The sequence below is a fragment of the Mastigoproctus giganteus genome, chromosome 14, assembly GCF_048544385.1.
Source record: "Mastigoproctus giganteus isolate SK-2022 chromosome 14, ASM4854438v1, whole genome shotgun sequence".
Taxonomy (NCBI): Eukaryota; Metazoa; Arthropoda; class Arachnida; order Uropygi; family Thelyphonidae; genus Mastigoproctus; species Mastigoproctus giganteus.
In genome coordinates this window covers 108,345,870-108,417,958 of record NC_143588.1, presented here as the reverse complement: position 1 = coordinate 108,417,958, position 72,089 = coordinate 108,345,870, and the positions used below count along the sequence as shown (strand labels likewise).

At 37.3% G+C, this 72,089-nt stretch overlaps 2 protein-coding genes and 1 long non-coding RNA gene across 3 annotated transcripts; all 3 read left to right on the top strand.

Moving 5' to 3' along the window:
• Positions 1-19,100: 19,100 nt before the first annotated feature.
• On the top strand, positions 19,101-50,053 carry LOC150075525 (uncharacterized). The gene is made up of 4 exons (XR_016547898.1): positions 19,101-19,290; positions 27,711-27,948; positions 42,020-42,091; positions 49,921-50,053. It is a non-coding gene; the product is annotated as an uncharacterized LOC150075525 (long non-coding RNA).
• Positions 30,851-32,137, top strand: LOC150075526 (uncharacterized). Its single transcript, XM_090388993.1, has one exon. It carries the CDS (start codon positions 30,851-30,853, stop codon positions 32,135-32,137), a length of 1,287 nt encoding a protein of 428 aa, XP_090245119.1.
• Positions 50,054-50,391: 338 nt separating the features above from the next.
• On the top strand, positions 50,392-52,107 carry LOC150075524 (uncharacterized). Its single transcript, XM_090388731.1, has one exon. The coding sequence runs from the start codon at positions 50,693-50,695 to the stop codon at positions 51,557-51,559; it is 867 nt and encodes a 288-aa protein (XP_090244857.1). The 5' UTR covers positions 50,392-50,692; the 3' UTR covers positions 51,560-52,107.
• Positions 52,108-72,089: the final 19,982 nt, after the last annotated feature.

Genomic DNA, 72,089 nt, shown 5'->3' with positions numbered 1-72,089 from the left:
TGAGGCTTATGCTGCACAAGCCAAAAAAAAATTCGAGAGAGAGAGAGAGAGAGAGAGAGAGTGTGTGTGTGTGTGTGTGTGTGTGTGTGTGTGTGTCAAAGTAGAAGGGAATCACCAAGAAAGAGAAGAATGATGATATCCAGCTCAGGACCCTGGGTGTGCCAAGCCCATTCTCACCAGATGTGAACCCCTGGGGATTTTTTGGCAAAGGATGCAAAGAAAAAGAGCACAGAGTTCTTTACCTATGTAAACTATAGAAGGAAAGGAATGAATCAGATTCGCCCACTGTATATCAGTGGTTCAACTGTTGATGATCCTGCTTAGGCAGCTAACAAACTAAATGAGTATTTTACATCACACATGAGTCATTTAGGGAGGGGAATGCCAGAGCTGAATTAAACTCTGGCAGTAAGATGATTTTTAAATAACTGAGAAGTAAGTGTAGGAGAAATTTTTGAAGATAAACATAAGAAAGCACCTGGGGTGGATGGAATCTATCCAATTATACTAAAGGAAGCAGCAAAGGAAGTAAGCAAACCCTTAGCCATAATTATGAGAGCTTCTTTGGACTCAGGAGAGGTACCCATGGACTGGAGATGTGCAAATGTGACCCCAATTCACAAAGGAGGATCAAAGGGCAACACAAGTAATTACAGACCTGTTAGTTTAACTTCTGTTCCCAGGAAATTAATGGAGGCACTGGTTAAAGAAGCACTGCAGGATTATCTAGACAAGACTTCAGTTATAGCTTGGACACAGTGTGGTTTTGTTCAGGGAAGTCTTGTGTGACCAATTTGATTGGATACTATGATGTGGTGACAAAGGAACTGGATGTAGGGAATAACTTTGATATCATATATTTAGATCTTAGAAAGGCTTTTGGTACTGTTGCATGTGGATGACTGCTGCACAAATTGGAGCAGTGTGGCATTGGAGGCAAATTGCTGCTATGGATAAAGGAATGGTTGAGTGGGAGAAGACAGAGTGGTAATCAATGGACACTGCTCTTCGTGAAATAATGTTATTTGTGGAGTCCCTCAGGGTTCAGTGTTGGATCCATTGTTGTTTTCTGTATTTATTAATGATAATGATGATGGTATAACAGGATTAATGTCCAAGTTTGCAAACAATATGAAGGTTGGCAGGGTTGTTAAGGACACTAATGATAGTACGCTGCTGCAACAGGATCTAGAAAAGTTGAGCAGGTGGGCTGATTTGAGAGGTGGCAACTGAAGTTTAACATTGACAAATGTAAAGTACTGCATATGGGAAGCAGTAACCCCAGAGTCCATGGAAGCTTTCATAATTATGGCTAAGGGTTTGCTTATTTCCTTTGCTGCCTCCTTTAATATGACTGGATAGATCTCATCCATCCCAGGTGCCTTTCTTGTGTTTAACTTCAACAATTTATCCTCCACTTTGCTCTCAGTTATTACAAAATTGCTTAGCTCCCTGTTAGAGTTTGATAATCTGCCATTCCCATCCTTGAATAACTCCTCATGTGTGAATGTAGATGCAAAATACTCATTCAGTTTATCAGTTACCTGAGCATGATCATCAATAGTCAAACCATCCATGTTAAGTAGACCAATCTGATTCATCGCTTTCCTTCTAGAATTTACATAAGTAAAAAAATCTTCCTGTTTTTCTTTGCATCCTTTGCCAAAGATTTCTTGTAATCTGCCTTTGCCTTCCTAACCTTTGTGACTTGATTACAGACTAGCCTATATCTGCCATAGACCTCTGTGTCGCCTGATAATTTATATGCATCCCATGCATTTTTCTTCTCTACCACGAGCCTCATTAATTCATATGACATCCATTTCGGCAACCTTTAACAGTATTTCTTAGTTTGTATAAAAAGCCCAGTACCCTCCAAGATTAAGTCTCTGAAGGCTTTCCATTTAGGATTCACCATTGGTAACACAATCAGTTGATCCCAGTGTATTGAATTTAAAAACTCTCGGAGACCACTGTAGTCACCTTTACGAAAGAAAAACCCTTCACCTTACCCCCAATGTTACATCTTTAAGTAAATCCCATATCAATACGCTGTTATTACTGCTGATAATCAGATCTAGAGTATTACTCCCACTGGTTGCCTCTCGAACATGTTGCTATAGAAAACAGTCATCCAATAAATCCACAAAAGTCTTGATAGTGTACGAGTGACCAACTCACAATTTGCAGTCGATATCTGGAAATTTTAAAATCCCCCATTATTAGACATTCTGATTTACTGGCCCACTCCATTTCTTTCCATAATCTGCATCCCTTCCTGTATTCATGTCTTTATGATTTGTGCATTCTAAAGACTTCATGAATAGTGAATATTTTGTTGTATTAGTATTTACCTGAATTATACAAGTATTTATAAACTGTAATATGTATTTAACAGAATTAAATCATGAAGTTCATAGTAAAAGTACAGTGTACAAGTTTAGGAGACTACATAATTGTTGGTGAAAGTTTTCTTTATTCTGGTTGAACTTTCACTGAATCATTTCTGTATTACAGTTGATAATTAGTAGTAGTAGTAGTAATAATGGCAAATGATCCAAGAAAGCAAGGTTATATAGCATAAGCCACAAAAAAAAAAAAAAAACCTACACCCATCCGTACTCTGCAAGAATTTATTCAACCCATCCACTTCAACAACAACAGACGAACACCTGTTCTAACAATTAACCATATGCTGGCTGACAGCAAATGTCCACATATCTATCTTGCAATTATCCTTCCTCAACTTAAATTTATGTCCCCTTGTGTGTAGCCTCAGCAAGTGGAAGAATACCATTAACATTTAGCTTACTTAATCCATTAAACTTTATACACCTCAGTCAGATCTCCCCACCTATGCATGGCCTTGAGATATTGCAGTTTGCACAATTGAAGCCTTTCTAGTTAAGAGCACCCTTTTGTTCCTTCACCAGTCTAGTTGTCTTTCTCCACATCTTTTCCAGCAGATCTACATCCTTTTTAAAATGAGGCCTCCGGACCCATATACAAGGTGTTTCAAAAATGATGGTCAATAATTTAAAGGTGAAAAGTACAAACTAAAATAAGCAAAAAAGTCCCAGTGAACATCGGGCCACAAGTGAACTGTTTTCAAGATAATGCACATTTTCTGTTAAGATCTGCCACTGACTATGGGAGCACTCTGGGAGGGCAGTCTGTTTTGCTGAGATCTTGTACATGCTGGATATGGTAGGGGCACAGTAATTGGCAATATAAAACACACTGCTATGACTCAGTACACGCTCTTGCAAGGCAGCCCTCCTTGTCGAAATTTCTGGATTTTGTTCTATTCTTTCTAACACCCTTTCCTGAACATCAGGTTTTATGCTTCTGGGCCTACCTGCTCGTACTCCATGTGCGAAGCACTCCTGTTCTCTAAGGCGTTGATGTACTCTGATGAATATACACCTGTTGGGCTGCCTTTCGCGGGGAAATTCTTCTTGGTACAAATGTGCAGTCTTGAGTGCACTGCCTTTGACTTTACCATACATAAAGTGCATGTCTGCATACTCTTTGTTGCTGTAACCTCTTTCCATGTTGACTATCCTTTGACAAGTACTGGTATGCCTGCTACATCTCAGAGCATTGAGAAAGGGAGAGAATGAGCATAACCTAACTTAAACAAAAATGTCAGTGGTGGATCCCAACTAGAAATGTGCAATATCTCAAAAACAATTCATTAAGGACCCATGTTTACTAGGCTTTTTTTTTTGCATATTGTAGTCCGTACAGTTCACCTTTAAATTATTGACCATCACTTTTGAAACACCCTGTATTGTATTCAAGATGCAGCCTAACCATGGCCTTATATAAAGGGATAATCACCTCCTTATCCTTGCTAGCAAAGTTTCTGTAAATTATTGACAAAACACCATGAGCTGTCCTGGCAGCATGTCTGCACTGCTCAGAGAATTTTATGTCTGATTGCATGATTACCCATCAGGTCTTTTTCATTATCCACTACCCCGAGTGTGGTACCACACAGTTGATAAGTTACTCTGAGAAATCTGCCACCCATGTGCAGTACATTTGAATTTGTCAATGTTAAACTTCTGCCATTTCTTAGCCCATCGACCCAGTTTACCTGTCCTAAACCACCCTGCAAACCTCTGTATCATCTGCAAACTTAGACTTAAGCCTGTTATACCTTCTTCAATATAATTGATAAATATTAAAAACAACCATGGATGCAGTGCTGAACCCTGTGAACTACATTAATAACATTAGTCCATGAAGAGCAGTGCCCACTGATAACTGCTCTCTGTCTTCTTCCTCAACCATCCCTTTAACCTTAGCAGTAACTTGCTCATAATGTCATATTGTGCCATTTGGTACAGCAGTCTATGCACAACAGTATCAAAAGCTTTCCTGAAATCTAAGTATACGATGCCAAAGTTATTTTTTTCAACCAGTTCCTTAGTCACTGCATCCTAGTAACCTATCAGAATGGTTAGGCAAGACTGCCCCTTGATAAATCTATGCTGTAATTTAAGTAAAATTGCATATTTGTCCAGATGGTCCTGCATTACTTCTTTAACCTGTGATTCATTATTTCCTCTAGTACAGACATTAAGGCAACAGGTCTGTAAATATTCATGTCACCCTTTTATTCCCCTTTATGAATTGGGGATACATTCACACATCTCCAGTCCATAGCGACCTACCCTGAATCCAAGGATGCTCTCATAATTATGGCTAAAAGTTTGCTTACCTCCTTTGCTGCCTCCCTTAATATAATTGGATAGATTCCATTCACCTCAAGTGCCTTTTTTATGTCCATCTTCAACAATTTCTCTTGATCTTTCCTTTCGGTTATCACAAAGTCATTTAACTGCTCGTTAAAGTTTGATAAACATCTGGTATCCCCTTCCTTAAAGAATTCCTCATGTGACTGTAGATGCAAAATACATATTCAATTTGTCCGCAACCTGAGCAGGATCATCAACAGTTAACCCATAGACGTCCAGTCGCCCTATGTGATTCAACCCTTCTACTGTTGCATAGAAGTCTTTGCTGTTTTTATTTGCATTCTTTGCATACTGTGGTAAATGGATTTCCAGTGATCTTATTTTATCTGTGTTTACACGTAGTTTACATACAGGGTATCTCAAAAATATTGGTACAAACGTTTAGGGGAGGTAGGTAACATCTAAAGGAATGTGAATCGCATAGCAACCCATAACTGGAAACGTCACAGGAAAGTAGTAGCCGAGGCACAAGAAGCAGAAATGACACAGGACAGTAATTAGTGGCAAACATTTATTTGAAATAATATTAACAATGGAGTACGAGATGGATGTATTTCGTGATGTTACAACAGATGCTCGAAGGTTCCACCATGAGACGTGATGCATGTGTAACACCGACGCAGCATGGATTGGCGGACACGGTCGAACACACCTGGAGTTTCTTTGACAGTAGCAGCAGCGCAGACAAGTCTTGCCACGAGATCCATTTCCATCTCTACAGGCGATTCATACATGATAGATCTGAGGGCCCCCACAGAAAGAAATCAAGGCTTGATAAATCAGGTGAGCGTGGGGGCCAGGCAACGGGTCCACCACGGCCAATCCATCGATGCCCAAAACGCCTGTTCAAATGGTCACGAACACACCTTCCATAATGGGCAGTCGCCCCATCATCTTGAAACCAAATATTGTGTCTCACATTTGCTGGAACATTGTCAAGTAACCCTGGTAGAACTTGTTCAAGAAAGATACGATATTTAGAGGAGTTCATGCGGGATGGTAACAGGTATGGGCCGACTAAGCAGTCACCGACCATACCTGCCCACACATTTATTGCGAAGTGATGTTGTGCCGCATGGGAGCGCACACCGTGTGGGTTGTCGTGAGCCCACACATGAGCATTGTGCTGATTGAATAAGCCTTCCCGAGTGAAATAAGCCTTATCCATGAACAAAACATAGGCTGGAAAATTCAAGTCTTGAACACTTTCTTGGAGAAACTACTGCGCAAAAGCCACACGTGCAGGATGATCTTGGGGGAGCAGTAACTGAACCCTTTCGAGATGAAAGGGGTGTAAGGAATCATCGTGCCAGACACGCTGTACACTGTAACGAGACACTCCTAAGGCAGAGGCAAAAGCGCGTGTGCTGGTAGTAGGAGTATTCTGGATGGCATTCAACACACTTTCTTCCATGTCGGGAGTTCGCATCAAACGTGGTATGCCCGCACTACTCCTGTTACCTCTAAATGACCCATAATCACACAAATTTTGATGCACATGTGCAAAAAAACGGTGGTCCGGTACATGTCTGTCTGGGAAGTGTTCTCCATAAATTCGTTGAGCGGCTCGTCCATTGCCCTCTGCTAATCCATACGCTAGGTTCATGTTTGCCAGCTCACAGTTTGTATATCAATGCATGCTCTTCGTGTGGCGACTACTGCTTGAATGAGTAAACCAGAAATTTTCCCTCTCGCGAACTGATGAAGAGCGCCGTGTACCGATTTACGGTGACCTTTCCGGTTATGGGTTCCTATGCGATTCACATTCCTTTAGATTTTACCTACCTTCCCTAAACGTTTGTACCAATATTTTTGAGACACCCTGTATATGCTGAATATGATATACCACAATGCTTATACAAAATGGAAACACTGAATTTCAAAGATTTTGAAAGCATACAAAAGAATTTCCAAATAAGGTATTATATTAGAAAAAGTAGTGATTATAAAATACATCCCTACAGTGATCATTTATTAAACTCAGTATTTTCATAACTATCATTATTATTTCTTCCAATCTGTATATGCAAATTTCTTATATATATATATATATATATATATATATATATTTATATTTATTTTATTATTTTTTTTTTCAGATTCAACAATCGGAATATGTGTTTAAGCAAATCAGCAGTTAAGGAAAAGTGAAGAATAGATACTGAACCCAATTACTCAAGAATGTCAACTTTTGCAAGCGAATACATTAAATGGAGTAACTACCTCAAACAAAAATCAAGTCTGAATATGTCAGCTTGTGGCATTGCAAGAAAGACATTTTTTTTAAGTAGAAATTCTTCCAGATAAAACAGTAAAATCACAAGAAAATTTAATGTCACAGATTACCATTTTTCATAAATAAATTGATGAAAGAAGGAATTGTAGAAAGTTATTCTCAAAGAATTCATCCCAAAAATTATTTGTAAACAGAAGCATTTAAAATGTAAAATATGCAAGAAAACATATTCAATTCAGCTCAGACACTTATTAGTTCATAATCAGGAGAAAGCTTTCTTTTGTGAAATATGTGGTAAGGAATTTTTAGTGTCACATGATCTAAAAAGACGTTTATTAATCCACACTCAAGAGAGACCCTTCACTTGTGAAATATGTGGCAAGAAATTTTTAGAATCGGGTAATTTGAAAAAACTTTCATTGATACCCACTCAGCAGACACCCCTCAGTTGTAAAATATGTGGAAAGGCATTTTCAATGTCAGGAAATCTGAAAAAAACATCTATTGGTTCATACCCAGGAGAAACAGTTCACTTGTGAAATATGTGGGAAGACATGGTCCTATTTGTGTCATCTGAAACATTTTTTGGTTCACACTGAGGAGAATCGCTTGCCATGTAAAATGTGTGGCAAGGCATTTTCGCAGCCAAGTAATCTTAAAATGCATTTATTAACTCACGCTCAGGAGAAGCCCTTTAGTTGTGATATATGTGGTAAGGTATTTTCTCTGTCAGGTAAACTTAAAGGGCATTTATTGGTTCACTCTGAGGAGAAGCCCTTTGGTTGTGATATATGTGGTAAGACATTTTCTCGGATAGGTAATCTGAACAGACATTTATTGGTTCATACTGAGGAGAAACCCTTCCCTTGTAAAATGTGTGGCAAGGTATTTTCACCAAGTTATATGAAAAGACACCTATTGGTTCACACTAAGGGGAAAAAGGAAAAACACTTCACTTGTGAAATGTGTGGCAAAGCATTTTCAATATTAAGTCAATTGAAAAGGCATTTTTTGGTTCACACTAAGGAGAAGCCTTACACTTGTGCAGTATGTTGCAAGGCATTTTCACAGCCAGGTAATCTTAAAATACATTTATTGACTCACACTCAGGAGAAACCTTTTAGTTGTGATATATGTGGCAAGGTATTTTCTCTGTCAAGTCAACTTAAAAGACATTTATTCTTTCACACTCAGGAGAAGCCCTTTTGTTGTGATATATGTGGTAAGGTATTTTCTCTGTCAGGTAATCTGAAAAAACATTTATTTGTTCACACTCAGGATAAACCCTTCCCGTGTGAAATGTGTGGTAAGGCATTTTCACAACCAGGTTCTCTGAAAATTCACATGTTGGTTCACACTAAGGAGAAACCTTTCACTTGTGAAGTGTGTAGAAAAGCATTTTCACTGTCGTGTTCTCTGAAAAGACATCTGACTGTTCACACTAAGGAGAAACCTTTCATTTGTGAAGTGTGTGGCAAAGCGTGTTCACAATCATATAATCTGAAGGAACATTTATTAATTCACACTCGTGAGAAATCCATGTGAATATATGACAAGGTGTTACATTATTAACTTATTCTTTGAGAATAAATATACAGCAAAAACTATGTTCTAGACTAAAAAAAAAAAAAAAAATAGTACTGAAACTCCGTGTACTATGCATTATTGAATGATGACAATAATTTAGTGCTGCGCATTGAAGTTAGTCTCATTTTGCACCATACAAAAAAATAAAATAATTAAAAAAAAAAAAACTACCTATACCTACCTACCATTTTCATCTAGTTTAAATTTGAATTCTCCAAGTTGTCAACCTCAACTACCCACAGAGTTCATTTATTCCAGTAATTAACAAATTACCAGCTAAAAGAAAAACTCCTACAATCCATTTTAAATCTCTTTCCCTTAATTTGAATTTATGGTTCTAGATCTGCAACCATATATAACAAGGAAAATTTCACCTTCATTCATTTTAATCTACCCTGATCCCCAGAGCTCAGTCAGGCTCCCTTTAAGTTGCCTGATAGCCAAGTAGCCCACATAATAGTCTTTCCTCATGTGTACACCCTTTTGCAGATCTTATTAAGGGAGTTGCCTGCCTTTTGACTCTTTAAATAAGCTCATTGTCTGTTTTTTTTTTCGTTGTGGTCTCCATGTACAGTGGAATTATGACCGCCCTATCTCTACGAGCAAATGTTTGATAAATCATCGCTTGGACAACATGGGCCTGTCACTCAGAGAACTGAATGTCCACCCATATTGTAGCTCCCAAATCCCTTTCTTCATCTACTGTTTTTAATTCAACTCCACTATGTTAATAACTATGTTTTACTGCAGTAAAACATAGTTGTGACTTTTTTGATCATCCTTAGTCTATTCCAGTCCCCTCCACCTCCTCTCAACTGCATGAGGGAGAATGATTGACTAATTATTGTTTGACATTATTATGCATGTTATTTGAAGGTTACAGTCAAATGGCTATGTAAATGATGGTGAACCAGTGGCACTTAAGAGAAATTATATTTGCACATGTGACAGCCATAAATACTTTATATTATTTAAAAAAATTGATTTTTTATTTTGTTTTGGATCGTTATCTTGAGTTGGTAGAAAAAATAATGCAAACAGACTTAGGTTAGAGGAACATTGCAAAGTGGCCTCATTGATGGAAGTGTACCTATATTCCAAAAAAAAAACAAGTAGTTTATTGTGTTTGTTATTTATATTTTTTGCTATTACTGTGGTATTTTGCTATTACTTGTGAATCATCCCGTATTTATTGTTTTATGGTCTGTTAGTTGTATCTAGCAGTGAAAACAATAAATATAACTATAAAATTATTTAACACCAAAAGTTCTCATAAATTTTAAAGTATTGTTGCTTTTTATAATATCAATAAAGATTATATTATGTAAGATTCTGGCCTCTCCTTTTTCCATTTAACTCTGTCTTAAAGCAGTTCCTCTAGCATAATTTTTTTTCACTAATGGCAAGCAAATTGTCATTTTTGAGACCCAGATTAGAAAGGGTTAGCCCTTGTTGGTCTCTGTACTGTCAGTTTTAATAAACACTTTTCTTTAATGAAAAGGCTATAATGACAGGATGATTTTATTTCTACTGGAAATAAATTGACTAGTATAGGAAATGGCCCAGTATACAAATAATGTCCATTAATTGGCCAAAACGTGCAGTTGTATCTATAGTTGAGAAATATGTGGTAAAATTAACAAGAGCTGCAACCACAACAGAATGTGCTGTTGCTTCAAACTCAGTTGGCAGTGGTCATTGTGAAACCATGCTGGCAAGGTCAGAACCATGCAGTTGGTAAACAGACATACTTTGGTAGTTGGGTGGTAGGGGTGTGTACTCTTTTGGGTGGGGAGGATTGTGAGCTTGATATACTGAGGGTTGAGTGCCACTTGTCGTTTTCTTATTTCTGATTTTATTTTTTATTTTATTGTTGGGGTGTAATGGTATTAGATAGTGATATGGAAACTTGCCAAGAATAACCCTAATTGTATCCTTAATTGGTTTTGCGGTAATTAGTTGGCCGTTGACAAGCCTACATCATAAAGCAGTATACCAGGCCAACACTCAGTATCATGTAGTAGTAGTAGTAGTGGCATGTGATGCATGAAAGCAACTGTATGAGCTTATACAGCATCAGCTAAAAAAAAAAAAAATCGCCATTCCCTCCAAATGCCTGTCCAGTTCCTCCTTCAATTTATTTAGCCTATCAACTTCCACAACGACAGAGGGAACTTTGTTCCAGCGATTAACCACCCACTGGCTAAAGGCAGATATCCGCCTAATCCTAACTGTTCGGTGGATGGGTAAGTTCTATAAAGTCAGTCTCTCCAAGCAGTAGCAACAGCATGTGACCTGTGCTTTGTCATGAACAAGCAGCACCCTGTTGAACATTTTCCATTGCATTTTTCCTTTAAGATGTTCCATGGATTGTACAATTGGGATGCATATGACTCCCCAGTGACTGCCTGTTTGTGTTCCAAGTAGTAACTGTACAAAAATTTCCTCATCCCAAAAAATGACCATAATCTTGCCAGCTAAAGGCTGTGTTCAAACTGTTTTTTGAGTGGGGGAGTACCCTTGTGCTTCCATTGCATTGATTCTTGCTTGGTCTCAGTCTTCCAGTGATGAACCCATGTTTCATTACCCGTAACAATTCTGAAGTGAAAGTTTCAAGATCCCTTCTATAAAGATCTAAATTCTCCTCAAAATATAGTACTGTGATTTGCTTCTGCACAGGATTCGGAAATCTGGGGAGCCACCTTGAACTGACCTTAGTCATCCCCAAATGTGCATGGAGGATGGTTATCACTGTTCTTTCAGACATGTCCCATTTTCTAGTGGTTTGGGACACCTTTAAGCGTCTGTCCACAAGGGTTTCCACAGCTTGTCACATTTCTGGAGTGATCACTGTGATAGGTCTACCTGAGCTGGATCATCTTTGATGGACTTTCTACCCCAATTAAATTGACCATGATTTCACTTGGTACTCTGAAGGGGCACTGTTGTTATGCCCAGCCACCATCCTTTGATGAATGGCTTTTGGCCCATTTCCTTCTTTGATGAGAAACTTGATAGAAGGATGCCCCAATTTCAGCAGTTCTTTAACGTAGGATCAAAATTAGTATGATTCAAGTAGAGATGTAGGAACATGATAGATCATGAATCATTGAAATTTAACTATGGGAAGTACTTTAGGTAGATAATTATTGAATTTCCCTCGTAGAGACAAGTTAATACATGATAAGTTATTATATGCAGCATAATATTTCTTAAATTGCTGATGTGCCTAAAATTCTACAACAACCAACCAACCCCAGGGGCCCACATCTGGTGAGTATGGACTTGGCACACTCGGGGTCTTGAGCTGGATATCATCATTCTTCTCTTTCTTGGTGATTCCTCTCTCTGTCTCTCAGGGCAACTCAGAATTTTTTTTTGGCTAGTGCAGCATAAGCTTCAGGCTTATGCTTTTTTTTTTTTTTTTTTTTTTTTTTTAAAAAACCCCAAACACGAGAGTTATTAGAACCTATACTCCTTAGTACCGTGCTTGGGTTGGAGGTTGAGAAAACAAAAGAAGATATTTGTTGATATTAGACTTGAACTTCTGTAGACTAATTTTCAGAAAATATGTACAAAGGAAGGTTGTTCCAGAAAACGGCAACTGAATGAATAAACGAGAAAGATGAAAAGTCGGTTCTATGAGTTTGAAGTGGGACAGTAAATGGATGTTGGCTGGTGGTAGCATGTGTTCGGACTGTTTTGAAAGAGCTGGAATTATAGAAGCCAATTCAGAAGAACAGTGCCCATGGAAGTATCAGTAGAAACAGTACAGTACGTCTATGAGACAGCGAGTGGAGTGACCCTCTTAGAGAGGAATCATTAATTAACCTAACTGCCCTCTTCCGAATGGAATCTAGAAGCCTGAGAGAGGTTTTGGGGGCACTGCCCCATATTTGGGAACAATGTTCCATGGTTCACAAATATATAGGTTTCTAAAAATGGAAAGTGGAATGCAATGTGCTGTGCTTTCATCGGCAAAGCTATGTCTAGGATTTCCAGTCAGTGGAAGAAGTTCATTAATATACAAGAGGAAAAGAGTGGGGGAAACTGAATCCTGTGGGACACCAGCATTAGTGGGGAAGTTAGAAGACAGAGCCATCAATCATCACCCTCTGTGAGCGAGTAGAGAGAAAACTGGATAACCAATTACAAAAAGCAGTTTGCAAACCATAAGGTGGAAGCTTGTTTAGAAGTTCTTTATGCCAAACACGATCGAAAGACTTTGAGATGTCAAGAGCAATTGCTTGTGTTTCACCGAACTTTCCCATTGAATTTGTCCATAATTGGGTGACATAAGCCAGAATATCACCAGTGGATCGACACTGATGGGATCCATGCTGGTGATCGTTGATGAGAAGGAAGGTTGCTAGGTAGTTTAAGAGTTGGCGTTTAATTGATTTCTCCAATACTTTAGAAAGAGTAGACGTAATTGCAATGGGACGATAATTGTATGGGAGGGAGTTGTCATCCTTTTTACGAACTGTGGATATGACCAAATTTCCAAGCAGAAAGAAAAACACCTTTTGGAACAGTGCCCATGGAAATATCTGGAGGAGAGACTGTTAGACAGGAGGCTTGCTTGCACCAGAATAATAATAATAATAATGCAAGAAGTATCCACCATGCTAAACTGCAGCAAGTATGGATATAACCTCAAAGAAAGCAGAAAGAACCTGTACAGCCTTACCCACCTGATGTACATGGATGACATCAAGGTCTACGTGGCAACTGAGAAGTAACTACTCTAGATCACCGAATAATTCAGCAAGGACATCAAAATGAAATTTGGTCTAGACAAATACAAGACCCACACACTCCACCAGGGAAAATTAGTAGGCCAAAACTACCAGCTGCTGAGTGGTAAAGAGATCGAAGCTATGACAGAAGGAGAGTTAATGTTTGTTAATGTATATATGGTGGCACCCGGGCAAACACCCATCTCCACTACTACTAAAAAAAAAAAAATTTTAAAAGCCTCATCGTCACTAGGACGCATACACTCAAGCGTGACTGCCCTGGTGTTCGTCCCTTGGCACCTGTAGCCAGACCTGGCTCATCTGTTGGTATTAAGCACCATCTCGAAGCCCATTGGATGGTAGTGCAATTCCAATGGGCATCATCTTCCCCACCTCCAAGGGCCTTAACCCAGGAGGTCCTAAAAAAAAAAAAACAATAATAATATCAACAGCAATATTAACACTATTACGAGTAGAACAAAAACTTAAAAGCATCAGACTACATGAAGTGGCAACAATCAACAACATCAACCACTATACAGAATGCCTCAAAAACATCCATCAACACTTGTAACCTTCTTCTCTTCCGAAATACTAACTCAAAAAAATTACTAAATTTGTTAAAATTAGATTAAGTCTCTATGTAATGAGGCTCAAATCCTCTTCCAAAATGTAATAATACATTCCTAAACAATTGGCAATATTCCTCACACAATAAACAGTCGTACAATACATGATCCAACTTTCTTTGTTATAACCACAATTACAATTTGGCTGGGTTTCCAGACCAAGATCATATAACTTACTCCTTAAGGATCCATGTCCCATTAATATATAGGACGTCAACATATTAGGAAAAAACCACTGCTTATTTTGGTATGCAAAATGAACTCTTGGAATAAATAATTTGGTAACCGCCCCTGTTACACTTACATCCCATCTCTCCTGCCATATTTCCAGGAGTTTACCAAAAATTTCCTTTTTTCCCTCTTTAACTCCCACTGTCACATTAGTTATTCCAAGACATTATATCTGCATTCTTTTCCTTAAATAGTAACAAAAGGCTGTATGTAACAACTGACAATCTAACGGTAATACCCCTGCAATGACCTGCAGAGCATTTGTTGACATTGTTCTACAAGCTCTTTCCATTAACAACAACATTGATCTTTAAATGGACATCAACTTATTTCTAAATTTGCCATTGGATATTCTCCCATACACTATCGAAGTCGTATAGGTTACAATTGAAATAAAAATAACTTTATAATATAGCCCTAAAACTCTCTTATTTAATCCCCACTCAGTTCGTGTCAACCTTACAATAGATGCAGTAACCCCAGAGCAACGTATCAACTCTGGGGTACTACACTGACAGTGGTGGAGAATGAAAAGGACCTGGGGGTAATTGTGCAGGCAGATATGAAGTTCTCTGAGCAGTGCAGACGAGCTGCAAGAGTAGCTCATGGTGTCTTGTCAATGATATACAGGAATTTTTCTAGCAGGGATAAGGAGGTGATTATTCCCTTGTATAAGGCAATGGTAAGGCCACATCTTGAGTACTGTATACAGGTCTGGAGGCCTCATTTCAAGAAGGATGTAGAGCTGCTGGAACGGGTACAGAGAAGGGCAACAAGATTAGTAAATGGAACAAAGGGTTGCTCTTACGAAGAAAGGCTTAAGTTTTGCAAATTACAGAGTCTGGAGACTAGGCACCGGCGAGGTGATCTGATAGAGGTGTATAAGGCTTTGAATGGTTTGAGCATGCTCAATGCCAATGGAATTCTTCATCTTTCTCAGAATAATCACCTCAGAGGGCATAAATTCAAATTGAGGAAGGACGGATGTCGGATAGATGTGCGGAAATTTGCCTTTGGCCAGCGGGTGGTTGGTTGGTGGAACCGACTTCCATCACTGGTTGTTGAAGTTGATAGCCTAAACAAATTTAAAGCTCAACTGGACAGGTATTTCGAACGAACGGAGGGGTGAAATGGGAGTGGGTTTTTTTTTTTTTTTTTTTTTGTTTTTTTTGGCTGATGCTGAATAAGCTTGCTTTCTTGCATCATATGCCTCTGCTAATGCTAATGCTAATGCTAATAATTCTTAACTTTACTTCTTAAATAATTCATGTGTGGGAAAAAAGATAATTTATCATCTAACAGAACTCCTATCTATTTTGAGATACCAATGGTACCTGCTTTCCATTAATAAGCAGCCTGGGGGAGGGACAAGGAGAGACTACAAATACCTATGGATGATGCAGGCTCAGCAGTCAGAGCACAAGGAAATCAAGACTGGTCCACCTCCAATAATGGATGATATCGAAGAGAAATATTAATCATACTGCATCAAGTGTGGTGCAGGATAAAGTCACTCGCGTTCAGGCCTTAGGTAGAGGGATCGGTTCGAAAAATCAGAGACGGTCTCCCGAGGAAGACAGTGGAGCGAGTGGCGCTGTCCCCCGTATGGCTACCACAAGAGAAGGGCAAGACCATCCAGCCCCACCCACTGGAAGTGCTTTTTGCGTAACTGCGCTAGTGACCACTCAGGAAGGAAGAAAAACGCTAACGCATGAAATGCAGCATCGAAATGATTATATACATCATGCAAGCAAAATACAAAATAACGAAGCTGGAGACAGATATGACAACTTACAGGGTGAGACTACCTACCAAGTGGCTGGAACGATTACCGGATATTCAGGTCACCGAACAGCGAATAGCGTACCAGAGAAGGACCGCTATTCGCTATTGTGCAGCTGTAGCAGCCACGAGGATTAATGGAAGAGAAACGATGAACCAGCAGCAGAAGATCCGAAAACAGAAGGAACCACCAGCCTGGGACAAAAGACTTCAGCAGAAGATAGAAGAATTAAGAGTCACGATGAACCTGATAGCTCCTACAATCTTGGAAAAAATCAAGCAAATAGGAGACTTCTTGGACACATTGAAGCAGAACCTCCTTGCACTCAGCAAGAGACAACGCCGATACAAAGAGAGCTCCCAGAGGAAAATAAACAACAGAATCTTTGATGAGGACCAAAGAGGCTTCTACAGGAATCTTGGAAAAGACGGGAAAGAAGGGAACGGACCATCTGAGAAGAAAACGATTGAGGAGTTCTGGGGAAACCTATGAAGCAGGGAAGTAAGACATAACAACCGAGTCAACTGGATAGAACTAGAATGCAAGAAAACCAAGGACGTACAAGAAATGAGAGGATGGGAGATCCGGGAAGGAGTAAAACAGACGATGAAGAACTCTCACAACTGGCGAACTCCAGGAACTGATAACGTCCACAACTACTGGTATAAGAAGCTCACTTGCACACACAAGCACCTGGCATGGCAGTTCACCCAAATGATAAGGCACCCAGAGACAATCCCGAAGTTTCTCACTGGAGGAATCACATATCTGAAACCTAAAGACGAAGATACAAGAAACCCGGTGAAATATAGGCCAATCACCGGCCTCCCAACAATGTACAAGATCCTGACCAACTGCATTGGATCCCCACCAGGAAGATATCAGACCACTTGGAGAGCCAGAACATAATGGCCGAACAGGCTACATCGGTTACCGCAAGGGCTTCGACTCCGTACGTCATAGCTGGCTAATAGAGGCGCTGAGCATCTACAAAGTCAATCCGATATTGACAAACTTCCTAGGAGAAACGATGGCGAAATGGAGTACCACCATTAAAGTCGAAAACATCACAACCAGACCAATCCCCATCAGGAGATGAATCTTTCAGGGAGATGCCCTGAGCCCATTGTGGTTCTGTCTAGCACTTAACCCGCTATCTACCATGCTCAACAGTATCAAGTACAGATATAACCTCAAAGAAGGAAGGAAGAACCTGTACACCCTCACCCACCTGATGTATATGGATGACATCAAGCTCTATGCGGGAACCGAGAAGCACCTTCAGCAACTACTCCAGATCACCGAAGAATTCAGCAAGGATATTAGGATGGAATTTGGTCTAGACAAATGCAGGACCTATGGATTGCGTCAGGGAAAATTAGTCAACCCAAACTACCAGCTGCAGAGTGGGAAAGAGATCAAAGCCATGTCGGAGGCAGAGGCCTACAAATACATGGATGATGCAGTCTCAGCAGTTACAGCACAAGGAAATTAAGGTCTGACTGACTGAAAAATACCATCAGAGACTCAGAAGCCTGCTGAAAGCAAAGCTGAAGGAGGGAACACAGTTAAAGCCATAAACACCTATGCAGTCCCAGTGCTAACGTACTACTTCAGGGTAATAGATTGGATTAACACCGAGCTGGAGGATATATCATGAGAAAGACAAGGACAATGATGACCAAGAGCTGCCAACACCACCCTAAATCTGCCGTGGAGAGACTCATAATTGCCCGGGAAGAAGGAGGAAGGGGCTTGATACACCTCATATAACAACAGAAGACAGCGATCGTTAACCTGAAGGATTACTTTCAGAAACACACAGCAGCACTCCACCAGACCATAAGGAATATAGACAAGCGGTATACCCCACTCAGCCTAAACGAGGATCCCCTCAACCAGGAAGTACAAACGGAGCTAGAAAGATGTGCAGAGAAGACACTCCATGGCAGACACTACAATGATCTCCATCAAGATCACATAGATAAAATTGCTTCCAATGCATGGCTCACGAGCGAGACGCTCTTCCGCGAGACTGAAGGATTCGTGCTCGCCATCCAAGACCAGGTAATCAACACCAGGAACTATAGAAAATACATCGCCAAGGAGCCCGGAGTGTTAGATGACACATGTCGAAGATGCCACCTGCCTCAGAAACGATCCAACACATCACCGCGGGATGCAAGGTGATCACCCAGACTGAGTACACTCACAGACATGACCAGGTAGCAGGGATAATACATCAGAAGCTAGCAAGGAAATACCAGTTGGTCGAAGAAAGTGTACCGTACTATAAGTAGGAACCCAAGGCAGTACTACAGACCCGAACCCACAAGCTGTACTTAGACGTCGCCATAATAACGGATAGGACAATCCCGCACAACAGACCGGACATAACCCTTTTGGACAAGAAGGAAAAGGCTACCTATTTGATTGACATAGCAGTACACAAAACTGGCAACCTGCAGAAAACCCACGGGGAAAAAATTAGGAAGTACACGAACCTAAGATCAAAGAGATGTGGCATATGCAACAAGTAACGAGAATCCCTATCACCGTGTCAACCACAGTTTGATGCCAAAGATCCTACATAACAGCCTAGCAGCAATTGGTCTTCCAGCGAACACCTACAAGGAATTCCAGAAAGTCGCAATCCTGAACATCTGTAGGATAGTCAGAGAGTTCCTCGACCAACAGTAACATCAGACATAACAACTACCACCCTGTGTATTTGGTAGCAATACCTGTCACGAGGTGGAAGCCCCAATCAGGGAGAAATAATAATAATAATAATAATAATAATAATAATAATAATAATAATAATAGATGAAGTATGATTTTTATATTAATGTTGTCGTAGCAATTAACTCCGGGGGCTCGCATCTGGTGAGTATGGGCTTGACAAACCCAGGGTCCTCAGCTGGATGTCATCATTCTTCTCTTTCTTGATGATTCATTTCTACTTCTGACTCTCTCTCTCTCTCTCTCAATGTAGCACGGGAATTTTCTTTTTTTGGCTGGTGCAGCCTTAGCCTCAGGCTTCCTTGCACCATATGGCTAATAATACTAATTGAGATTGATAAGATCACACAGATGTAAGCTATGTTACTACTCTGTGGATAAGATGGCGCTGCTGTAAGTGGTAATTTTACCGTTTTATGTGCCTGCTCCATTCCGAGGTGTTTTAAATTGATTATGTGGTGTTGTGTTTATTCTAGGTTATGTGTTTTGCAAATAAATTTTGTATAGCTTACCATTATTTCTTATTTTGGTTGATTAATTACATGACCAGTTGTAGTATGTGACTGCTTAATCTTTGGTAAGTTGCTACTCACGATTTCATTGTTCTATTAGAATATTTTGGTTCAATAATAAAGATTTTGATTGGCGTGTAATAACCATGGGGTGAAAATATACAATAGGATGCCCCTACCCTGATTTGCCTAGGGCGTGCCCCTCCGAAGTAGTCATGTGACCATATGACGTCATAAGTAATACTTAATAATTTGGCCTGACATTCGTTAATCTTCTAAGCTATATTTATAAGATTACATTCGTATGTGCCAGTTGCAATTAACATTAATAAATAAAGATTTTTATATATTCGCTACTGGGTTCAGGTGGCTAATTATAGCAGGTTTCAGTACAATTTTGTGAGTCCCATGAGGCCAGTAATCCGTCTCACTGTATTGAAACCTTTTACTATCACCCGCCTGAACCCAGTAATGTCTGCATAAAATTCTGTATTTATTAATGTTTGTTGCAACTGGTACACATCACTGTCATCATAATATCCTTCTAAACTGCATTTTAAGGAATGTCTGGCCATTATATATTTAAATATTACTTATCTGACCATAAATCCATAAATTTACGTTTGTCATTTTGAATAATCTCAGCTGTTTTAGGTTACGATGTAATGAATGAATTGAACTGCTTTTGACTTCAGTTCTAATTTTTATTTAATTCTTTTCCTTTAATTTATTTCTTGTTTTAGGTCTGGCATCCTATGAACACTATCATTTATCTGCTAACCAGAGCCACTAATACATTTTTTTTTTTTTTTTTTTTTTTTATACTTCATTTTATACTTCAATGAAAAATTTGGAAGACAATTCCTGTGACTAAATTCTGACTGTTTTTTTGCTGAAATAGTTATTTTCTTTAACAAAAGTAATTTGCCATTCTTTCATTTAGACCACTATATGAGTTAGCATTACAATAACAACAAAAAAACAAAACAAAAAACATTACACTATATAATGAAATGCTTTTTATTTATGAATTTTCTCATTGCATATGAAAGATATTTGAATTACATGTAGTCCAGTGCAAATTGATTTAGTGATATCTTCATAAAATGTCCTGTAATATATATAAAAAAGGCATGCTGGTTTAATTCTTAAAATTTAAAGCAAGGCTAAAGACTTGTATGCCCAGTACAAGAAACAAAAATAAATAAGTTAATAATAAAAATAATAACCCGACAGAGACCCAATAGAATCTATACAGGCCTATCAGTTGTCTCCCAATGATATACAATATTATAACCAGCTGCATAACCAAGAACATAATTATGGCTAAAGGTTTGCTTACTTCCTTTGCTGCCTCCTTTAATATAACTGGATAGATCCCATCCACCCGGGGTGCCTTTTTTATTTCTCCACTTTTTTTCCTCTCAAACAATTTTTCCTCCACTTTCCTCTCAGTTATTACAAAATCATCTAGCTCACTGCCAGAGTTTACTTCACCTCTGGCATTCCCCTTCCTGTTGAAAAAAAGCCATGAATTAGGGTTGAATTTGAAAGTGTCTGCAATTCTGCCCAGACACGATAGGAGGGAGTATATGATGAGAGCCTTGTCGATCAATTCGGCCATGGAAAGATTGTGCAAGGCTCAAGGGTTAGATTTTTTTCAGCCTGGACTGTACTTGTTAACAGGAGAGACTGCTTCTACAGGGATGGGATACACTTAAATAGAAAGGGTGCAAGAATATTTGCTGATGCTATCGAGGCAGTGTTAGGTGAGTCGGAAAACTGCTAGCTTGGGGGGATACAAGGATACAATTACATGACCAGTTGTAATACGTGACTGCTTAATCTTTGGTAAGTTGCTACTCACGATTTCATTGTTCTATTAGAATATTTTCCAGCCAGCATTCATTGTTCTATTAGAATATTCTGCATCTTGTTTTCCAGGCTGGAAAACAAGATGCAGGATATTTCAGAGTTGTGCAAACTGGAGATGTGCAAATGTGACCCCAATTCACAAAGGAGGATCAAAGGCTGACACGAGTAATTATAGACCTGTGAGTTTAACTTCTGTTCCAGGAAAATTAATGGAGGCACTGGTTAAAGAAGCACTGCAGGATCATCTAGACAAGATTTCAGTTATAGCTCGGACATAGCATGGTTTTGTTAAGGGAAGAAAGTCTTGCCTGACCAATTTGATTGGATACTATGATGCAGTCACAAAAGAACTGGATGCAGGGAATAACTTTGATATTATATATTTGGATCTTAGAAAGGCTTTTGATACTATTGCACATGGAAGACTGCTGCACAAATTGGAACAGTGTGGCATTGGAGGCAAATTGCTTCTATGGATAAAGGGATGGTTGAGGGGGAGAAGACAGAGAGTGGTAATCAATGGACACTGCTCATCGTGGACTAATGTTATTAGTGGAGTCCCTCAGGGCTCAGTGTTGGGTCCATTATTGTTTTCTGTATTTATAAATGATACTGATGATGGTATATCAAGCTTAATGTCCACGTTTGCAGACGATACAAAGGTTGGCAGGCTTGTTAAGACACTACTGATGCTATGCTGCTGCAACAGGATCTGGAAAGGTTGAGCAGATGGGCTGAGAGGTGGCAAATGAAGTTTAACATTGACAAATGTAAAGTACTACATATGGGAAACAGTAACTCCAGAGCAACGTATCAACTCTGTGCTATTACACTAACAGTGGTAGAGAATGAAAAGGACCTGGGGGTAATTGTGCAGGCAGATATGAAGTTTTCTGAGCAGTGCAGATGGGCTGCAAGAGTAGCTCATGGTGTCTTGTCAATGATATACAGGAATTTTTCTAGCAGGGATAAGGAGGTGATTATTCCCTTGTATAAGGCAATGGTCAGGCCACACCTTGAGTACTGTATACATGTCTGGAGGCCTCATTTCAAGAAGGATGTAGAGCTGCTGGAATGAGTACAGAGAAGGGCAACAAGATTAGTGAATGGAACAAAGGGTTGCTCTTACGAAGAAAGGCTTAAGTTTTGCAAATTACAGTGTCTGGCGACTAGGCACTGGCGAGGTGATCTGATAGAGGTGTATAAAGCCTTGAATGGTTTGAGCATGCTCAATGCCGATGGGATTCTTGCTCTTGCTCAGAATAATCACCTGAGGGGGCATAAATTCAGATTGAGGAGAGACAGATGTAGGATAGATGTGCGGAAATTTGCCTTTAGCCAGCGGGTAGTTGGTTGGTGGAACAGACTTCCATCCCTTGTTGTGGAAGTTGATAGCCTAAATAAATTTAAAGCTCAGCTGGACAGGTATTTCGAACAAACGGAGGGGTGAAATGGAAGTGTTTTTTTTTTTTTTTTTTTTTTTGGCTGATGCTGCATAAGCTTGCTTTCTTGCATCATATGCCTCCACTAATGCTAACATAACCCGCCACTTGGAGAGCCAGAAAATAATTGCCAAACATAGTGTATAGTGTTAATTGTATGGTGCCAAAACCCTGGCAGAACTAGGTGTCCCACAGAACATATACAAGGAGCTCCAGAAAGATGCTATCCTGAATACCTGTAGGATAGTCAGAGTTCCTGGATCTACAGTAACACAACACATAACAACCACCCTGTGCACTTGGTAGAAGTACCCATCAGTGGATGAAACCACCCAATCACTGATAATGTAAGGACAACAATACTACTAATAATAAAGCACTATTACCCAGAGTGTAATCCGATCATTGATTTCATAATCTGTAGAGATGAATTGACATATTTTGTGATGTATTGCACTGAGTGGGATAAAAGGTTTAGAATTTACTTTGTATATGATGACACTGTTGGAATGTTGTGTTATATAGCCTCAAGAGCAATGTGACCCTACATAACAGCCTAGCAGTAATAGGTTCACTGAGAACACATACATACATACATATACACTGAGTTGAATAAACAGTTCAGACTTCACTTGATTGATAATGATACTGAGGTAATGTTGCCTTATATAGCTCAGCCACAAGAGCAATGTGACCCTACGTGACAGCAATAGGGCTCCCAGCAAACACATACATACCCATGCACTGAGTGTGATAAAAGGTTCAGACTTCACTCGGTTGACAGTGACATTGTGGGAACATTGCATTATATAGCTCCTTAGCCACAAGAGCAATGTGTCGCAGATACCAAAAATGTAGTTTTTCAATGATTTGTACACTAAGTACTTTATAAAATTGCTTGGTGATGTCAGCAGCGTCTAATTAAGATGGCTTTAGAGAGTTTTGGATGTACATTGCCAGAAGGGTATCAAATTAGTGATTGCTACTTTCCATGACCAAAGCCACGTTTATTTTGATGTTATGTAAAGCTTGAAAAAATTGAAGAGTTGTTTATGCACTACTGTGTCAAATATTTTAGAATGGTCTGAAATCTTATATAGCACACGTGTCACCTTTTTTGAATACCAGAAGTATGTTAACCTGATTGAAATGCTTTGAGTAAATGCTCATTCTCAGAGATAAGTTGAAAATATTGAGTATGGTAGAATTAAGAGTGGTGACAGACTTTTTCCAAAATTCGGTTGGTATGTCATCTGGATCTTTCATATTATCATTTTTCATCTTCTTCAATGCTGAGTTTTGGTCATCCTCATAGATCAACCAGGAAATGAAACTGACGGCTCCCGATCAATAGTCTCAATCCTTGACAAGTGTTTGGCAAATACTTCAGCGGTGTGGAATTCATCAGGCAGTAGAATTCAAACCGAATTATGGAGCTATGTGTTATTTATCATTAAGGTATATGTAGTTTAGAATGGTCAGTTAATCCAATATTGATCAGTTAATATTGCTTTGATACAAGTGATCTCTAAAAAAGAATAATCATGACACAATTTTCCCCTCTATCTTTCACAGCACATGCTTAACATTTCCCAGTTACACATGTTTAACATGTTTCAATAGTTTTTGAAGGGAGTTTGAATTTGACTAAGCCAAATTCATATTTTTCACTTTTTGTTTTAACATAATTTACAAGATAGACTGAATAAGCACTTTTTGCACATGTGCTTGGTACTCCTAGTTCCCAAACCACTCTAAGTCAATAAAACTTGTTTTAGCATAGTTTTTTGCATAACTTTTTTGTATAACTTTTTTGTATAAGTTTTTGCATAACTTTTTCCTTATGAAATACCAAATAGACTTCAGAAAAGCAAAATATTTGATACACCTCTCGTTGTATTCAACAATTTGTTCGATGGCCATTTTAATCCATACTCTCTCTCTCTCTCTCTTTCTTTCTCTCACTCTCATTAACATCTTTAATACAAAAATTTGTCCAAAGCAAGGTCTTTTGGGCCTAATAATAAATCTTTACATGTTTCACAATTATTGCTGTTTAAAATATTTCTGGCAAGGTAACCTGAGACATATGCCAATACGTTTTCATCATAAATATCCATATCTTCACAGTACCTGGGTGATTATAATTCTTTTACTTTTCAGTGAGACTATGACTTGATTTGATTTCAGAAACTGTAAAGATGCTGTGACACATTTCATGAAGTTTTTTTATGGAATAATTTAATTAGGCCGTAAACTATTACTTCAATTAATATCAATATGCTATTCATATAAATTAATGTAATAAGTTATGAATTAGTTATTAGTATTTAGTATTTTTTTTTTTTTTTTTTTAGCATTTCATTAAATATTTTCCTGATTCTATCAATTTTGATAAATTACCTTAAATGTTCTTTTGGAAATACTGTGTTCAGGTATGGAGACAACACCCAAAGAAAGACGTACTTCTTGAAAGGGTCCAGAGACTGGTAACTCGCTCGGTGAGATCGGCAAAAGGGCTTCCATATGAGGAAAGACTTCGAATATGTGGGTTGCAGAGCTTGGAAACTAGGCACCTTAGAGGGGACTTGATTTGAGGTGTTTAAGGCTCTGAGAGGCATAAGCAGAATGAATGAGGACAAAATTTTCACCGTTATAAATGGTTCTAGAACTAGGGGCCATAATTTCAAGTTATGGGGGGAGATGTTTAGAGTGGATTGCAGGAAGTTTTATTTTAGCCAGCGAGTTATAAATTACTGGAATAAGTTGCCTACATGGGTGGTAAAGGCTGACAGTTTGGAGAAATTCAAAGGTCAGCTGGATAATTGCCTATGGGAGGAGGGAAATGCTTAGGTTGTCCATTTCCTTTTCTCTTATTTATTAATTATTATTTTTTTATTTTCTTCTTCTTATTATTATTATTATTTTAATCTTATCACTTTATTTTATGTATTTTTTGTTATTTTATTATTTTTTATTATTATTATTTTTATTTATTTATTTATTTTGGTTGGTGCAGCATAAGCAACAGGCTTCCTTGTACCATGTGGCCATAGCTAATACTAATACTGAATCGGTACAATCACACTCCAGATTTATTGCACACGAAACACTTATTTCTGTGCATGACATCAACAGATAATTATAATAATAGTAAAAAAATGCACAAATAATTATATTTGTAAAATAATTAGAAGTTTATCTCAATATAGTATGTAGAACACTTCCGTATGATACTCTCCAGAAATTAAAACGAAAAAATCGAAAATCTTATATTACAGTAACACAATTAAAAATCAATTTAATGCAATTAAAAAATTAATTAAAAGAATTTAACAAAAAAATTATTGCAAAATGATTTTCCTTCCTGAAGACTGACAGCGCTTTTTGACCGTATGTCGTGATCACAGGAATGAAAATTACCGAATAGGGGTGAGCATGAAACTTAAATAGGGATTATTTGTCTTCACGCATGAATGTAAAAGCCCACGAATTGGAGATCGGATATGGCTGGCGAACATTAACAGGATTCTCGCGTGATTTAATTTCGACGGTTTCTACAATTAATAGTCATGTATAATTACATTGGACACTAAGTATTTTGGTCTCATGAAATAAAAAAGTATGTTTTTCGTTAACGGCACGAAAGGCTAATTCTGACGCTGCTGAGTGCATAGCACACGCTTCTTGATTAGACCGGGGTTCGAGCCCCTCGCCACCAAATATGGAGGATGCGGAAAGGTCAGAGAATGACCACCGCATATCCCGGAGCAATATGGCCTTAGTTGCTAATGCTCCTAAAAACCAAAACAACATCTGACGCTGCTGAACAAGAAGCACAAACTGAGGCTGCATGTTGATTAACACGAATATTCAGAGGAAAATGCGTCGAACCTTGGTAAGACAAGTCGCAAGAAATGTTGTATACCAGGTCATTAATTTGTGTTGCGAATGAGGAAAGGACAGAACAATTATTCAGTATAGTGTGTAATTTCCGTATTGGCCTGGCCACAATTTTAAGTTTGGTATCTTTAAAGAATCTGTTAAGCTGTGTGTGCCACTGTTCAACTATGTGTGTTTGTTTGATTTTTAGGAGCATTAGCAACTAAGGCCATATTGCTCTGGGAATATGTGGTGGTCATTCCCTGACCTTTCCGCATCCTCCGTATTTGGTGGTGACGGGCTCGAACCCCGGTCTAATCAAGAAGCGTGTGCTATGCACTGTTGCTCCTTCCCACCTGGCTACGGAGGCGCCTGTTCAACTATGGGACAGAAATAAAGTATTTTTGATATTACTATTGTTGGTTGGTGTAGTATTTTGAATCCTATCCTTAGCTTCTACCCAAATTTGGTTTATTGTAGAAAGGGGTTAACCCTTGTTTAAGAATCTGCTGTTAATATTTGTATTTCTGAGTCCAAAGCAGATGCCGTCATTGAATAGGCATTAAGAAGTTGATTAAAGATAATAGATCTTTTGTAGGTGAATGGGTGATAGCTGTTATAATGTAGAAGCATACCGGTGTTTGTAGGTTTTCAATAGATGTAAAATTGGATTTTATTCGAGTCCCGAGTAAGCGTGAAATTTAGAAAATTTAATGACTTAGTATCTGTATCCTCCCTTTCCAATGTAAATTTGAGTATGGAATGAATATTATTAAACAAATGTAAAATGTCTTGGATAGTACTACTATCAGTAATAACTAGAACATTGTCTAAATACCTTCCATAGTATGTGGCATCAAATGTATATGCTCAATCGTTGAGAGATAGATCTCCGATATTAAGCTGCTCAGGCTTAATCCTTGGCAAACCAAAAATTTGTTTGTACACTTTGTCTCGAAAGGTGATATAGTTGGCTTCAACTAACAGTTTAATTAAGTGAAAAAATTTCTTTAATAGGAAGCATCGTATAATTAATCGGTATAGAGTTACTATTTAACACATCCCAAATAATATCTAATGTGTATTCAATGTTTTCAAATGTTGAATACACATTAGTTTTAATCTTGGGAATATGTTATCCCGTTCATCCAATGCGTTAGTGTTTTTATCTTAACAACTTTTGCTTTTTTTTTTAATCTTAAAAATGTTTATTTTTACAAGCGAGTATCCCTTCCTTGAATTTTTGATGTGTCCTAAGTATTCTCTTTGATGTGTTTTAATTTTAGCACCACCAAATGCGTGCCATGCCAGCACACAGTCAGTGGAAAGACGACATTCACTATAGAGCGCTTTCGTAGTATTCTACAAAGGTATAGAAGAGGGTACCCATCTTCTCTCTTTCTCTCTCTGCGTGTTGCTGAGATCTGAGGAGACATGATCAGTAGTAATGTAATGACGTCATAAGTGTCACGTGACCACTTCAGAGGAGCAATGCCTGTCAAACACGGCATCAAGCTAAATCAGGTAGGGGTACCCTATTGTAAATTTTAACTGATCTATCTTTTGATTCTTACTCTACATAACAAGTGATTCGTATACTTAGGGGCAGGCTGTCCTGAGGGTGCAAGTGGTGCACTGCAACCAGGCGACAATGTTCAAGGGGCACTTGAAACTTACACATATGAAGAAAATTTTAAAGGGGGAGTGCCGAATTTCAATTGGCACCCGAGTGCCAAATTGCGATTAGCACCCAGGCACACATACCCTAGGAACAACCCATACTTGGCATTCCATGTTTGCATATTTTAACTACCTGCAAGTATTATCTCTCTTGGGACTGTAATATATTGGTTTACCTTCATATAGAATATCTGTTTATTTTAAGGTATCTTCTCATCAGCTTACGGAGAGTTTTCATTTAACTGCATCTTTTCCTTCCAAAAAAGTTCATTGTGGGAGTTTTAATAAGATTGAAAATAATTAAATGCATATATTAATTATTATATTTATCTTGTATAAATATAATTGCATAATTGTCTTCTTTGTTTTGACATTTATTAGACAACTTCCACTTGAAGATTACAGATTCTGCACCACTGGTATCAGGATAGGTGGAAGCAATAAATACAGGTTAAAGGAGTCACTAGTTAAAGATGCATTGCACGGTCACCTAGACAAGACTGCAGTAATAATTCAGACACAGCATGGGTTTGTTAAGGGAAAGGCTTGTCTGATAAATTTGATTGGATATTATGATGTGGTTACAAAGGAACTGGATGCAAAAAATAATTTTGATATCATATACTTGGATTTCAGGAAAGCTTTTGACACTGTTGCACATGGTAGACTACTGTACAAATTGGAGCAGAATGGTATTAAGGGTAAGTTGCTATAATGGATTAAAGGATGGTTGAGTGGGAGAAGACAGGGGCGGTAATCAATGGGTGCTGCTCTTCGTGGACTAGTGTTATTAGTGAAGTCCCACGGGGTTCGGTGTTGGGTCCACTGTTCTTTTGTATATTTATCAATGATATTGATGAAGGTATATCAGGCTTAGTGTCGAAGTTTGCAGATGATACAAAGGTTGGCAGGGTTGTTAATGACAGTAATGGCAGTGTGCTACTGCAACAGGATCTAGAAAATTTGGGCAAATGGGCTGAGAAGTGGCAACTGGCTGATCGGGCTAGCCAGGTGGGTAAAGTGCCTGCCTGGCAACCCGAAGGCTGGGTTCGAATCCTGGCTCAGGCTTGGATCAGAGTAAAATGCAAAAACTTTGGGAGGTGCATTATGGCCACAGAAGCCAATGCGCCAACAACAACCAAAAAAAAAAAAAAAAAACTGGCAACTGAAGTTTAACATTGACAAATGAAAAGTACTGAATATGGGTAGAAGTAACCCCAGAGAAATATACCAACTGAGGTGGTAGAAAATGAAAAAGACCTGGGAGTAATTGTGCAGTCAGATATGAAATTTTCTGAGCAATGCAGACAAGCTGCCAGGGCAGGTCATGGGGTTTTGTCAATGATACATGGGAATTTTGCTAGCTGGGAAAAGGAGGTGATTGTCCTTCTGTATAAGGTAATGGTCAGAAGAAAAGCTGGACGACAACGGCGGAGATGGATAGATGAAATTCATGAATTTGTGGGTAGTAAATTGGCCATTGCACAAAACAGAAGGAACTGGAAAGTTGCTGGAGAGGCCTTCATCTTGTAGTGGATTGAAAATGGCTGATGATTATGATGATAAAACAATGGTCAGGCCACGCCTTGAGTACTGTGTACAGGTCTGGAGGACTCATTTTAGGAAGGATGTAGATTTGCTTGAGTGTGTATAGAGAAGGGTAACAAGATTGGTGAGGGGAATGAAGGGATCCTCTTACCAAGAGAGGCTTAAGTTCTGCAAATTGCAGCGGCTGGAGACTAGGCACCTGCGAGGTGATCTGATTGAGGTGTATAAGGCCTTGAATAGGTTGAGCATGATGAATTCTGATGGAATTCTTCCACCTGTTCAGATTACGAACCTAAGTTGGCATAAATTCAAATTGAGGAAATTCAGATGTAGAATAGATGTGCAGAAATTTGCCTTTAGCCAGCAGGTGATTAATTGCTGTAACAAACTTCCGTTTGTCATTGTGGAAGTTGAGATAGGTTAAATAAATTTAAGGAGGAACTGGACAAACATTTAGAGGGAATTGTTTTGTAATTTTTTTTTTTTTCTTTTTTTTTTGGCTGATGCTGATACTTGCTTTCTTGCATCACATGTCACTGCTACTACTACTACTACACTAACTAGCCTAAAAACAAGTTATAGTGGCAGATTCATAACATATAGTAAAGAGAGTTATCATAAGTATTTTTCATGAATGTAGGAGCAGTTGAGTCCAGATTATTCACAGTGCAAGATAGAAACTAATTACTACAAGAGGTGGAATGAAATCAATGAAATAAATTACTTTATGAATGAAAACTACTACAAATTATCATTCCAGACTGTTATTTTAGAGTTTAACTGTAACTGCAAATTGAGTCTCCAGAAAATGTTTTTTGCGTATGTTTACATGTTTTCCATTTGCCAGATGTGACATATCATGATACTTGTACAAAATGGAAACTGAATTTCAAAGCATACAAAAGAATTTCCAAATAAAGCTATTTTATTAAAAAGTGTACTGAATATTAAAACATATCCTTACAGTGATCTTTTATTAACCTCAGTATTTTCTTAACTGTCATTATTTCTAAGCTGTATTTGCAAACTTCATGTGTATATTTTTTTTATTTTCAGATGCAACAATCAGAATATATGTTTAAGCAAATCAACAGTTAAGGAAAAGGGAAGAATAGAACACAGATATATCAAGAATGTCAATTTTTGCAAGCAACTACATTAAATAGAGTAACTACTAACTTAAAAATAAAGTCAAAATATGTCTGCCGGTGACACTTATAAGGAAGAAATTTTGCAAGTAGAAATTCTTCCGGATAAAATAATAAAATCACAGGAAAATTTAATGTCCCAGATTACCATTATTCATAAAGAAATTAATGAAAGAAGGAATTGTAGAGAGTTATTCTCAAAGAATTCATCACAGAAAATTATTTGTAAACAGAAGCATTTAAAATGTAAAATATGTGAGAAAATATTTTCGTTTTCAAGTCAGCTCAAAAGACACTCATTATTTCATAATCAGGAGAAAGCCTTCTGTTGTGAAATATGTGGTAAGGGATTTTCAGTGTCAGGTGATCTAAAAAGACATTTATTAATTCACACTCAGGAGAGACCCTTCACTTGTGAAATATGTGGCAAAAGATTTTTGGAATCAGGTAATCTGAAAAAGCATTTGTTGATACATACTCAACAGAGACCTTTCAGCTGTAAAGTATGTGGAAAGGCATTTTCAATATCAGGAAATCTGAAAAAACATTTATTGGTTCATACTCAGGAAAAACCATTCACTTGTGAAATATGTGGGAAGACATGGTCTCATTTGTGTCGTCTGAAGAAGCATTTATTAGTTCACACTCAGGAGAAACCCTTCGCTTGTGAAATGTGTGGCAAAGCATTTTCAAAATCAAGTAACTTGAAAAGGCATTTTTTGGTTCACACTCACGAGAAACTCTTTAAATGTGAAACATGTGGCCGAGCATTTCTGGACTCAAGCAGCTTGAAAAAACATTTATGGATTCACACTCATGAGAAATCCTTCATTTGTGAAATATGTGGCAAGGCATTTTCGAGACCAAGTTACCTGAAATCACATTTATTAGTTCACACCCAAGACAGACCCTTCTCTTGTGAAATGTGTGGAAAGGCATTTTCAGCATCAGGAGATATAAAAAGACATTTATTGGTTCACACTAAGGTGAAGTCTTACACGTGTGAAATATGTGGCAAGGCATTTTCACAGCCAGGTAATCTTAAAATACATTTTTTGGTTCACACTCAGGAGAAGCCTTTTGGCTGTGATTTATGTGGTAAATTATTTTCTCTGTCAGGAAATCTGAAAAAACATTTATTTGTTCATACTCAGGAGAAACCCTTCCCATGTGAAATGTGTGGTAAGGCATTTTCAGAATCAGGTCATCTGAAAAGACACCTGTCAGTTCACACTAAAGAGAAACCCTTCAATTGCAAAGTGTGTGGCAAGGCATTTTCACAATCCGATAATCTGAAGAAACATTTATCAATTCATGCTCTGGACAAACCCTTGTGAATATGTGACAGGGTGTTATGTTATTAATTTATTCTTATGTGCAAATCTTCAGAGGATAAATATATGGCAAAAATACAGTGATCCTTTATAAAATTGGGAATGATTGCTAATGCCTAGTCCAAATTTGTTTTTCCCCACCAAACTGAGAAAAATTAGTCATTAACTGAGTCACCAGGGTTCAGTTTAAAGAACAAGAGAGGATAAGTTTAACTTATTTAGATGGCCATTGATAAACATTTTGAAGTTAATTGAATAAAAAGGTTGAAATCATTGTTTTACATTATTTTAAAGAAGCTTATTATTTTTTAAATTTTTTCCATATAATTGTAGTGATGAATCTATTGTGTAAACGAATGTGAAATTTTTTTTATTACCCAGGAAATGCACATAGTGTCAGAGGATTTACAAGATAGAGGCGAAAAATGTCTTTCATGGCATCTTATCAGTTTGAGCATGTTGCATGAGTAACTCTATATTTCACTGACTACTCAGTAAGAGGCCTTTGTAGCCGAGTGGTCAGGAGTGGCAGTGCAGTAGCACACACTCTTTGAGTAGACCGGGGTTTAAGCCCCTGAGTGCTAAATACAGTTTTAATCTGCCAACCCGCATTGGACCAGCGTGGCAGATTATGGTCCATTTTCCTCGACATGAATCGTTGAGGAGACTTCCATCCTGCAGTGGATTGATAATGGCTGCAGTTTACCTTTTGTTCAGCTACAGTTATGCCATTTTTCAGGCCTAAAGCCAACTCTGAATGCAATCTTGTTGAGTTTGGCAAGAGTTGGTGTGAGCTTTTCAGTGTTTGTAATCATCATTGTTTCTCAATGGAGACTATCAGTTGTTTTTTGAATTATATATAAAAAGTAACTGGATTTAAAGTTGTGTGAAATTTGTTCCAATCTTGGGTTGTTTTTTTATTTATTTATTTTTTTCCATTTCTTGTTAATGCCGAATAAAATTGGTACTGTACTGAAATATTTTTGATGAGGTTGCACTGAAAAGTTAGAATCTTTAACCACTTCCTATATCCTTATGTTCTGAAAATTTCTGAATGGGTTCTCTTGTTCTTATCATCACAACATTCTTATTCTTAGTCCAATTCACTTATTCCTTTCTTCTCTATGTTATCGCCTTACACATTACCATTTGATAGTAACAGGCTTATTCCTTCTGTTACAGTATTTGATGCTATTACCCGACCAGCCGTATCTCTAAATCACGTAATTTGATTATTAATCAAGTTTTGGACAGCTGCACAACTACAGAATATTAGTCTCACTGAACACATAGTTAGTTATGATTCAGGATCAGTAAACCCACTGGAAAAAAATAAAGTATTTTTAATATTCAGGGTTACCCATACTGCAGTGGTTGTGGTGATATAGTCTTGCCTCCAATTACAATATTGCAATTTATAATGTCTTCATAAATTATGATTAAATTTGGATATCAGAATGAGCATACAAATTATTTCAGAATCAAGGAAATGCAGAAAGAGTGATCCACAACACCAAACATCAGCTATCTACATCAGAATATTAATTAAAACTGAATGCAGTCATACTGAATTGTATGTAGTTTCATGTTATTTGCACTGTGGATTTTGGTAGTAATTTGTTACAAAATTAATAATATGGGATGGTGTTATGATGAATATATATGTAACTCATATAAATGTGACACCCCATATTAGATTTCTGTGCCAGTTTCAACTAAAGATGAACCTTTCTCAAATTTTTATTGCAATAATTGGTTAATCCTGTCTTGAATAATAAAAAGATACAGCACCCAGTCATAATAAGGTAAGCCAGGGTTGATAATTTTGTTCATCCAGTACTGTTTCCTTTGGTGTTTCGGATGGATAAATCGATTATTAATGGCTCGGAGGGTTCATCTTTAGTTGAAAGAGCTATAGTTTGCCGCAGTAAATATTAAATAAGATTTAAAAATTAGATGCTTTTCCACATGAAATATTTTAATTACTTTATTGATATACAAAAGACAGTTGGTAGGTTAAGATCCTAAACAATTCCTACAACTAAATAAAACTGGCAATGTTTTGGATTTCAATATTGGTTTCTATTTTCAGGCCTAGGTTTGGGAGGAGTTCTAAAACCTGACCACGGGATCCCAAACTGTATCATACTGAGGAACACTACATAGTCTGGAAGATGAATTTTGATATTAAAATTGGAAACACTAAATTTTATTTAGTTTCTAGGATTGTTTGGGGTCTAAATCTACTAATTGTCCTTTGCATACTAATCAACTAATTCAGATACTTCACTTGGAACGGTGTCTTATTTTAAACCTTACTATCTAGTACTTCACGTAATGTCTTTGAGTGTAATAAACATTCTTAATAAAATGAGGGATGCCTTTGGTGATGTGATTACATTCGTTCGTTGTAATCATAATGGAAATTTTAAATTTTCGTTATGTCTTGTATTACTCAATGTATAACTTTATCATATGTTTGGGTGAATAAATCAACTTCTATTTTTGGCTTTGAAAGTTTCTGCTTGATCATAATTTATTGTATAAGTTGACTTCCCTTTTTACTGTCAGATTTTGCATCTTAACGAAATAGCATATTGCAGTAAAATTTGCATTAAGGACTACTGTCTACTTTTTAATTCATTTATATTTGCTGTTTTTAAAAATTTACACTGCAAGATAATTATTAAATTGAACAGTGAACTATAAAGAAAGGAGTAAGCTTATGCATTATCATTCCTGTCCACACTTCCCAATTAGTCAGAAGTTTTCTGATAGTAGAGTATCTTTTGGTTTTCCAATAAATTATTTTTTCGATTTTCAGTTAAGTTTGCTATTTATTAAGTGTGTTCTCCCCCTCTCTATTATGAACCTACCAGTTAATGGTATATACCTAAAACTCAACACTAGGTGACTTTTGGCCAATACGGATACAATATCCAGAAATTTAGCTACCCAAGAACTGGAATTATTATTATTTTATTTATTTATTTATTTTTTTTTTTGTAAAACATTTTTAGCTTTAAAAAATATTGAACCCAAGTGGCTGTTTTCGAGCATTGTTTAGTGTTACAATAGGACAGGAAGTAAATATTACTTATAAATTTTTTTTAATGATCAGTAAAAATGTATGGAAGTTATCAATTTGTTTTATACATTTTTAACAATGTGATTTTAAAACATTTATAATATGGCTGCATATTTTTTTTTTTTTTTTTTTTATTATTATTTTTTTTTTTTCCAGAAAAAATCCCCATTTCCATTTGGAAATTGCAAATATAAAATTTTATATTCATGACCTGAAGGTACAGAAAGCCAATTTTGGCAAAGGTAAAGAAAGCCAACACGAGAACGACGAGAAACATCGGATAACTTACATGGAAAATTAGTTTTCCACGTAAGTTATCGTGTGCTGCTCGCTCGGTAAACAGACAGTAGGTGTTATTGGTCTGGAGCAAAGTCGAGAACGATATATTGATTGACAGGTAGGCGTGGCAAACAATGTGCTGATTGGTTGTTTGTTTGTTATTTGGTTTTTAGGAGCATTAGCAACTAAGGCCATATTGCTCCGGGGATATGCGATGGTCATTCCCTGACCTTTCCGCATCCTCCGTATTTGGTGGTCACTGGCTCGAACCCCGGTCCGATCAAGAAGCGTGTGCTACGCACTGCTGCTCCTGCCCACCTGGCTACGGAGGTGCTCCGTGCTGATTGGTGCACAAACACAACACATGATAACATCAGTTTAGTATCCTGTAACTCAGAAGCACTAATCGCTGCTTTCCATAATGGTGAAAAAAGGTCAGGTTACTTCCACTTGAACCCCTCCCAAAGTGGGAGGGGTTCAACCTTTTTTCTTTAGAATTACAGTCATAACCTTTTTTCTTTAGAATTACAGTCATATTTAGAAATACATTCATAAAAAAATAATTTTTTTATGACTGTATTTTTATTTTCTTCTTCAATAATATGCCCTGATGGTGAAAAAAAGGTCAGGTTACGTTTACTTGAATCCCATGGTAGCTTGAACCCCTCCTGAAATGGAGGGGATAACCTAATCTTTTTTCTTTAGAATCATGGGTGGACTAGCAAAGAATTTGTTTATTAACAAAATATTAATTTTTTATTACTGTACTTTTATTTTTTAAGACACTCGTGCGGATACACACGCATCATAACGTCAATAGCTTTTCACTATATATATATAAAGAATCTTTCTTTCTTTTCCTATTATTTCCTAACCTAATGTTTAAGGTTAAGTCGCGAAATATAATGAAAAATAGAGAAACCTTTTCCTTTTTTCATAACCAAACCTAAATCAACAATATAGTAAAAACACTCATGAACTCCAAAAATCTGCTTTTAATAATGAGAAAATAATAATTAATAATAATAGAAAACATAATGAACATAAAAACGAATGGAACGAAACATTAATTTAGTTTTCATCAACCAACGTTTTATTTTCCTTACAAATTTCTTCCATCTTTAAAAGATTAATCACTACTATTACCTGTTTATTGTTCATCACAAAACTATTACTCACTGTACTTTACTCATAAATACACATTATAATGCCAACCAATGACTACACAGTAGCTTGTTGTCTGTTGTGCCCACTACCAATCATTTCATCGTTTGCCATGCCTACCTGTCAATCATTATATCCTTCTCAATTTCAGCTCCAGACCGATAACACCTACCATCTGTTTACCGAGCGAGCGTTCGAGCCCGTCACCACCAAATACGGAGGATGCGGAAAAGGTCTGTGAATGACCCCCGCATATCCCGGAGCAATATGGCCTTAGTTGCTAATGCTCCTAAAAACCAAATCACAAACACAAACCGAGCGAGCAGCGCTAGAGTCCGGTGTCGGGAAACTAATTTTCTGCATAGGTTATCCGACGTTTCTTTTCGTTCTCGTGTTGGCCTTCTTTACCTTAGCCATTATTTTTTAAGGATATTTTTAAGCCATCCTATTTTAAGTTCTTGGACAAATTTCATTTATTATATTCCCATGGAACATTTTCTAAAGCAGAGGAAGACCTGTGGGAGTATGATAAATATATTGCATTGATGCAAACAGATAAGCACAGATTTTCCTTGTTCATGGGAATTATTTAATATATGCGGGATGTTGAGAGCAGAATATTCAAGTTTCAGTAAATGTCCAATTCCCCACATGAGGTGGGGAATTGGACATTTACTAAAACTTGAATCAAAATGTCTGCTATCTGGTGTGACAGAATCAGACTGTACAGGTTCTGCAATATCTTTTCTCAGTGCTTGCATGTTTGTCTAGTTCTGCCTTGAATTTATTTAAGCTATCGACTTCCACAATAACAGATGGAAGTTTGTTCCAGAAATCAACTTCCCACTGGCTAACGGACTGTACAAGACCCAATGAATTTTTCTGAGCAGTGCAGACAGAATGCTAGAGTAGGTCAGTGGAGTCTTGTCAATGATATACAGAAATTTTGCGAGCAAGGATAAGAAGGTGATCATTCCCTTGTATAAGGCAATGGTCAGGTCTCACTTTGAGTACTGTGTACAGGTCTGGAAGCTCATTTTAGGAAGGATGTAGAGTTCCTAGAATGAGTACAGAGAAGGAGCAACAAGACTGGTTAGGGGAACAAAGAGATGCTCTTACAAAGAAAGACTTAAGTTCCGCAAATTGCAGCATATGGAGACTAGGCATTTGCCAGGCGGCCTGATTGAGGTATAAGGACTTGAATGGATTGAGCAGGCTCAATGCTGATGAGATCCTTCCTCTTGCTCAGATTACAAACCTGAGGGGGTATAAACTGAAATTGAGGAAAGACAGCTGTCGAATAGATGTGTGGAAATTTTCCTTTAGCCAGCGGGTAGTTGATTGCTGGAACAAACTTTCATCTGTCGTAGCAGTTGATAACTTAAATAAATTCAAGGCAGATCTAGACAAACATTTGTTGATGGGTGAGATGGGAAGGGTGTTTTTTTTTTTTTTTTGGCCGATGCTGTATAAGCTTGCTTTCTTGCATCATATGCCTCTACTAATGCTAATTGCCAACATTATGTAATATTTGTGTTGCGAAGCTTGTTTATTTTTAATCACATTTTTCTCCATTCTTGATAAAAGGTGAAAATACTGAATTGTTCATAAAAAAACTAAAATAATAATAATACTTGAAGGCAACCAGGAATTCCATTGGTCAGCCTTGTGCTATTATCTCAATGCAAAAAATGGCTGGTGAAAAGTAGTCTATGACATAACTTATGAATTTCGATGCATTACATAACTCACTATGAACATAAAAAAGATCTTTATACTAATTTAATATTAGCATTAGTAGAGGCATGTGATGCAAGAAATTGTGCTTATGCAGCATCAGTCAAAAAAAATGCTCCCATTTCACCCCTCCGTTGATTCAAAATACCTGTCCAGCTGAGCCTTAAATTTATTTAGGCTATCAACTTCCACAACAAGGGATGGAAGCCTGTTCCACCAACCAACTACCCTCTAGCCAAAGGCAAATTTCCGCACATCATCTATCCTACATCTGTCTTTCCTCAATCTGAATTTATGCCCCCTCAGGTGATGATTATTCTGAGCAAGAGGAAGAATCCCATCGGCATTGAGCATGCTTAAACCATTCAAGACTTTATACACCTCTATCAGATCAACTCGCCGGTGCCTAGTCGCACCGACAAGGTGCGACTAGGCACCGGCTTTATCCATAGCAGCAATTTGCCTCTAATGACACACTGCTCCAATTTGTGCACCAGTCTTCCATGTGCAACAGTATCAAAAGCCTGTCTAAGATCCAAATATATAATATCAAAGTTATTCCCTGCATCCAGTTCTTTTGTGACTGCATCATAGCATCCAATCAAATTGGTCAGGCAAGACTTTCCCTTAACAAAACCATGCTGTGTCCGAGCTATAACTGAAGTCTTGTCTAGATGATCCTGCAGTGCTTCTTTGACCAGTGCCTCCATTAATTTTCCTGTAACAGAAGTTAAACTCACAGGTCTATAATTACTTGTGTCAGCCTTTGATCCTCCTTTGTGAATTGGGGTCACATTTGCACATCTCCAGTCTATGGGTACCTCCCCTGAGTCCAAAGAAGCTTTCATAATTATGGCTAAGGGTTTGCTTACTTCCTTTGCTGCCTCCTTTAATATAACTGGATAGATCCCATCCACCTCAGGTGCCTTTCTTGTGTTTATCTTCAACAGTTTCTCCTCCACTTTCCTCTCAGTTATTACAAAATCGTCTAGCTCACTGCCAGAGTTTATTTCACCTCTGGCATTCCCCTTCCTGAATAACTCCTCATGTGTGAATGTAAATGCAAAATACTCGTTTAGTTTGTTAGCCACCTGAGCAGGATCCTCAACTGTTGAACCATCAATATCCAGTGGACCAATCTGATTCATCCCTTTCCTTCTAGAGTTTACATAGGTAAAGAACTCTTTTCTCTTTTTGTTTGCATACTTTGCCAAGGATTTCTCATAATCTGCCTTTGCCTGCGTAATCTCCTTTGTGACTTGGTTACAGACCAGCTTATATCTATCATAGGCTTCCATGTCACCCATTAATTTATATGTATCCCATGCATTTTTGTTCTCTGCCATATGTCTCATTAGTTCATCTGACATCCATTTAGGCCTAAATCTTGAACAATATTTCTTAGTTGGTATGTAAAGCCTAGTAGCTCCCAAGATAAGTTCTTTGAATGCTTCCCATTTTGAATTTGCTGTTGGTAACATCATCAGTTGGTCCCAAGGCGCCTACGTAGCCAGGTGGGAAGGAGCAGCAGTGCGTAGCACACAATTCTTGATTAGACCGGGGTTCGAGCCCGTCACCACCAAATACGGAGGATGTGGAAAGGTCAGGGAATGATCACCGCATATCCCGGAGCAATATGGCCTTAGTTGCTAATGCTCCTTAAAAAAAACCAAATAACTAACTAAAAATAACTAGTTGGTCCCACTGTATAGAATTGAAATATTGTCTCAGACCATCGTAGTCGCCTTTACGAAAACAAAAACCCTTCCCTTTACCCCTGATGGTAGTTATCTCTTTGAGTAAATCCCACTTCAGTACACTGTGATCACTGCCACCTAGTGGCAGTGATCACAGTGTGCTGAAGATTCTTAATGCATGAAGATTCTTAATTTGCAGATTCTTAATGCATGAAGAATTAACTACTGATAATCAGAGCGCCTCCGTAGCCAGGTGGGAAGGAGCAGCAGTGCGTAGCACACGCTTCTTGATTAGACCGGGGTTCGAGCCCGTCACCACCAAATACGGAGGATGCGGAAAGGTCAAGGGAATGACCACCGCATATTCCTGGAGCAATATGGCCTTAGTTGCTAATGCTCCTAAAAACCAAATAACAAACAAACAAACTGATAATCAGATCAAGAGTATTACTCCCTCTAGTTGTCTCCCGAACATGGTGATGTTGAAAACAATCATCCAATAAATCCACAAAAGCGTTGCTAGTGTGTGAGTGACCAACCCACAAATTCCTGTCAATATCTGGGAAATTAAAATCCCCCATTATAAGACTCTCTGATTTACTGGCCCACTCTGTTTCCCTGTACAGTTTCTTATTATACTCATCAGAGTCATTAGGCCTATAGCACACTCTTACTCTCAATTTTGATCTCCCAATGCTTATGTCACACCAAACTGATTCGACACTGCACTGTCCAACGATGTTGACTGGCTTCACTTCCTTGGATTTTATGTGTTTCTTAACTAATAGCATAACCCCTCCTCCCTTCCTATCCTGTCTATCCTTTCTGTAGACATTTTACTCCCCAAATTCCAGTTCTGCATTCCTTATATCTGTGTGACACCACGTCTCTGAAATCCCAACAATATCTGCCTTTGATGTTTTGAGCAATACCTCAAATTCATCAAATTTATTTACTAAACTCCTAGCTTTGGTGTACACGCAAGTATACCTGCACCTGTTTCTATTCTTAGCTACCCTAACACAACCCATGTGTTTACTTGTAACGCAATGACTCCCAGCAGTCTCTGAAATATCCTGCATCTTGTTTTCCAGGCTGCTGCTCATTCCAATAGAAGCAGTGCAAGAATCACTTTCACATCTGCCAGTGGCTACCGTTAATCTATTAGTCCTTGTATCCCCCCCAAGCTAGCAGTTTTCTGACCCACCTAACACTGCCTCGATAGCATCAGCAAATATTCTTGCACCTTTTCTATTTAAGTGTATCCCATCCCTGTAGAAACAGTCTCTCCTGTTAACAAGTACAGACCAGGCTGAAAAACATTCTATCCCTTGAGCCTTGCACAGTCTTTCCAGGGCCGGATTGATCGACAAGGCTCTCGTCATATACTCCCTCCTATCGCGTCTGGGCAGAATTGCAGACACTTTAAAATTCAACCCTAATTCACAGCTTTTTTTCAACAGTGACCTGTACTTGTTAAGTAATTCCGCAGGTCTCCTACTCTTAATATCATTAGTGCCAACGTGTACAACAATATCACCTTTTGTGCCCTTTAAAGATGATATCCACTCTACAACATCATCAATCTTTGCCCTGGCAGAAATACACTGGTCCTGTACAGTTAATAGTAATAGTAGTAAATGCCTCAAGGAAACAAACTTATACAGTATTAGTACTTATACATGCCAACAAAAAAAAATAATAATAAAACTACCTGCCACATATCTCTATCCCTTTAAATAAATTCGCTAATTTTTCCTTAAAGTTATTCAAATTACCTATTTCCACAATAGTGATGGAAGTTTTTGCCAACAACTGATTACTCTCTGGCTAATTTTATACTAAACTTTGCATAACTGTCATAATTTTTTAACTGTGTCATGACTTCCGTGTACAATATCCCCTTCTTGTTTCTTTCAGATTCAAGAAAAGACAATTTGAGCAAGTTACCTAAGGAAAAGAGAAGTGAATGAACAAAACAATATCAGTGTAGTAAGTAACCATATCAGTGTAGTAAGTAACCATATCAATTAGGATATTTAGTAATTTTCCATCAAAGATCTTAAAATGTTTCCTAACAAAACTAAGAAGAAAGATGCTTTGCAAGTAGAAATTCTTTACCATAGAAGAAAATTCCATGTTACATGTTACTGTAGGAAACCGTCGATCTCAAAGAATAGTATTCAAACAGTAAAAATTTATCACCAGAAAGAAATGAAACGTGAAACATGTGGAAAGATGTTTGTATATTCAAGTCAGCTCAAAAGACACATCTTAGTTCACACTCAGGAAAAATCTTTGAGTTGCGAAATAAGTGGCAAGGCATTTTTGCACATGTATTGAAGAAACATAAATTGATTCACATGCAGGAAAACCTTTCAGGTGTGAAATATGCGACAAGATGTTTACAGAATTGGGTGATCTAAAAAGACATTTATTGGTTCAAACTCAGGAGAAGCCCTATATTTGTGAAATATGTGGTAAGACACTTTCAGAATTGGGTAGTCTGAAAAAACATTTATCGATTCATACCCAGGAGAGACCCTTCAACTGTACAATATGTGAAAAGACATTTTCAACATCAGAGTTCTAAAACAACATTTTTTAGTTCACAGTCGGGTGAAATCCTTCATATGTGAAATATGAGGTAAGGCATTTTCGAAATCAGGGCACCTAAGTGTGCATTTATTAGTTCACACTCAGGGGAAACAGTTTGCTTGGAAATGTGTGACAGTCCATTTTCAGAATTAGGTAAGCTGAAACGACATGTATTGGTTCACACACAGGAGAAGCCTTTCATTTGTTAATGTGGAAAAGCATTTTCAAGAATAGAAAATGTAAAAAAACTTTCATCAATTCACATTTGGCTTCATACCTTTGTGAAGCATGAAAAGATATGAGTGCTGTTATTTGAAAAAAATGATGGGTATAAGCAGTAGTCATAATCAATTATGTGCAAGTTAGGTGATACAAAATTGACAAGAAGAAAGAAAAATAAAATCACTGCAGGGATTCAATCCACTTTTATAAAAACTAAGGTTGTGTCACTACCATTCAGGCAATAGTTCCGTTCTATAGGTGTCTTTTGTATATCGTAAATTTCATAATCAACTAATTTGCATGTTTCGATTATTGAAATAAATAAATAATTATTAATCATTTTATTATGCCCATCACTATGCAACCCAAAAAAAGAGCAAACTTCTTTGAAGGTTATGATGACAGATATATTCCTAAAAAGCATTTTCAACATGAAGACATCTTAGATTGTCAAAAAAGATGTTTATCACATCCTCTTTTTTTTTTTTTTTAGTGATTTTTGGTATTATTGGTGTAATTAGTAATGGTATGGTAATTTTTTCATTTGGCTGGGGGAAACATGTACATGTTTCCCCCCAGCCAATTAGAAAAATATACTATTTTACATAACTGAGAGTTACCAGGGTTCATTCCATGAGGATACTGAGGACAACAGGAGTTGGGAAAAAGTTCATTAATTAGATGGCCATTTGTAATTATGACAAAGACCAAAATCTCTAACTTTTTTTTACATGATATATGTATTCTAAAGGCTTCATAAATAGTGAATATTTTGTTGTAATAATGTTTATGATAATTATACAAGTATTTATAAACTGTAATATGTATTTAACAGAATTAAATCATAAAGCTCATATTAAATGTACAGTATACAACTTTAAGAGACTACATCATTGTTCCTGAAAGTTTTCTTTATTCTGGTTGAACTGTCACTGAATTATTTCTGTATTACAATTGATAATTATTAGAAGTAATAATGGCAAATGATCCAAGAAAGCAAACTTATATTGGCGCCTCCGTAGCGAGGTGGGCATGAGCAGCAGTGCGTAGCACACGCTTCTTCATTAGACCGGGGTTTGAGCCCGTGCCCACCAAATACGGAGGATGCGGAAAGGTCAGGGAATGATCACCGCACATCCCCGGAGCAATATGGCCTTAGTTGCTAATGCTCCTAAAAACCAAATAACAAACAAACAACAAACTTATATAGCATCAGCCAAAAAAAAAAAAAAAACCTACACCCATCCGTACCCTCCAAGAATTTGTCTAGTTCTCCCTTGAATTTATTCAACCCATCCACTTCCACAACAACAGACGGACACTTTGTTCCAACAGTCAACCATGTTCTGGCTGAAGGCAAACATTCCGTACATCTAGTCTCAGCAAGTGGAAGAACACCATTAACATTCAGCTTACTTAATCCATTAAACTTTAAACATCTCAATCATATCTCCCCGTAGGTGAATAATCTCAGTATGCTAGTTTGCAGAACTGAAGCCCTTTCTAGGTAAGAGCATGCTTTTGTTCCCTTCAATCTAGTTGCCTTTCTCTGCATCTGCTGCAGCAGATGGATACTCTTCCTAAAGTGAGGCCTCCAGACCAGTATATAGTATTCAAGATGCTGCCTAACCATGGCCTTATACAAAGGGATAATCACCTCCTTATCCTTTCTAGCAAAGGTTCCATATATCATTGACAAAACACCATGAGCTGTCCTGGCAGCATGTGTACACTGCTCACAGAATTTCATGTCTGATTGCATGATTACCCCTAGGTCTTTTTCATTCTCCACTACCCTGAGTATGGTACCACACAGTTGATAAGTTACTCTGAGAAATCTGCCACCCGTACATTTGCATTTGTCAGTGTTAAACTCCAACTGCCATTTCTTAACCCATCGACCCAGTTGTCCTGTCCTGAACTGCCCTGCGAACCTCTGTATCATCTGCAAACTTAGACTTAAGCCTGTTATACCTTCTTCAGTATCATTGATAAGTATTAAAAACAACCATGGATGCAGCACTGAACCCTGGGAACTACATCAATAACATTAGTCCACAAAGAGCGGTGCCTGTTGATAACTGCTCTCTGTCTTCTTCCACTCAACCATCCTTTTATCCATAGCAGTAACTTTCTCGTAATGTCATATTGTGCCAGTTGGTACAGCAGTCTTTTATGCGCAACAGTATCAAAGGCCTTCCTGAAATCCAAGTATACAATGTCAAAATTATTTTTTTCAACAAGTTCCTTGGTCACTGTGTCCTAGTAACCTATCAGATTGGTTAGACAGGACTACCCCTTAATAAATCTATGCTATGATTGCAGCAAAATTGCATATTTGTCCAGATGGTGCTGCATTACTTCTTTAACCTATGATTCATTATTTCCTCTAGTACCGACATTAAGCCAACAGGTCTGTAAATACTCATGTCACCTTTTTATTCCCCTTTATGAATTGGGGATACATTCACACATCTCCAGTCCATAGCAACCTACCCTGAATCCAAGGATGCTCTCATAATTATGGCTAAGAGTTTGCTGCCTCCCTTAATGTAATTGGATAGATTCCATCCACCCCGAGTGCCTTTTTTATGTCGATCTTCAACAATTCTCCCCATCTTTCCTTTCAGTTATCACAAAGTCATTTAGCTGCTTGTTAAAGTTTGATAAACATCTGACATCCCCTTCCTTAAAGAATTCCTCATGTGAATGTAGATGCAAAATACATATTTAATTTGTCCGCAACCCAAGCAAGGTCATCAACAGTTAACCCATAGACATCCAGTGACCCTATATGATTCAACCCTTCTACTGTTAATATAAACAGAAGTCTTTGCTGTTTTTATTTGCATCCTTTTCACCTCCTGGTAAGTGCAATTCCAACCAACTTATTTTACCTATGTTTACATGTGAAATATATGCTGAATGTGATATGCCATGCAGTGCCAGCCTTAGCAAATGTGGGGCCCAATTGGAGCATGCCAGTGGGGCCCCTTGAAAAATTCAATATTAATCCCTCAATATTTTGAAATAATGAAAAACTAAAACTATTAATAATTGTTCATTATTTTTATATTATTACAATTTGTTAACAGTTGACCAGAAATGTTGATAATATAAACCAAACTAATCACAAGGATATTTTTCTTGCCCATTTATTGGTAAAATCTTTGAAGATTTTCACAAATTTTAAATTCCTTGCTTCTTCTCTTTTAATGGATACAATAGCAAGGCTAGTGAGTCTCTTTAGACGTGTTGTCGATCTTAGATATGCTTTCAGTTAAATTATTTATAATTTAAATATTTATTATTTAATTAATGAAGTTTTAATGAACTTTATTCAGGAAAAGCTTCTTTCCCCAGACACTACAGTCACTGGAATCATCAAAAATATTCTTACTGATATCAATAAATTCGAAAATCCAGTGGCTCTGTCATTAGTTGCAAGAAATTGTAAAATATTTAAAGGATTTTCGAAGCACGATTCTGGAATAATTGGTTTCATTGCTTCCATTTCCTCCATAACATATGGCCATCAATAGCTGCCACCTTCACAGACTTGACCAATTTGTTGCCTTCAATGATTTTAGCATCTGAAAGTGCAGATTTCTAAATCTGCAGCATGTTTTCTTAACTCTCCTTTGGAATTCTTAGAAATTTATCCAAGAAACCAAAAAGATTAGTATGTTTTATTAACTGCTAGAAACATGACTCTAGAGACTGCAAAGCCTTGTCTACAATTTTATTAAAGCAGTTTACCTTGCAAGCTTCCTTAGGATTTGTTATGGGTTCATCAGCAGGCTGGTAATTGAAGTGACTCTTTCTTTTTTGTAATCTTATTGTGTGAAATTCTGGAGATACTTCCAATTCTATCGAAAGTTCTGTGGCACCAACTAGTCTGCGTGGGTAGCACAGTGATATCGTTAGTGGCATAAGAACGCCTTGGCATTGGGGCAGGCGCCAAGGGCGCCACTGACAGACTACATCAGTACAGTGTCAAGCTAATTCAACACCTGAGGATAGCTGCCAAAATGGTGCCCCTCGATGATGTAGAATCAAGATGGCAGCACAGGGAGGGTGAAAATTAATTTTCACATGGTGATTCAAGTCTGCATGCATCCTTCATCTGAGTACATGCTGCATAGCATCATAGATCTCTTTGCTGTCCAGAATGTAACTTTGAAGGGACCAATCAGGCGATCGCTTCATCAGCGCATGCTTGAATGCATAGCAGTTTGCAATTCATGCATTGTATACAAACTAAATAAGTTAAGTTATAGTGTTTTTGTGATTGCTATATAAACAAATAATCGTGAATATTGTGATTTATAATTTAAATAAAACAGTAAAGGCCAAATTAATTTTAGACATGCCACCAAAGAAAAAAGTGGACATCAGTACCGCGTAGAAAGACTGCATAAAGAGGAAATTAGAAAAAAAACATTCCGCTAGTTTACAAAATTGGCTTACAATAAGCAACTCCAAACCTGAAAGTGACAAAGAAAACGAACATGATTCGAATGAAGATGAAACAAATGATGATGCCACTGAAATGGAAGTCCAAGAAAAAGCTGAAACAGTTGAAGTTACTTTAAAAGAATCAGAAAGTGTAGACAATAACCAACAACAGTTGGCAGAAGAAAATGATGGCAGCAATATTAACATGGAACAGGTAAGTCTGAATTTTAATGATCCGACCACATGGAACTTTAATACCCACAAAAACAGATCTCTTGTGGTGCAACGGTTCCGAATATATAGTCTTAAATATGTATCCTGTCACTAATGGCCGATGTTTCAATAATTCGTGGAAATACAAAAATGAAGGTTTTGAAAAAAAAGAGGAAATGTTTATTTTATTGCAATATATTGTTTTTCTGTGCCTCTTATTTGTATCTTGGCACAAATAATGTTCCATTTTGCAGCTCAGATGGATTTAAGGATTGGAAACATTTAAATCCAAACGTTCTTTTTCATGAGAATTCATTACAACACAAACAATTTCACAAAATGGAAATTATTAGAAAAGGGTCTTCAAAAAGGATGGACTAATTGACGACACTGCACAAGCAGCACTGAGAAGCGAAATTTCAAAATGGCGTCATATATTGAAAATAATATTGAAATGTATATTGTTCTGTGCTGAAAATAATTTGGCATTTCGTGGACATGCTAGTAATGTTGATACCGAAGAAAAAAATTGTGGCATATTTTTAAATTTGATAAAATTTGTCAACCAATTTGACGTTGGTAAGAGAAATGTTCGGGAATCGCATATTAAACACCACACTAGTTATCTATCTCCAGAAATTCAGAATAAATTTATTAATTTGTTAACAACAAAAGTACGAAGTGAAATTATTTAAAATAACTAAATGCAACAAGACATAATATGTTAAGAGTAAGAGTTTCATATCTATATAATATCGGTGTGGATACACCATAGATAACTCTTAAGAAAAAACTATGATAGCATGGAAGGCTTCATTTCCTCTGTATCTCATATTGTGCTCGATGATAGGCCAATAGCTTTGAAACGGTGCCGTTTCGCTTCCACGAAACAACAGATGACTGCTTGTCACGATAAAGGAAAACACTCTTCTAAATCTCTAACAGGGTGCTTACAAAAGAAGGTTGACTAGAGCCCATTTTCCGAATGTTTAATACACCTTGGTCTGCCCACTGACTATGGATACACAGAAAGTAGTTGTCCAGCTTGACTTCTCAGTATGTGGGACAGGTAGTTGGATAGGTTTTACTGGTCCCACTGAGTTGCAGATAGTAATCTCTTTATCTTTTAATTCGGGCATAACAACAGCACTATTGCTTGCTTGAAAGCCATGGGTGCGAACGATGTGTACCCAGTTAAGTCTTGTAATGCAGTCGTTATATGGAAAATTTTCGTTTCCATAAAACGAAGAAATAAAAAAAAATTTTTTTTTCATTCGGTAAAGAATAAAATTCTATTTAGCGAATTCTAAAAAATAATCGGTAAAAAGAAAATATTTATCTCTAAATAGAAAAATTCGCCATGAAGTTTAACCGAGGTCAGACTGTACTTATTATTTTTTATGATTTTACCAATTATCAAAAAAAGGCGCATAGCCACGAATTTGCCAAGGGCACCAAAAACCTAGTTACGCCTCTGGATATCGTCACCAACCTCCCCACGCTGGGTGGAAAAGGTGTGCTCCTTATTTACACAATAAGGAGCACAATTATTCAAATAAAAACACACCAACATTACAATACAACTTTATAGCGATGCGTACTGCATTCAGCAGGGCGAGAGGGGTTGCTTGGCAATACTGTGGGAGCCAGATGAAAGTAATTAATTTTCATACATGTGTACCCCACCTTATGTCTGTCCCATACCTAAAGTGGGGTATACATGTGTGAGAATTAATTACTTTTGATATTTCAAGGGATGTGTAAAAACTGGCCTTAAGATAATTACCTAGACAATGTCCAAAATTTCCACACCTTTACAAATTATACTGTTCACATTATCAATTAAATAAATAAATAATAATAAAAACATTATTTTTGTCTTCATCCTTTGTACTCATTAATAAAATGCTAATCATATTTTCTAAACATGTAAAAAAAGTCATTGTTTCGGGTTTCACAGGAGCCCTTGAACTTAAAAACTTACTCCTTCTCTTTTTATTTATCTCTTTTTTTTTCCATCTATTCTTTTTTTTTTTTTTTTTGTCTAATTTTAAATTTTCTGCCAAGCGCAGGCCCAATTGGGTCGAATCTGCCTAATGCCGGCCCTGATGCCACAATGCTTATATAAAATGAAAACATTGAATTTCAAAGCATACAAAAGAATTTCCAAATAAGGTATTTTGTTAGAAAGAGTACTGAATATCAGATACATCCCTACAGTGATCGTTTATTAAACTCAGTATTTTCATAACTATCATTATTTCTTCTAAGCTGTATATGCAAACTTTATATATATATTTTTTTTTTTTTTTTTTAATTTTTTTTTTCAGATGCAACAATCAGAATGTGCTTAAGCAAATCAACAGTTAAGGAAAAGGGAAGAATAGATACTGAACATAGATTACTCAAGAATGTCCATTTTTGCAAGCAGATACATTAGAGTAACTACCTCAAAAAAAAAAAAAAAAAAAATCAAGTCTGAATATGTCTGCTAGTGGCACTTGCAAGAAAGACATTTTGCAAAAATAAATTCTTCCAGATAAAATAGTAAAATCACAGAAAATTTAATGTTCCAGATTACAAGTAAGCAGATTACCATTTTTCGTAAATAAATTAATGAAAGAAGAAATTGTAGAAAGTTATTCTCAGAGAATTCATCACAGAAAATTATTTGTAAACAGAAACATTTAAAATGTAAAATATATGAATAAATATTTTCATTTTCAAGTCAGTTAAAAGGACACTTATTAGTTCATAATCAGGAGAAAAGCTTTCTTTTGTGAAATATATGGTAAGGGATTTTTAGTGTCAGCTGAAATAAAAAGACATTTATTAATTCACACTCAGCAGAGACCCTTCAGTTATAAAATATGTGAAAAGGCATTTTTATTGTCAGGAAATCTGAAAAGATATGTATTAGTTCATACCCAGGAGAAACAGTTTCCTTGTAAAATATGTGGGAAGACATGGTCCTATTTGTGTCATCTGAAACAACATTAATTGGTTCACACTCAGGAGAAACCCTTCCCATGTAAAATATGTGGCAAGGCATTTTCACAGCCAGGTAATCTTAAAATACATTTGTTGACTCACACTCAGGAGATGCCATTTAGTTGTGATATATGTGGTAAGGTATTTTCTCTGTCAGGTAAACTTAAAGGGCATTTATTGGTCCATTCTCAGGAGAAGCCCTTTGGTTGTGATATATGTGGTAAGGTATTTTCTCGGATAGGTAATCTGAACAGACATTTATTGGTTCATACTGAGGAGAAACCCTTCCCATGTAAAATGTGTGGCAAGGTATTTTCACCGGGTTATATGAAAAGACACCTATTGGTTCACACTAAGGGGGAAAAGGAAAAATCCTTCACTTGTGAAATGTGTGACAAAGCATTTTCAGTATTAAGTCAATTGAAAAGACACTTTTTGGTTCACACTAAGGAGAAGCCTTACCCTTGTGCAGTATGTGGCAAGGCATTTACACAGTCAGGTATTCTTAAAAGACATTTATTATTGGTTCACACTCAGGAGAAGGAGAAGCCCTTTATATGTGATATATGTGGTAAGGTATTTTCTCTGTTAGGTCAACTTAAAGGACATTTATTGGTTCACACTCAGGAGAAGCCCTTTGGTTGTGATATATGTGGTAAGGTATTTTCTCTGTCAGGTAATCTGAAAAGACATTTATTGGTTCACACTCAAGATAAACCCTTCCCATGTGAAATGTGTGATAAGGCATTTTCACAATCTGGTTCTCTGAAAAGTCACATGTTGGTTCACACTAAGGAGAAACCTTTCACTTGTGAGGTGTGTAGAAAGGCATTTTCACGATCGCGTTCTCTGAAAAGACACCTGTCTGTTCACACTGAGGAGACGCCTTTCATTTGCGAAGTGTGTGGCAAGGCGTTTTCACAATCATATAATCTGAAGGCGCATTTATCATTTCACACTCGGGAGAAATCCTTGTGAATATATGACAATGCATTACATTATTAACTTATTCTTATGGTGAAACCTTTTGAGGATAAATATATAGCAAAAACCGTATCTGCATTACTGAATTGATGGAAATAGTTTAATGCAGTGCATTGAAGTTACAGCCTCTTTTTTTGTGCCATCCAAAAAAAATAAAAATATAATTATAATAGAAATCTAATAGATAATAACAATCAATGAAAAAATAAACTACTTATGTTTCCATTCTCATCTAGTTGAACTTTGAATTTCTCCAAGCTGTCAACCTCAACTACCCACAGAGTTAACTTATTCCAGTAATTAGCAAATTACTAGCTAAAAGAAAAACTCCTACAATCCATTTTAAATCTCTTTCCCTTAACTCAAATTTATGGCCCTAGTTCTTCAACCATAGGGAAAATTTCACCTTCATTTTAATCTACCCCATTCCCCAGAGTTCAATCATGCTCTCTCCTTAAGTTTCCTGATAGCCAAGTAGCCCACATATTAAGTCTTTCCTCATGTGGGCACCCCCTTTTTCAGATCTTAATTAAGGAGTTGCCTCTCTTTGGACTCATTAAAGAAACTCATTGTCTTTTTCTTTTCTTTCTTTCTTTTTTTTTTTTTTTTTTTTTTATCCAAGTATGTCTCCATACTTGGACACAGTATTCTATGTACAGGGGGAGTATGACTGCCCTATCTCTACAAGCAAATGTTTGATAAATCATCGATTGGACAACACGGGCTTGTCACTCAGAGAACTTAATGTCCACCCATATTCTTACTCCCAAATCCCTTTCTTAATCTGCTTTTTTTCATTCAACTCCACTACATGAATAAGTTATTTTGGGGTTGACATTCTGAAGTGAAGATACTGCGTTTTACTGTAGTAAAACATAGTTGTGACTTTTTTTACCGTCCTTAGTCTATTCCAGTCCTCTCCACCCCTGCTCAACTGAGAGAGAAAGATTGGCTAATTATTGTTTGGCATTATTATGCATGTTATTTGAAGGTTACATTTGAATGTCTAAGTAAATGGTGGTGAACCAATGGCACTTACCAGAAATTATATTTGCACATGTAACAGCCATAAATACTTTATATTATTTTAAAAAATAGAGTAATTCATTAGTATGCTACTTTTGTGCGATTTTTTTAATTTTTGTTTTACGTTGAGTTGGGAAAAAAAAATAGCTGACAGACTTAGGTTAGAGGAATATTGGAAAGTGGCCTCATTGATGAAGTGTACTTATCTCCCAGAAAAAAAAAAAAGTTTATGTTGTTTCTTATTTATATTTTTTGTTATTACTGTGGTAACACATACTTGTGAATCATCCTGTATTTATTATTTTATGACAAACATGTTTTATGGACTTGTAGCTGTATCTAGCAGTGAAAACAATAATATATAACTATAAAATATTGGAACACCAAAGTTCTTATAAATTTTCAAGTATTGTTGCTTTTCTATAATATCAATAAAGATTATATTCTGTTAGATTCTGGCCTCTCTCTTTACTATTGAACTCTGATTACTATTGATCTTAAAACAGTGCCTCTAGCATATTTTTTTTTAACTTAATGGCAAGCAAAAATTGTCATATTTTTGACACCCATTTGGAAAGGGTTAGCCATTGCTGCTCTTTCTGCTGTTGGTTTCAATAAACACTTCTTTAATGAAATGCCTATAATGACAGGATGCTTTAATTTTTCCTGGAAATAAATTTATTGGTATAGGAAATGTGCTGCATCCTCAGCGCAAGCATTCAAAAAATTTAAATCTATAAATTATGCTAATAATTCGCTCATTCCGTGAAGTATTCACTACAGAATGAACGAATTTTTGTGAATACGAATTTGTGTATTCGCTTTGTAACTGAGATATGGCCAGTACACAATAATGTTCATTCACTGGCCAAAACATGCAATTGTATCTCTGGTTACATGTGAGAAATATGTGATAAAATGAACAAGAGCTGCAACCACAACAGAATGTGCTGTTGCTTCAAACCCAGTTGGCAGTGGTCATTGTGAAACGATGCAGTTGATAATACTTTGATGGTTGGATTGTAGGGCTCTTTGAGTGGGGGGGGGGGATTGTGTGCTTCATATACTGAGGGTTGAGTGCCACTTGTCTTTTTCTTATTTCTGATTTTATTTTATTTTTTTTATTTTTGGGGTGTCATGGTATTAGATAGTGATATGGAAACTTGCCAAGAATAACCCTAATCGTATCCTTAACTTGTTTTGCAGTAATTAGTGTCTCCCTGGTGTAGGTCATTGACAAGCCTACAATCAAAAAGTAGTATACCAGGCCAACACTCAGAATCATATTATGGAGAACCATCAATTAAAACAGATAATCATCTCTGGACATTGAGAGCATGTTGATAGCAAGACATGTTTTAACCATTCTAAGACCAGTGTTTCCACACTTTGTCCCAACCACTTTTCTAGCAGGACGTTGCCATCTTCTCATATTCCTAGAGCACTTTCATAATGTGGACTTGTTTTCTTGATTTGCACATTCACTGGATCGCTTGCCAATTGAACACATTTTAGATATGATGGTATATTAGTGTTAGTAGTGGCAAGTGATGTAAAGAAAGCAACAGCATCAGATAAAAAAAAAACTTTACACATCAACTCTCCATCCCCTCTAATAGTTTGTCTGTGTCCTTAAATTTAGTCAAACTACCCACTTCCACAATGGAAGTTTGGTCCAACAATCAACTACTTGGCAGTAGAAGTAATTTCAACATCTGTCCTATAACCATCCTCAGTTCAAATTATGTAAGGCTTAAGTTTGAAAATTACAGTGTCTGATACACCTCAATCAGATCACCTGCGTGGTGATCTGATTGAGGTGTATTAAAGCCTTAAATGGTTTGACCCTGCTCAATGCTGATAGGATTCTTCCTCTTGCTAATCACATGAAGGCATAAATTCAAATTGAGGAAAGACAGTTGTAGGATAGATGTGTGGAAGTTTGCCTTTAGCCAGCGGGAGTTGATTGGTGGAACAGACTTCCATATTTTGTTATAGAAGTTGATAGCCTAAATAAATTTAGGCTAAGCTGGACAGGTATTTGGAATGATAAAGGCTGAGTTGGACAGGTATTTGGAACGAATGGAGGGGTGAAATGGCAGCGGGGTTTTTGTTTTGGCTGATGCTGCATAAGCTAGCTTTCTTGTATCATGCCCCTACTAATGCTAATGCCCCAACACGTGCCAGTTGAAAACAAAAAACATTGTCCACCTCACTGACATGACAGGTGCATAGCTTTGTGCAGTTTCCACCAGACTTCCCGTCCGCTCGAAATATTGGAAACAGGACTCGGACCAGGAGACCTATCCAAGGTCCAGTTCCGATGTTCTTTTGCCCAGTGGAGCCGTAAGAGTCCTGTGTCGTGGTGTAAGCAATACGACTTTGGGGGGTCGGTGGCTCTCATAACCTATTGCATCTAATTTGCGTGGTGGTCTTGGTGAAGATGTTTCTGTCACCTCCCTAGTTGAAGTTGGCAGTGATTTGTGCCACTTGCTCTCTCGGCTGAAACAATGCGAAACAGACTTCGACGGCAACATTCATCCACCACTTTTCTCTGCCCACACCACTGCAGTTCACGAGATGTTATTCTGGAAATGTGTATTTTCAACACTTAATACCATCGAACACGATTGGTGCAATTTCTGTACCACCTCCATGATAAAGTGGCTTATACATCAGGCATCGACTGTCATCCCTTTTTCAAAGTCGGTTAATTCACATGTATATTGACATCAAATTGCTGTCTAGATGAATGCTGTGTACCTATGTACCTCCCAAGTGGGTGTCCACTAACGAGAAGGGTGACAGCGCCACATTGCCCAGGAACCAGGTATCCCACGAATTATGTCCTTTTTGTGTATAAGCTCTTAATTTCCTCCACAAAAATAAAAATTATACTTCTCAAGGGTTTGCTGAACTTCAGACAACCACCAGTGGTTAAACTTCTTGACCAATCCTTGTAAATCTGAAAATATATTACGTTCTTAGCGTTTTTTCACCAACCTTTCATGGAGTAAAATAAAATTTAAAATAAAATAAAATAAAACAAAGCAAATCTTGATAACTATATTTACAATAACCTGTATTTACAAAACAAATATACGGATTACAATATTAAAAATATATTAAAACACAAGATTAAAATGCATTAAATATACTAAGTTAAAAGCGATAAAATCCCGTAGCTTTCAAAGGCTCCAGCCTTCTTCTTCAGCAGTACTCTCTATTATTCAGTACACCTTTAAATATCAGCAGGGTAATGGTAGGCATCACATGTTTCCATTCTCACGTGTTCCGCTCTCTTGCATTGTGGAACCGGAAGTGGCTCGAACGGAAGTCGTACGGAACCGCTCATCCTTTTTTAGGATAATAGTCTCTAAAAGGGGGGGTGAATCCGTACACCCCTATCCCTATTAATGTTGGTTGTAGAGCTGATCCGCAAACTCTCGAGCCACTTACGGTCCCAGAACCTATGCGCCCGATCGGTAATAGTGGCATCGTTTGGGGAGATCTGGTGTTGCTTCTCCCAAAAATGTTCGGCCACGGCGGACTTGTCATATTCCGCATTTCTTATTGCTTTTTTGTGTTCCCCCAGACGATCTTTGAGACGACGTTTTGTCTCCCCTACATAACATTCCCCACAATCCGGGCATCTAATATTATATACGACCCCACTAGCATCCTCTTTTTGAATGGGGTCCTTAACTTGAGACACAACTGTGCGCAGCTTACGTCCCGGAAGCTGCACACAGCGTGTCTGATATTTTCTTAATACTCTAGTTATATAATCCGTCAAGCCCGGATAATAGGGAATGTATGCAGTAGATACTGGTATAAAAGATTCATCTCTCCTCTGATTTTCATTAATAAATTTATCTATAATCCTCTGGGGGTAACCACATTTAGTAAGATCCGCCGTGACACGTTCATACTCTGCTTTCCTATCATCGGAGTTACTGCAATGTGATTTCGCTCTATTAATTAGCGTTCTTATCACACTGTTCCTATGATGGCTGGTCAGGGCTGAATTATAATGCGTATATTGCCCTTTACACATCGTTTTTCTAAAGACTTTTGTCTTTAACTGCTGGTCTTCCCTACAGACCAACACATCCAGGAACGGCAGAACTCCTCCATCTTCAACTTCCGATGTAAATTGTATGAATTGGGAGAAGCCATTTAAGATATTCAACACATGATCTTCACTCCCCTTCCGAACAAATGTAAACGTATCATCCACATACCTTTTCCAGGGGCGCATAGGGAGAACACTAGCATTAAATATTCTGGTCTCGAGCTCCTCCATAGCTAGATTTGCTATAATTGCGCTAATGGGGGAGCCCATAGCTGTACCATTAACCTGCTTATATATAATGTTATCAAAAAAAAAAAAAAGACCAGAATATTTAATGCTAGTGTTCTCCCTATGCGCCCCTGGAAAAGGTATGTGGATGATACGTTTACATTTGTTCGGAAGGGGAGTGAAGATCATGTGTTGAATATCTTAAATGGCTTCTCCCAATTCATACAATTTACATCGGAAGTTGAAGATGGAGGAGTTCTGCCGTTCCTGGATGTGTTGGTCTGTAGGGAAGACCAGCAGTTAAAGACAAAAGTCTTTAGAAAAACGATGTGTAAAGGGCAATATACGCATTATAATTCAGCCCTGACCAGCCATCATAGGAACAGTGTGATAAGAACGCTAATTAATAGAGCGAAATCACATTGCAGTAACTCCGATGATAGGAAAGCAGAGTATGAACGTGTCACGGCGGATCTTACTAAATGTGGTTACCCCCAGAGGATTATAGATAAATTTATTAATGAAAATCAGAGGAGAGATGAATCTTTTATACCAGTATCTACTGCATACATTCCCTATTATCCGGGCTTGACGGATTATATAACTAGAGTATTAAGAAAATATCAGACACGCTGTGTGCAGCTTCCGGGACGTAAGCTGCGCACAGTTGTGTCTCAAGTTAAGGACCCCATTCAAAAAGAGGATGCTAGTGGGGTCGTATATAATATTAGATGCCCGGATTGTGGGGAATGTTATGTAGGGGAGACAAAACGTCGTCTCAAAGATCGTCTGGGGGAACACAAAAAAGCAATAAGAAATGCGGAATATGACAAGTCCGCCGTGGCCGAACATTTTTGGGAGAAGCAACACCAGATCTCCCCAGACGATGCCACTATTACCGATCGGGCGCATAGGTTCTGGGACCGTAAGTGGCTCGAGAGTTTGCGGATCAGCTCTACAACCAACATTAATAGGGATAGGGGTGTACGGATTCACCCCCCCCCTTTTAGAGACTATTATCCTAAAAAAGGATGAGCGGTTCCGTACGACTTCCGTTCGAGCCACTTCCGGTTCCACAATGCAAGAGAGCGGAACACGTGAGAATGGAAACATGTGATGCCTACCATTACCCTGCTGATATTTAAAGGTGTACTGAATAATAGAGAGTACTGCTGAAGAAGAAGGCTGGAGCCTTTGAAAGCTACGGGATTTTATCGCTTTTAACTTAGTATATTTTAATGCATTTTAATCTTGTGTTTTAATATATTTTTAATATTGTAATCCGTATATTTGTTTTGTAAATACAGGTTATTGTAAATATAGTTATCAAGATTTGCTTTGTTTTATTTTATTTTATTTTAATTTTAATTTTATTTTACTCCATGAAAGGTTGGTGAAAAAACGCTAAGAACGTAATATGAACATACCCAACCTCAGAGGCCTATTTAAGGAGAAATCTGAAAATCTTGATATATACCTAGGAATTATTAATTTCAAATGGATCTTTGTCCCACACCTAGATCACATCAAGGAGAAAATCAAGAGGTATACAGCCTTGCTGGCAAGGGCGACCTGGACTTATTGGGATATGAATGGAGGAGCTCTCAAACTCATGTACATGATGGTCCTTCAATCAAGCGTATCCTATGGAGCACCTTTGTGGTTTTCCAGGCTAATAAAGTTACCTTCTCAGAAGCTTCAACAGATCCAGTGGCTGTTCTTGCTCTGCAATTATCAGTTCCTGCCAATCCACACAGTAACATAACTAGAAAAAGTGGTCCCCCATGCAAAGTTTAGTGTAGGCCTCCCTGAAAAATAGATGCAATAGTAATAAATGGGCTCCTATTTGATTTTGGACCCTGCAGTCATAAATTGTTAAAAATTGCCCTGGAAGCAGCAGAAATGATAATACCATTTCATCTGTATTCCTACAGTTTCATTTGTTCTGTGCAGCTAGTTAACAATAAACATGCTTCGTGTGGAAAATATTGTTTGTAGACAGTAAATTTTATCATAAACATAACTAAAATTTAATTTTTACTCAATTAAATTTTTTTTTGTTACAGGCAGGAAGGCCGTGGGTCTGGAGGCAGACTGGGTCAAAAATTCTGACCAGGAAAACAATGCATTGGTGGTCAAAGTATAATGTTGAAAGTCACACTGGCCTCCAGCCCACTGAGGTTTCCCTAATGTCCTATGGCCAGTCTGCCTCTGAGTGGGTCCCAATGCACTGCATTGGTTACACCACTGGATCCACATCTACACTTGCCTTGCATTTGACAAATATAATACTAATTCTTGCAAGTACTTGCAGAACAACTCCCATTGGATGTGTACATTGCCTCAGTAGTCTACTACATTGTACAAAACAAAACCATGAAACAAATTCTGGGTATCACCACCACCGTCAACTAAGACATTACCAATAACTCATCCAGAATACTGTTAAATGAGTGGTCATATGGCAGAATATATCCATATAATCTTGCAAATTATTGGGTTGGTTTTGGTGGAAGTGGGCAAGCAACAGATTCACCAAAAATGGATCCCTTAGGATCCGGACCACTTCCACCGGGTGGTTTTCACGGCCGCTTGGAGGTCATGTTGCAGTTATTTATTTTTTCCCTCAAGTGTTAAAAAGTTGGAGGTTACCCATGAAATGCCTATGGAGTTGGAAGGGGACAGCACTGCTTGTAGAGATTTTTAGAAATATTTACTGTGCAGTAAATCTGAGATTTGGGGTGAGTTCCTCGCTTATAATTATTTTAGTGGGTTGCCCATCAGTCAAAGCAAATATCTGAATGTGGAAAGCTAGCAAATATTGTTTAGCTGCCTCCTTTGTGCTGTGTGTATGGTAGTCACCATAGTCCAACCCACTTTTACTTTACACAATAGTGTAAAGTAAAATATATATATATATATATATCTGAATTTGGCTAAAAGCCAGTAAATCAAAAATTTCTCATCACCTTGTAAAGTCTGCACAGGTGGCAGCGTCAGCATCCTTCCTGCACCGAGTGGGAAAGGCATGGGTTCGAATCCCATTAATAATGCTAGGAAGTTTCATGAGCTTTTTTTTTTTCCATTGTGGCTGAGTTAGTTTGCACAATATAGTGTAAATGGCAAAGCTTCCTCCCCTTGGTAACTGGTTTTTTGTCCAGCAATCAAATTATTATTAGTCATATGGTGCAGGGAAACCTGAGGCTTAAGCTGCACCAGCCAAAAAAAATTTCCAAGTTACCCTGAGAGAGAGAAGTAGAAAGGAATCACCAAGAAAGAGAAGAATGACGGTATCCAGCTCAGGCCCTAGGTGTGCCAAGCTCATACTCACCAGATGTGAGCCCCTGTGGTCAATTTGACCAGATAACACCCCCAATTTACGAACATATACACTTGGGCAGAGGAATGCATATTCCTGGTGACCCTAGCATGACATTTTATATCACCGCCTTGTAGCTGGTGGAATCAAGAAACTGTTGGTACATAATTTATATTCTAATTACATAATTTATATCTTCATCAAGAGTTGTTTAACCAGTCGTTCCCATGCTAAACCCTTTTCTTTATAAATAACGTTTAAATATGTTCTTCTGGTCTTCTTATAAATTTCCTACAAGTGCTCAATCTTCACATTTGATCTGTTATTACGTTTTGCGGGTTGGTAATCTTGCATGGCATTCATTAGGTTGCTTCGCAAAGCAGAAAGATCTGAGCCCACAATAGGACCGAATTCCTTCATCACTTTTTCTTTTGGAGAGTTCCATCACAAACCTCAGTAACGAGTTTCATTACCTCTCCCAACTGCAGGTTTAAATCCAGTTCTCCCAAAACGTTCAATATTTTCAACAGTAAATATTTCTCTTAAGTTGGAATCAGAGTTCTCAATCTGCACTTTGTGTTTTGTAACGAGGAAAATCAAAATTAAGATTTCTTGGGTCCGAAGACAATAAAATGTTGAATGTAATAACATTGTGGTCACTGCCTGTCCAGGAGGTATCCTCCAGTCCCTGACACAGGGACCAAATGTTCTTTTAGACAATGTGACATCAATAAAGGATTGTCCGGAAGCAGTGAAAAATGTTGGTGGGTGTCCTGGAGAATTCCAAATAGTTCTTTGATTGAATAATTTCCTCTAATTGCTCGCCTTTACAGTCCGAAACGGGACTGTTCCATAATGTTGACGATGCATTTGCATCCGCACTTTCTTCCCGGCTAATTTGTTTAAGGCCGTTTCTAAATAGTTCAAGAATTGTTCTATGGATTGACCAGGTTGGCTACACTGCATATAAAGTGAGATGCAATAAATTTCCCCAAAGATACTCTCCAAAAATGCACACACAGAGTGCTCCCTGCACAAGCCTTAATTAATCCTGGTAACAGGGATGTTTGGATCCGCTATGACCAGGGTCGCCCAAACCCTAGCCACAGCATTACTTCGAATCTGCATGGTTTGAGTGTTAGACTGTACAATTTTACAATCGTTGGGTAAACCTTTGTAAGCATATAATCCTTGTAGACTAAGAATGCCAATATTTTGCTCTACTATAATTTTAGAAAGATCGTGTAAGACCGAAGCCGATCTTTGACAATTTAGTTGAATTATTTTAACCGTTCCTCTAAATTATTATTATTATTTGTTTGTTCTATGCATAATAGTTCGAGCTTTTGTTTGACCTTGGGCACGTAAATACTCCGGACATTTTAAGTTATGGTATGAGTGATCTGACATTTTCTTCCTAATCTTACAACTGGGGCAAATAATTGGCAATTCTTTATTTTGACATTTTTCAATTTGATACCTTGCTGTCTCTAGTTGATGACAGTTCCAGACAGAGTGCTCGTAACCTAAGCATTTGAAACAGTGCGAGGCTATAATAAAATCCTTAAGACTTAACACTGAAAATCCAAAGTACAGGCGACTGTCACAGCTTAATAAAATTTTTCTAATATTGGCAGGAATCTAGAAAACCCAGCGTCAATTATTCTTGTTTTTCGATTTAATCTTAAATCTTCTTTCAGTAGGGATTTAATTTTTAACTGCCTCAATTATGTTTAAAATTTTTAGATACTGCCTGTTGGATCTCCTCACTCGTTTTAAGATCACAGTCATCATTAGCATGTAAATCGCAATACTGTATATTTTGTTTGGGTTCCCGAAGAAACGTTACCCTGATCTAAATTTATGCCCACGTTTTAAGAAGCCAAGCTTGCATAGGTAGCTGCATTTGAAGACATATACGGCTGGAACTTCTAATTTTGCTTTCAATTTTTCATTTTCCATCATGAGATCAAGTGATATTCTGTCCATGGTAGTCAATGTTTTACTCACTTCTATTACCGTTGTTGGAGTCACCTTAGTACCAGATTTAAGCGTATCTAATAGATTATTTTTAAGTGCTAGAACACAATCTAAAATTTCAGTGTTTCTTGACTGCTCTAGTTCTCCATCAGCTTGTACGTTATGAGCAACGGCCTCACCCTGGGACTGCTGTATAGATGGAAGCACAGAGGTAAATAACTTGTAAAGTCGAAAATTGCTCCCGAGTCCCTCCTAAACGGAAGTTCTGGTAGTGGAGCAGGTGTTTATGCTATCTGAAGTATTTATAGTCCCACGAGATAATAGAGACTCAACTATACACGGAATAGCGATTCCGTGTATAGTTGAGGGCAAAGAGTTGTGACATAAACAGCACACTGTCCAGTACTTCCGAAAATCGACAAATTTATCTAATTAGCGGTCAAGGCCAGCAATCGTTCTGAACACTCAACAAAGAGACTTGTGTCAATCATGATGTTCATAGCATTAAAAAATTACAAAAATACTTATCTATGCAGATGATTCCATCGAAGTAATGATCATCGGCAAGTAGACCATTTGTTTGTGGTTTCCTGGTAACAAGAAAAAGATGATACATGTAGATTTAATACAGTAGACTTTCAAAATAATGCACCCTCCAGGATTCAAGGTGCCGTTATTTCGATTGATTTTTTTTCCAATTTCTAGAAAGTTTTATTTCTAATGTATTTAATGCAGAAATAATGAGGCCAAATAAGAAATAGAGAGATTAAAAATGCAATTTTATTAACTGCACATAAAAAAACATAAACATGTTGACGATCCAATGTTATTTTCTGTGACTAATACACTCCTGACTGCGCCCGTTATATTTTCTTTATTATATCAAGTTTAGCCTGCGCCGGTAGCACACTGGTATCGTAATCGTTCTTCCCACAGCGGGTGGAAAAGGCCCGAGTTCGAATACCGTCGATGACGTGAGGAACTTTTATGGGTTTTTTTCACTCCATGGCTTGCCACACTGTCAGGATTGGAAAGAAAAGTTGCCCCACCCCAGAAACTTGGATTTTTCGTCCAGCAAAATGGGCAAATCGACGATAGAACACACGCAATTTACAGACACAATACACATGGGTATATGCATTAATATTCCAGGTAACCCTAATGTAATACACTGGTGTGCAAAATTTAAGGACCACTCAGGGTTTCATCTGTAGCTTCTCATAGGAGTGGCCTGGATATGAGAAAAGTATACCAAAGGAAACTCGTGAAGTACAGAAATGATGAAGGAAACAACACCGACAGAACAACGGAAACAAACCAGTACAGAGGGGCTTTATTCAAAAATGGCAACATAGCACTGGCTTCCATGATAGATGCATCACTGCCAAAGATGGAACAAAGGGAAGATGTGGCCCTCAGTGGGAGATATGGCCACCTCTAATGTCGATGCAGGCTTTGCACCGCCTGCCCATACTTAGAACAATGTTGTTGATAAGTTCTTGTGGTAACATCGTTCATTCCTCTGTCAGCGCCATTTTAAGCTGGTGAACATTTTCTGGTGGGCGTGGATGTGCTGCTAGACGTCTCCCCAGAGCGTCTCATATGTGTTCGATCGGAGTTAGATCGCCGGAACGGGAATACGCAATCCATACGAACAATATCCTCACTTTCCAAAAACATATCAACAGCTGCAGTGGATGGGATATGTGGCGTTATCATCTAGCTTCCGCCGACCGGGCTAGCCGGATAGGTAAAGTGCCTGCCTGGCAACCCAAAGGTCGCGGGTTCGATTCCCGCCTCGGGCTGGATATCAAGATGGTGCCGAACCAACCGGTTGGTTGGATATCCCGGCCACGATACACGAAGGAAGCAAGGAAGAACTGGTTCCTTCGTGTATTGATCACATCATACGAAATAAATAAATAAATCTAGCTTCCCTTTTACTTCTCTCTCTCTCTCTCTCTCTCTCGGGGTAATTCAGAAATTTTTTTTGGCTGGTGCAGCATAAGCCTCAGGCTTCCTTACACCATATGGCTAATATTAATAATAATAATAATAATAAACACAAACTAGGGGGCCAATGGCACCTCGGAACAGATGCACATGGGGAAGGATTACCTCAGTACGATAACGTGCACCGGTTAGAGTACCCCTTCCAGGATCTGGAGTTGTGTACGTCCATCCAAGATAACACCTTCCTCCCCAGACGAGAACACCTCGACTGCCATATCGATCCCTTTCAGTGATGTTTGCGGGGTGATACCGTGTGCCAACCTCTCGACAAATTAGCTGAGTCCAGAATCGCTGGTGAGACTGAATCTACTCTCATCAGTAAAGAGTACCTTAAGTAAGGATTTTGTGGTTGTAACCTTTAGAAATAGTGTTGGTCCTTTAGTTTTGCACACCAGTATAGTTTGATCAGGGGGGGCGTATTCAGGGGTGAGCAGAGTGGCCTCTCCTTAACCAAAAATTTGAAATTAAAGAAAAAGAACGCAGGAGGCGTTTAAAAAAAAAACTCAAAAGCCTGGTTGCCGTGCCCCCCCTTACGATGATACCTTGATATGCCACTAGTTTGGATTATATCAAGTTTATCACTAAGCTTTAATGTTGTTCTTCTTTTCTTCTCTGTACAAGGTTTATTAACTTTAGGAGCCGTAGTGAGGTGTTTTTAATTTAAAGTAAATGTATAACAGTACAGAATTCACTTTGCAAATGTCAAAAGTAAACAAAAACAGTAATCACGTTACTTGACGTTTTATTTTTTCGCCACTACAAGACATCTGCGCTGTATGTATACATCCCATGTCAATGTGTCGTTATTTCGAATGTGCGCTTTTTGGAGTGCCATTATTTCGACAGTCTACTGTAATCCAGAAAAGCAAAAGCACAGGAGCACGAAATGGGCAGCATACGCCACCTAGCGGCATCAGCCAAGACACAAGTTGATAACTGCGGATGAGAAATGGCTTCATCATTCGACCAAGAGAGCAAGCGACAAAGCTCTGTTTGGAAGTCTAAGTCATCGCCAACATACCGGAAAAAGCAAAAGCTGTGGCTTCTGCAGGAAAGGTCATCGCTTTCTTTTCATATTCAAGGAATAATTTATCAGCACGTTATGCCACGTCATGCTACTGTTACGGGACCTTACTACCTAACTCTACTGCACACTTTGCGGGATCACAATCGTCGAAAATTACCACAACATCACGACAATGCGAGCTCTCACATTGCTCATACTGTCATCGAGTACTTAGTCAGCATAATGTCAAATGTGTTCCTCTGACCTTGAACCCTCAGATTTTTTTTTTTTTTTTTTTTTTCAAAGTAAAAGAAGGAGCTGCAAGGTAAGCGTTTCCAGTTGTCAGAAAAAGTTGTAAAGATATCGGAAGTGATTCACAAACGCATGTAAAAAAGTGGCTTCCACCATGTTTTTGAAGAATAGCAGAAACGTTGGAGTAAGTGAATTTCATCAAATGAGGATTACTTTGAAAAGGGCCATCAAAATATGGATGGTTAATGAAGTTATGTTATGGGGAAAAAATATGATCATTGTTTATTGAACAATCCTCGTAATATTTCTATCCGTATTTTCTCTTTCTTTCTTTTTTATTTGCATCCATAATGTTAAAACGGAAATGGATTGTTCTTTCCATTAAAAAAAATAGCTCACCAATAAACATGAAAAAGTCTCTAAAAGGTTTCTTTCATTTTTCGGATTATTCTGGGATTTCGACTATGCAGTACTTCAGCATTAATATTTGAAGATTAATAATAATAGTTTATCCATAAATTAAACTACGTAGTAGTGTGAAGCATCGTTTTTAATTGTTTTCAGCGTTTAATAGTTTAACGTTCGTAAGAGGACGCCACTTTCGTAGTTTTGTTCTTTGTTGAATTGATAATATTTATCTGACTGCGCGTCAAAGAAAAGTTATAAGGTTAATAAGAATTATTAAGAGTAAGTTCTTATTTCTTGTTTAGGTCAAACCATTTTTCCTCAGCATCATTATACTTTAATTCGGCGTAATGTCCCCCATATGATATTAAAAACGAAAAATTTGTTACGAAAAAAATCCCCTGAGGAGTGATGCTAACTAGCCATATTTTTTTTGTCATTTGATATCTAGTGACAATTGACGTCTTCCTATTGGCAGTTTTGCTGTGATGTCTTAATATTTATTTGGCCATACTCCAATATACGGTGCCACATATCATCTGTTCCACCAAAATGTGAAATGAAGGTACGTCTAGTAAGTACTTGTTTTTATTGTTTACATAGTTGCTATAATACTGAAGGTTATCTGAAGGTAATCCTGCAATTTAGTGTAGGGAGTCACGATCAGCTCGCAAATCACCGCCAACTCTAACCCACAGAGTAGTAAAATACAGAGTGGACACGCTCTCAAATGACAATGTTAATTCCGGTTACATGTTAAAACGCATAGACAGTTTGAGCACGTAAAGGTCATAACATTGCGAAGAGTTATTATTATCAGCCATATGGTACAAGGAAGCCTGAGGCTTATGCTGCACCAACCAAAAATAAATTCCTGAGCTACCCGGAGAGAGAGAGAAGTAGAAAGGAATCACCAAGAAAGAGAAGAATGATGGTATCCAGCTCAGGACCCTAGGTGTGCCAAGCCCATACTCACCAGATGTGAGCCACTGGGGTTAAGTATGTGCCAGTTGTACTTACAACATTAATAAATAAAGATTTTTATATACAGGTAGTTCTCGACTTTACAAGTTAATTTGTTTCTTGCGTGCGCTCGTAAAGCGGGAATTTATTTCACATAGACATAAGGTTAAAAATAGTGGTTACATTCTCAACAATGAAATTAGTTAGCTAATTAGTTTATGATTAAACAATGATTGATTTATCCAAAGAAATGAAAACATAGGCTGTAAAATCAAGCAAATTATAATAATAGAGAAATTATTTTCGACTTACAAATGTTAAAGAATGTTTATTCTTCATCATCATCGACTAAATGCACACTCATTGATCACTCATTATTGGCTCAGCACTCGTTGTTTTGTTGCACAAGGAGTCATCTTCTTCAGAAATGTTTCAAGCGGCATTTCTTTCCAAGATAATCTTCTTTTTTAATTATAAATTTCACGATTGCATGCATAAGAATTTTTTTAACTGCACACACAAATTGCAACTAACATGATTCACATGGAGTAAAAAGTTTACGAAGCTTATAAAAAAGAATGAAGAGAAGATTCTGAAAATTTATTTGTTTTTTTATACGATTTAAGATTTCAGTAAAGGGCAAACACATTTCGCCATATCATAAAAACCCACAGAATTCCAGCTATTGGTATTTTTGCAAATGCAAGAAGATCCAGTTTACTACCCGTTTATAATTGCTTGCAGTAACAGAAAAACCCAGTAAACCGGAAAGTGCAAATTGTTTTTATTGTTTTATGGTGGTGATCTCCAGAAATGTGCTTTAGAAAAATATCACAAAGGCGTTCAGAATTGATTCTTATAACGGGAACATATGATAACGATGAAAGTGTATGTATTTTAATGATTTGAATTGGTAACTAATACAATTTACAAACCATGCTCATAACCTTTTATATGGCCTTAAGGTCACACTCATGACCTTAAAAAAGACATTTTAGAGAGATAAATAGCTTAGTTATGTGGTGAAAATTTCAACTTCCGTGATCTTGAAATGAATTAACAAAAAACAATGTGTTATTGAGTTCACATTATAATATTTTAAAGATACAATGGTGTCTCTGGAATGGATTAATATCGTAAAGCTGGGTACACTTGTATTGTATAGCTATGCACGTGGTTTTAAATGTGTTATTTTTGAATGTTTAACATTCATTTTTTGCAATTAATGTTTATATTTTCGATTTTGTTGCTACTTGATACTTGTGAAAAAAAAACTTGTAAACGCGAGAACTTGTAAAGCGAGAACTGCCTGTACTAACTCCTGGGTTCAGGTGGCTAATTATAACAGATTTTGGTACAATTTTGTGAATACAAGGGAGGCCTGTGCACCTGTCTCGCTGTATTGAAACCTGTATTTATTAATGTTTATTGCAACTGGTACACTTCACTGGCATCTTAATATCCTTCTAGGCTGCATTTTAGGTAATATCTGGCCATTATATTTTTAAACATTACTTATTTGACTTTAAATCTATAAATTTATATCCGTCATTTGATTAATCTCAACTGTTTTTGTTTTCAATGTTATGAATGAATTGAACTGCTTTTAACTTCGGTTCTAATTTTTATTTAATTATTTTCCTTTATTTATTTATTGTTTTAGGTCTGACATCTATGAACACTGCATCATTTACCTGCTAATCAGAGCCACTAATACATTTTATTTTTTTTATACTTCAGAGAAATACAAAGAATCTGGAATCAATGAAAAATTTGGAAGACAATTCCTGTGACTAGATTTTGACTTTTTTTTTTTTTTTTTTTGTTTTTTGCTGAGTTAGTTATTTTTTTTTAACAAAAGTTATTTAGCATTCTTTCATTTAGATCACTATTTAAGTTAGCATTACAATAACAAAAAAACATCACACTATATAATTGAAATTCTTTTTATTTATGAATTTTCTCATTACATATGAAACATTTGAATTACATGTCCAATGCAAATTGAATTAATAATATCTTCACATGAAATGTCATGTTATATATATATATATAAAAAAGCATGCAGATTTAATTCATAAAATTAAAAGCAAGACTAAAGACTTATCTAGATTACCATATCACTAATAGCCTCTACTAATGCTTATATGCCCAGTACAAGAAAAAAAAAAATTAATAATAAAAATAATAACCCCACGGAGATCCAATAGAATCCAGACAGACCAATCAGTTGTCTCTCAACGATATACAAGATTATGACCAGCTGCATAACCAAGAAGATATCGTGCCGCTTGGAGAGCCAGAACATAATAGCCGAACATAGTGTATAGTGTTAATTGTATGGTGCCAAAGACCCTAACAGCCTTGCAGCACTAGGTCTCCCACAGAACATATACAAGGAACTGGAGAAAAATGCAATGCTCAAAACCTGTAGGATAGTGAGAGTTCCTTGATATACAGTAACAACGTGTAACAACCACCCTGTGCACTTGGCAGAAGTACCCATCACGGGGTGGAACCACTCAATCACTGATAATGTAAGAACAACAATACTAATAATAAAGCACTGTGGCCCAGTCTGTAATCCATTCATTGATTTCATAATCTGTAGAGATGACATGACATATTTTGTGAAGTATTGCACTGAGTGGGATAAAAGGTTTAGAGATCAAGATTCAGTATCGGGTACCCCTTTCAGACTGCTAGCAATATGGCCGTGATTGACGTGTGCTGACTTTGCCTAATGTCACGTGATCTCCCGAACATGTGGAAACATCTGGCACGGGTGACACGCACTGCGTGCCACCTGTGCCAGATGTTACCATATGTTCGGGTTATGAACTTTGATGGCTGTTCAAAATGTCACGTGGTGTTAATATTTGATTAGCCTTTTATTTGATTTTTTTTGGATGCGTAATTAAAAACAAAAAAAGAAAAGTTGTTTGTTTTTTGGAAAAGGCTGAATAATACGTGTATTGAAGGTGTGGGGTATTTGATTGCTTGTGATTTACTTTTTTGGTTTCCCTTGGTTGAGTGCGGGTGTCTGTTGTATTGGGTGATTTGTTCCTGTGAAATATTAGTTCAAAAATGTTGGGTCTTTTAGAAAATATAATTCGATTGATGAGGTGATTGGCAGTTTCAGTGTGAAATAGTCTAATTATCATCAGCAATTTTCAGTATGAATAAATATCATCAGCAATTTTCAGTGTGAAATTGTCTAGTTGTCGGTGATTATTTGATTGCTTGTGATTTACCTTTTGCTTTGCCTTGGTTAAGTGCAGGTGTCTCTTCACTGGGTGATTTATTCCTGCAAAATATTAGTGCAAAAACGTTGGATCGTTTAGAAAACATAATTCGATTGATGAGGTGAGTGGTTTCTGTTCTTTTAGCATTTCTGTTGACGGGCATCGGCAATTTTCAGTGTTAATGCTTTTGAAATCGTTGCACGTGGTGTTAATTTTTGTTACAAATCATGTGGTAATTACTTGTATTTTTAATATTCGGTCAGAAAAGCAGGGGGATAGGGTTCAGTAGCCCCTATCTCCCGTATAGTAATGTACGGGTGAGAAGAATCAGTGGTTGCACGTAGTGGGAATTTTTTTTCTTGTTTTTAAAAAAATTGCTGTATTGCCTTTTCTTTTTCTTCATTTCAGCTCCATTTTGTGGAGGGAAAAAAGTGGGGGTTGGGGATGGCAGCCCCCACCAAAAATTAAAACAAAAAAAAGCATTTGTGTTCACTTGCATCAGCAGTTCTCGTTGGTAATTTTCGCGAAATAGTCTAGTAATGTACAGGCGAGAAGAATCAGTGGTTGCATGTTGTGTGAATTTTTGTTACTTGTTTTTTTAAAAAATTGCCATTTTTCTTCATTTCAGCTCTGCTTTTGTGATGTTTCGTGATATCTTGCAATCCCCAAATAACGTGCATTTTTGTTATGTTCTTTTTAAAAAATTGCCATTTCCTGTTCATCCTAATTTTCTTTTTGATTTGCCACATTGTTGTTGTTGTTGATCAACAATAAAAATTGTTGAATTGCCATTCCATTTCTATCATGAAATTTCCTTAAAAATTACCGTTTTGCCTTTTTTTAAAAATTCTTTTCAGCTAATCTCATTGCTAATGTTCGTAAAATAGCATAGAAAAACGTGCATTTTTGATTCTTTTTTTTTTATAATATTTATTTGCTGTTCCTTTTCTTTCCTTAAATTTCCCCTAAATTACTTTTTCTTTTTCTTCTTTTCAGCCTTTCTTGTTAATACTCGTAAAATAGCATAGAAAAACGTGCATTTTTTTTTTTTTTTTTTTTTTAATGTTGATTTGTCATTTTTTTTCTTTCGTGAAATTTCCTTTAATATTATACCTTTTCTTGAATATGTCTATCCGACATATTCAAATGTCACGTGACATTTTGTGATCCCCGAAAATCTTGCATTTTTGTTACTTGAAATTTTAAAATTATTGGATTTATCCTTTGTTTTCAGCAGCCATATTTGTTGCTGTGCCATCTGTGTGTTGCTTGACATCTGCCGGGTGAGGAGAGGAGGGGGGAACGCAGTGAGTCACAACCCATCAATCACTGCTTTCCCCCTCCTTTCCTCCTACCTAGGCTAGGCGCATTATAGCCTAAGCTGCTCTTGCGCCAATAGCTTGCAAATAACAACAACAACCCCTCCTTTCCTCGCCACCATTTTGAAAATTTACCCGTTTGGTTGACAATGACACTGTGGAAACATTGCATTATATAACTCCTTAGCCACAAGAGCAATGCATTGCAGATACTAAAAATGTTGTTTTTCAATGAGTTGTTCACTAGATACATTATCGAATTGCTTAGCAATGTGGAATTCATCAGACAATAGAATTCAAACTGAATTATGGAGCTATATGTTATTTATCATTAAGGTATATGTAGTTCAGAATGGTCAATTAATCCAGTATTGATCAGTTAATATTGCTTTGATATAAGTGATCTCTAAAAAAGAATAATCAGAACACAATTTCCTCTCTTTCTTTCACAGCATATGCTTAACATTTCCCAGTTACATGTGTTTAACATGTTTCAATAGTTTTTGAAAGAAATTTGATGCTTGACTGGACAGGTAAGCCAAATTCATATTTTTCACTTTTTGTTTTAACATAATTTACAAGATAGACTGAATAAGCCTGGTTCCTAAACCACTCAAAGTCAATAAAAATTGTTTTAGTATATAGTTTTTGTAGAACTTCTCATTGTATTCAACAATTCCTTTGATGGCCATT

Coding starts and splice junctions, on each gene's coding strand:
- LOC150075526 (XM_090388993.1), top strand. CDS start 30,851: ATGTCTGCCGGTGACACTTATAAGGAAGAAATTTTGCAAGTAGAAATT.
- LOC150075524 (XM_090388731.1), top strand. CDS start 50,693: ATGCCATTTAGTTGTGATATATGTGGTAAGGTATTTTCTCTGTCAGGT.